General features: G+C 41.6%; 4 non-coding genes across 4 annotated transcripts; 1 reads left to right on the forward strand and 3 right to left on the reverse strand.

The window, feature by feature from the left end:
• Nucleotides 1–8,034: 8,034 nt before the first annotated feature.
• On the forward strand, nt 8,035–8,224 carry LOC140275946 (U2 spliceosomal RNA). The gene has a single exon (XR_011908645.1). It is a non-coding gene; the product is annotated as a U2 spliceosomal RNA (small nuclear RNA).
• Nucleotides 8,225–12,409: 4,185 nt separating this feature from the next.
• On the reverse strand, nt 12,410–12,596 carry LOC140276143 (U2 spliceosomal RNA). Its single transcript, XR_011908825.1, has one exon. It is a non-coding gene; the product is annotated as a U2 spliceosomal RNA (small nuclear RNA).
• A 6,220-nt stretch (nt 12,597–18,816) lies between these two features.
• LOC140276144 (U2 spliceosomal RNA) lies at nt 18,817–19,003 on the reverse strand. Its single transcript, XR_011908826.1, has one exon. It is a non-coding gene; the product is annotated as a U2 spliceosomal RNA (small nuclear RNA).
• Nucleotides 19,004–37,950: 18,947 nt separating this feature from the next.
• LOC140276366 (U5 spliceosomal RNA) lies at nt 37,951–38,064 on the reverse strand. Its single transcript, XR_011908965.1, has one exon. It is a non-coding gene; the product is annotated as a U5 spliceosomal RNA (small nuclear RNA).
• Nucleotides 38,065–50,957: the final 12,893 nt, after the last annotated feature.

The following is a 50,957-nucleotide window of genomic DNA, read 5'->3' on the forward strand; positions in this document are numbered from 1 at the left end:
ATAGTGTGTTCTATGAAGAATTTTGTATTGTATGAGCTGTAAATTAGGATTTTGAGTCATTCTGAAGGTGTTCAAACATATTTGTGGCCAGAAGCTATGACTAGAACTGATGGATAAATCTGCCTCCCATTTTGAGGATGGTAGAGACATTGTGTCATCTATCTTAGACAATAATTCATATATTTTTGATAGTAGTTTTGGGGTGCAGATGCTTAGAAATTCTGCTACCCTAATCGGGAGTTGTAAGTCTGGTTGGTGGAGGATATATTTCTTTGTTATTATAGACTTAAGTTGTTGATATTCTAGGAATTTATTGCTGCCTATCTCATGTTGTGATATGAGCTCATCAAATGAAATAAAATGTCCATTTTGGATTATATGTTCCAGATGTTTGATTCCTTTGATCTTCCAGAGAGTAAAGTTTAGCATTTTTTTGTTTTGCAGGATGTCAGGATTGTTCCAGATGGGTGTAAGCTTACACGGGACAAGTGAAGACTTTGTTATTTTAAGAAATTCCCACCAGGCTGTCAGAGAGGTGCTGATGTTAATGCTTTTGAAACATTTGTGATTTTTTACGTTTTGACTAATAAGTGGCAGGTCAGAGATTTCCAGATTATCACACAATGCTTGTTCTATATTTATCCATGTTCATCTATTGGGCTAGGTTTAAACCATTTTGATATATACCGTAACCTATTGGCTAAGGAATAGTGCTGAAAATTAGGTAAATCTAATCCACCACTGTCCTTGGTCTTCTGGTCTTCTGTCTTCTGTTTGTTTTTCCACAGAAATTTGGAGATGCATGAATCTAGTGACTTAAACCAAGTAGAAGGTTGGTTTTATGGGGATCATTGAGAACAAATAGTTAACTTTTGGTAGTATCATCATTTTAATGGTTGTAACTCTCCCCATAAGTGATATAGGTAAGGACTTCCAACGAGAGAGATTGTCCTCTACTGTCTTTAATAATTGCACATAAATTAGCTTTGTTAGCTCTGAGAGCCTGGAGGAAATGTTTATGCCTAAATATCTAATATTTCCTGACTGTAAAGTGATCGCAGGTATATTCTGGACCCTACAGTTAATGGGCAGAACTGTGGTCTTAGACCAATTGATAGAGTAGTCAGAAAGTGCTGAGAATTTATTTATGAGTGTGATCGTGTGAGTGAGAGACGTCTGTGAGTTCTGAAGGAAAAGTAATACATCATCAGCATAAAGACTTATTTTATGCTCAATATTTTGGGGTTGGATGTCTTTAATATTTCTATCTTGTCTGATAGCAGCTGCTAAAGGTTTGATGAAATTAGCAAAAAGTGAGGGAGAAAGTGAGCAACCCTGTCTTGTACTTCTCTGCAGACTGAAGCTTGGAGAAGTTTGATCATTTGTCCTGACACTTGCATTTGGGGAGTCAGTTATTTTCTTGTGAGGAGATAAGAGACTTTAATAATAATATCTTGCAAGAGAGAACAACACAATACAGAATACAGAGTTGCTCTGACCACTGAAGCAAAAACACACAGTTATATTGCCCGCTCATCACGTCATCTGTTTTTGGGTATAATTGATTGTTCTTCTAACTTTCCTCCCCAACCATCAGTTGAGGTTACCCAGACACACTCGTAAATACCAGCCTAACCCTGTCCCCCCTAAAGTGCAGCTATCTCATTATAACAAGCCCACCATTGTAAAGAGGAATTTAAGAAAACAGGGCAGGGTGGTACCTTGCAGCTCGGTCATTTGCAGGTTATACACAGTAACACTCAATACAATGCATATAAGAATTATTTTCCATTACATTCCTCCCTTTTGATTATAATAATACCATTATATTAATCAACCCAAAAGAAACAAGGAAAATAATAACTTTATCTGTAAAACATCAGCCTGCATTTGCACACAACGTGAGTTTAAAATGCAGGCATCATAGTAATAAAGGGTCCAATGATAAACAATCAAAACATGAACAATTAAACATGATTATCTTCATCCCTCTCTAAGTCAGCGTCACTAGAGGAAAGATTTTGAAAGCAAGAAAGTTATTTGAGTCATTTGGTCTTTTTCACACTGTTGTTTAGATGGACTACATAAAAGGATGTCATCCACATACTGCAAAAGAGCAGAGCCTGTGGTTGATTGAAGTTAATCCAGACTAGCTTTGAGGGCAGCATTGTAAATAGTGGGACTTTCACAGTACCCCTGGCATAACCAGGTAAAAGTCCAAGATCTCCCTTCAAACTAAAAAGCAAACCAAAATGGGCTATCAGGGTGCACTGGCGACAAGTCAACCACTGAGAAAAACTGTGCATCTGATGTAATTTGAGACAAAATAGTGTGTGGGTTGGGCACAGTAGGAGCATGTGGCTGAACTGCAGCATTCACCGCTTGGAGGTCCTGTACAAAACGCCATTCATCTGGCTGGCCAGCATCTTTAATCTTTTTAACAGGAAACAATGGAGTAAGCACAGGTGAATTTTCAAAAGGAACAATAACGCCTGTTTTCTGAAAAGATTGAAAAACAGGTTTAATCCCTTTAATTGCTTCAGGCTTAAAAGGGTATTGTTTTTTACATGGACAAAAGTCTGATTTAGGGGTGACAATTACTGGTTCACAGCCTTTTATCAACCCCACATCATATTTGCTCTTAGCCCAAAGATCATTGGGCACTTCAGCCAACATGGGTATCGAAGACAAATCTGTTTCAGATAAAAAACATGCTTCAAAATGTGATTCTGTGGTAGGAATTAAGTCCACAGTTCTTTGACAATGCATTGTACTCAAAAATGTTTTTTTGTATGCTGACAATCGTTCAGAAAACATCAAATTTGGATCAGCAGGTGAAACAGTCCACTCCATTTCTTTCTGACATGTAGCAACAAACTCTCCCACACCTTGTCACTGCCAGTGTGTACGTTTGGCCAAGGAAATGTGAGGGCGAGTACCACAAACATTAAAAAAATCGAAGTGCTCTGGAGTGAGCGACACAGCCAATAAAGTAGGCGCACATATTTTTTCACTTCTTCTCATAGTCATTGTCAGGCCCCAAAGAAATGTGTGATGTGCAGTGCAAATCAGTAGGTTACATGAAATCAGAAAGGGGTGAAACTAACGCTTTTGCTTCTTCCACTAGTTGTTGTGAAAAAGGAGAGCTGGGAAGTTTCCACTCATAAGCATATGTAAGTGCCGATGAATCAAACTGCACTGCTGTGAAAACTTTGTCAGGCTGTAACATAACCTTAACACCCTCTGGTGTAGAAGTTAAAATAATGCCTAATTTACACATGAGATCACAGCCCATCAGGTTAATGGGACACAACTCTGATAACAAAAATGAGTGTTTGAAGGAGAGCTCATCGGGAGTGACAACACGCAATGGGCATTGTCATTTTCTCCTTCACAACCTGGCCTGATGCAGACATACAGTAAACGTGGTTTCCACTTAACTTTGGAGGACAATCAAACTCCCCTGACGTCACTACTGATGAACATAAGTTCCTATATTCTGAGAGAAATATCTTTGCTCTAGGACGGAAATAGCATGCAAAACTTTACTACGTGAATCACAGTCGGCAAGCGTTGCTTCACTACACAGAGCAGGAAAAATGTGTGAGTGTGTTTGTGCTATCACCCATTAGTGGAGGCTCCGCTGCCGCGTGACGTCCAGAACCTGCCTCCCACCCTCAGTCAGCCTTTTGCCCAATTTCATCACTTTTTAGCTGTGGACAGTCCTTCTTCCAGTGTCCAGTCTGGCCACAATAAAAACAAATATTCGGATCATAGCTCTGGCGTGGCCCATTTCGACCTCCTCTCCCACACGTCCACGTCTTCGACTTCGGCCTCGTCCTCTGTTTACACCAACTGCGTAATACATGGTCATGGCTGCCAAATGCAGCTCCTTTTCACACTTGTCCCTTTTGGTTGTCTTACGCGTCTCAACTTGGTTCTGAGCATGGCGAGCATATCGGCGAACGTCAGCCAAACGAGGACCCTCACACCATCCCACGTAAATGTTCTTTACTTCAGTGGCGACATCTATATAATATTGTCTGGGTCCCGTTAAAACATGTATTTGTCTTGTTTGCTTTAAAACAAGTATTCCCCATTTTCTATCCCTTCAGTAGCCAACCAGTTTGTATGGAGTACACTGGAGCAACTTGACTGATCAGTAAAACACTGCTTTTGTTGTCACCGCAAGGCTTCCCCCGTCGGTTGTTTCACTGAGACACTACTGAGTAACTACAACTCAACCCAGTTTATACACATAACATTCATATACATACTAACAAACAAACAAACAATAATTTATCGCAATTTTCTCATCTCTGTTTGAACGTACACCCAGGTAAATATTCCTGTAGTCTTCTCATACCGACTATGGACCCATTCATTGTTTAACTTCACTGTTTTGCAAATCCTAATTGAATATTACACATTGACATTGAACTTTACTGGATAAGCAGGTCTTCATTGCATTCAGCAGCCTATATGTGAGCATCTATGTGTAAGCTGTTCTTCTTTGCATTTATCAGCAGCAAGCAATTCTTCACTGCACATGCATATGTAAATAGTAAAACAATTCCAATGTGTTAGCGAAACCTTCTATATCACAGTGGTTTCTAAGATCTATTTTAAGTTCTTTGCCATCAGTGAGATGACATAGCTTACAAAGTGTGTCAAATTATCACTGAAGATCTTTTCAGGAATTTCAAATCTAGAAATGAGTTATTTTACGCGTGATTTTGCTACTGAGAGTGCATCTGCTTGTGCACATGGAAATATTTCAGACCATTTGGTAAAAACATCTGTTGTCACTGAGCAGAATCGTTTCCCTTAACATTAATTTAGTTCAATGAAATCTACACAATAATGAAATAATGAAATCCAAACAAATATGTTGAAAAAGATACACTGGCTTAGGGAATTATCTTCGTTTTGGTCTTAGATTGCCCTGTGGAATGTATTTTGCACATATTTGACCTGCTAGACAAAACTTTATTCATTTATTTATTCTAAAAAAAAAAATTCAATAATAAGTAAAACCATATGCTGTAAAAACCTTGTTCATTATTGCTTCCATCCCTCCTGTTGAGACATGACATGGTCCGTGGCTCAATACTGCAGCATATTTAAACAAATTCTTTGGCAGTATGGTTTTCCTTCCGGTCATTCATACGAGTCTATTGTAAATGGCAATTGAATAACATCTAATAATGCTAAAATATTTGTAGTTTATACATTTAGCTGTGGATGTCAACATACCTGTTTTTCCAATGCTGTGTTAACACATGTACAGTTGAGAAGGCATACTGACTGTCAGTGTAAACGTTAACAACCTTTTTGTTATTTAATTTACAAGCTTCAGTTAAAGCTACCAATTCGACTGCTTGAACAGAGTAATTTTTTGGTAGTGGTTGTTTTAAGAAAACTTCAGTTTCTGTTACTACTGCAAATCCTGTAGCATTTGTGCCATCAGGGTTTTTTGCTTGACCTGTTGAATAAATATAGTTATTTCTGCATTTTCATAACGTATATCAGTTAAGTCTGGCCTGGGTAAAACACTGATGGTTATTTCTGACATGCAATCATGAGGCTTTCCATCTGTGGGGTAGGTAGCAGTGTGGATGGATTAAGTGTAGCACATCTCTCGACAACAAGGTGTGGCTGTGAAAGAAGAACTGTTATGTAGGAGAGATGTCTGGTAAAGATATTTTGTTAAGTAACCATATCACAGCCACTGCATGAGGTACCTTAAGTGTTAATGGGTGAAATAACACCATTATTGTTGATGCCTGCACTGCCAATGGCTTCTGGCCATTGATTCAAAAGTACGATCTCGTCCCTGTTTCCCCCTTTCAGTGGACACTGGCCCCTAATTACCGCAATTCAGCAGGGGGTCTTTCATTAGGAGTACTGGACTCCCCCGTGCACGGTTTCAGCTCCGACCCTGGAAAGCGGAAAAAACGTTGAGATCTGGTTTGAGGACCCAATTGTTGAGAAAAGTCTCTCAATGAGACTCAGAGTTGCTGGAGTCAGTTAATGCAAATGTTTAATCTTGCAGCAAGTTCAAGAATGTGTGTGTGTATGGGTGTATGTGTGCGAACGTGTGTGAGTTTGTGTGTGTGAGAGTTTAAAGAACCTGTTATCCACATGCCGGTCTTAAGTAGTATGGCACAGGTCCAGCCTGTCTCATCTTTTTTGGAAGGTCCAGCGCTCGGCCGTAACCCTTCTGTCTGTTTGGACTCTCACATACATTCGGTTAATCATAGAAAAACGAGAACAAAACTTTTTAGCCCCTTAAATTCATAAAACAGACATGGTGCAGTTATTTCCATTCTAGAAAATAAGAGTAATCACCACCATTCCTATAAATTCTGGATATTCTAACAATCTGAATCTTTTTTAAATGTTCGATGAAGCCCTTTGCTGTTCTGTTTAGAGACTCAGCTGATCATAAACCAAGTTTTGCTCTTGAACCAAGCTTCTAAACTCTTCACCTTTTTCATTTCTCAGTTAGTATTCACTTTAAAACTGATTAAAAGAAAAATTAAATGAATGCCTATCAACAAATATGGGATCTAAACTCTAGTGCTTTCTCTAAAATAATTTCCTTTCTCAATTCAGAAATGTGTGTGTGTAAGTCACAACACCCGTGACACCAAAATGGCTTTCTTTTCTCTCTTTTCTCTACACTCTGCACTGTGAGCACACACACCAAATCAGAAAGGCTTTTTTCTCTCTTTTCTACATTATGGACTGTGGGGACACAAAACCGCTCTCTCTCTTTTTTTTTTTTGATTGTGTGCCAGGGCGTTGTCTCACGTATTAGATTATGCTTAAGATACGAATGGGTTTATCAGTCACATCAGAATCCATACTGATAAGATCCGTAATAAAATGGTCGGATCTTATCAAACACACTTTGTTTCTTGTGACAAGTCAGCGAAACAGCGTATACACGTCAAGACACTGAATCAAGTTTGCCACAAGAACTCATAAGTTTGGCAGTATTGCTCTGCCGTCAGCAATCATACACCCATTTTATTTTCATGAGACATGTGCAGGCACCTGTTCATCTACTGTTCTATCACTATGAATTAGTTTATCTATTATCAATAAGGATACTTCTACAACTACTATCAAAGTATGTCCGGACTTCTTATGTTGTCAGTTGCTATATATGAATAAGTGGGTTGCTACTGAAAAGCATTAAGCATGTCACACAGCCCAAACATATAACATTTCAGGACACACCACACAGTTAACAACCACAGTGAAGCGTGTCAAAGCCCAAACATGTAACATTCAACAGGACACTTACACAACACATTCAAATCAAACAGTCAGACAACATACAAGAACAAATACCCCAGCCGGCATTGCTCCCTGCCTATTTTCCTACAACTCACTATGTGTGCGCACACCTTTATTCACAAACTCTTCAACTTATACTCTTTTACCGAAGCTGCTACAGCTCGATTGGCCAAATACCCTTAGATCCTATTTCGGTGAATTTGACATCTGCCTTGTATGTAACAGATTAGCAGTTTAGCAGTTTTAATTTAGTTTGAGTGAAGGAATTCATTTTATAGCAAAATCCGAAATCGTGAAGAACTCATGAAAGTAAGCTTATTCTCGGATTCCTGAAACTTTAGATTTGCTCTTTCTTTTACTGCAAAGTACAACGTTGAGCAGCACTAATGAGTTGTTTCTATTTTTGGCAGGCTTTACCTTTGCGGATGAAGCCCTTTCTGTCTGTGCAAAAGAAATCTTGTTACTGTGCAGAGTGACTTCTCTGAGTAGAGTCGCCTTACTTGTTGCGACTGTGCCGATGTTCGAAGCTGGAGTGCAAAGTTGTTGCTTGAATGGTGCTCGCTGGAGCGTGTGGTAGTGTAAAGTTATACCATTTAAAAGGGCTGAAGAGTGCTCAGTGCAGCGGGTGGGCGGAGGTGCAAAGTGACACTATGGCCATAAAAAGAACACCGCTACAAGTGCGCATTGTGCCAGGAAGGGCCCTCGGACGTGAACCAGTGGACAGTTATCGCTTCTCTGCCTTTTGGCTAAGATCAAGTGTAGTATCTGTTCTTATCAGTTTAATGTCTGATATGTCCTCTATGCGAGACTACATATTAAATGGATTTTTATCAATAGGAGTTGAAAAAGGAGCTTGCTCCGTTCACTCCAAGCATCGACCCGGTACTGCAGTGCCGCTGGGAACGGTGCGCTCTCCTCTGCTCTTGTGAAAAAGCAAACAGCGGTGCAGGATGGAAGTTTCAGGGAGCCTAAGATGAAACTTTCTTTTAATCTGCTGATAAAAGAGAGTGAATGCGAAGAAGACTTTAACACGGCTCTGGGAGCGAGCCGAGTGCGGGCTAACCAGGAGAATTGCTTGAAAGAAACGCGACACCGAATGAGCGGTCAGAACAAAGCCTCAATACGGTGTTCCTGTGGTGTTTTTATAAAATGCGGTGTAAAAAAAGGTGTGAATGCCCCATAGAAAACTAAAAGGTGGAGCGGAAGTGTTCGGCTGCAAGAAGGTGTGAATGTCCGACTATATTTGGTGAAAAGCAGGTGAAGCAAGGTCTGAATGCCCAATCTTACATCATCAAAAGCGAGATCAGAGGTGTTTGGCGGCAAGAAAACGGGTAAGGTGTGAATGACCGACTAAATATCAACAAAAGTGGGGGCGGAGGTCTTCGGATGCAAGTAGGTGTGAATATCCCACCATACAAGTATGGTGGAGAGGAAGCTGTGAATAGCCGACCATAGTTTGCAAAAAGTGGGTGAGAAAAGGTGCGAATGTCCAACCATACATGATCAAAACAGGGAGCGGAGGTGTTTGGCTGCGACAAGGTGTGAATGTCCACCCATAATTAATGAAAAGCGGGCAACAAGTAGGTTTGAATGCCCAACCATACATCAACAAAAGCAGGAGTGGATGTGTTTGGCTAGAAGAAGGTTTGAATGTCCGAGCATAGTTTGTAAAAAGCGGGTAAGAAAAGGTGCGAATGCCCGACAAAGTATGATCAAAAGAGGGAGTGGAGGTTTTCGGCTACAAGAAGGTTTGAATGTACGACCATAGTTTGTAAAAAGCGGGTAAGAAAAGGTGCGAATGCCCGAACATACACCATCAAAAGAGGGAGCGGAGGTGTTCCGCTGAAAGACGGTGTGAATGTCCGACCATAGTTGGTAAAAAGCGGGTAAGAAAAGGTTCGAATGCCCGAATATATACCATCAAAAGCGGAAGCGGAGGTGTTCGGCTGTAAGAAGTTGTGAACGTCCGACCAAAGTTTGTAAAAAGCAGTTAAGAAAAGGTTCGAATATCCAACCAAACATAATAAAAAGTGGGAGCAGAGCTGTTCGACTGCAAGTAGGTGTGAATGTCCAGCCATAATTCCTGAAAAATGGGTAAGAAAAGGTGCGAATGCCCAACCATACATCATCAAAAGAAGAAGTGGATGTGTTCTGCTACAAGAAGGTTTGAATGTCCGACCATAGTTTGTAAAAAGTGGGTAAGAAAAAGTTCGAATGCCCGAACATACACCATCAAAAGAGGGAGCGGAGGTGTTCCGCTGTAAGACGGTGTGAATGTCCGACCATAATTGGTAAAAAGCGGGTAAGAAAAGGTTAAAATACCCGACTGTACACAATCAATAGCGGGAGCGGAGTTGTTCAGCTACAAGAAGGTGTGAAAGTCCGACCATGGTTTGTAAAACGCGGGTAAGACAAGGTGCGAATGCCCGACAATGTATGATCAAAAGAGGGAGCGGAGGTGTTCGGCTGCAAGGTCTGAATTTCCAACCGTAATTTGTAAACACCGTTGAAGAAAAGCCTCGAAAGCCCGACTATACACCATCAAAAGCGGGAGCAGAGGTGTTCAGCTGCACACAATCAGGTTTTTGCAAATTATGATCTGACATTCACACATGCTTTTGATGATGTATGGTTGGGCATTCGCACCTTTTTTTACCCATTTTTCAGGAATTATGGGTAGACATTCACACCTTCTTGCAGCTGAACACCTCCTCTCCCGCATATGATCATGTGCGGTTTGATATTCGAAAATTTTCTTTCATGTTTTCTAGCAATTATTGATTGACATTCAGACCTTCTTGCAGCTGAACCCCTCTGCTCCCGCTTTTGATGGTGTATAGTCGGGCTTTCGAGCCTTTTCTTCCCCGGTTTTTACAAATTATGGTTGGACATTCAGACCTTCTTTTAGCCGAAAACCTCTGCTCCCTCTTTTGATCATACATTGTCGGGCATTCGCACCTTTTCTTACCCGCTATTTACAAAAAATGGTCGGCCATTCACACCTTCTTGTAGCCGAACACATTCGCTCCCGCTATTGATTGTGTACAGTCGGGTATTTTAACCAACTACGGTCGGACATTCACACCTTCTTATGGCGGAACACCTCCGCTCCCTCTTTTGATGGTGTATGTTCGGGCATTCGAAACTTTTCTTACCCGCTTTTTACAAACTATGCTCGGACATTCAAACCTTCTTGTAGCCTAACACATCCAGTCCTGCTTTTGATGATGTATGGTTGGGCATTCGCACCTTTTTTTTTACCCATTTTTGAGGAATTATGGGTGGACATTCACACCTTCTTGCAGCTGAACACCTCCGCTCCCGCTGTTGATGGTGTATAGTTGGGCTTCCGAGCCTTTTCTTCCCCGGTTTTTACAAATTATGGTTGGACATTTAGACCTTCTTGCAGCCGAAAACCTCCGTTCCCTCTTTTGATCATACATTGTCGGGCATTCGCACCTTTTCTTACCCGCTTTTCACCAATTATGGTCGGATATTCACACCTTCTTACAGCGAAAAACCTCCGCTCCCTTTTTTGATCATTTATGGTCTGGCAATACTACCTTTTCGTACCCGTTTTTGACTAATTATGGCTGGACATTCACAGCTTCTTGCAGCCGAACACCTCTTCTCCCGCTTTTGATGATGAATGGTCCGGCATTCTTACCTTTTCTAACACATTTTTCAGCAATTATTGTCGGTCATTCACACCTTTCTCATCAGCTTTTTGCAAATTATGATCTGACATTCACACCTACTTGCAGCCGAACAACTCGGCTTCCGCTTTTGATGGTGTATATTTTGGCATTCGAACCTTTTCTTACCCGCTTTTTACCAACTATGGTCGGACATTCACACCTTCTTACAGCGGAACACCTCCGCTCCCTCTTTTGATGGTGTATGTTCTGGCATTCGAACCTTTTCTTACCCACTTTTTACAAACTATGCTCGGACATTCACACCTTCTTACAGCGAAACACCTCCGCTCCCTCTTTTGATTGTGTATGTACGGGCATTCGAACCTTTTCTTACCCGCCTTTTACAAACTATGGTCGGACATTCAAACGTTCTTGTGGCCGAACACATCCACTTCTGCTTTTCATGATGTATAGTTGGGCATTCACACCTTTTCTTACCCATTTTTCAGTAATTATTGGTGGACTTTCACACCTTCTTGTAGCCGAACAACTCCGCTTCCGCTATTGATTGTGTACAGTCGGGTTTTTTAACCTTTTCTTACCCGCTTTTTACCAACTATGGTCGGACATTCACACCGTCTTACAGCGGAACACCTCCGCTCCCTCTTTTGATGGTGTATGTTCGGGCATTCGAACCTTTTCTTACCCGCTTTTTACAAACTATGCTCGGACATTCAAACCTTCTTGTAGCCGAACACATCCACTCCTGCTTTTGATGATGTATGGTTGGGCATTCGAACCTACTTGTTGCCCGCTTTTCATTAATTATGGGTGGACATTCACACCTTGTCGCAGCCAAACACACTCCGCTCCCTGTTTTGATCATGTATGGTTGGACATTCGCACCTTTTCTCACCCGCTTTTTGCAAACTATGGTCGGCCATTCACAGCTTCCTCTCCACCATACTTGTATGGTGGGATATTCACACCCACTTGCATCCGAAGACCTCCGCCCCCACTTTTGTTGATATTTAGCCGATCATTCGCACCTTACCCGCTTTTGGCAAACTATGACCTTCTTGCAGCCAAAAACCTCTGATCTCGCTTTTGATGATGTAAGGTTGGGCATTCAGACCTTGCTTCACCTGCTTTTCACCAAATATAGTCGGACATTCACACCTTCTTGCAGCCGAACACTTCCGCTCCACCTTTTAGTTTTCTATGGGGCATTCACACCTTTTTTTACACCGCATTTTATAAAAACACCACAGGAACACCGTATTGAGGCTTTGTTCTGACCGCTCATTCGGTGTCGCGTTTCTTTCAAGCAATTCTCCTGGTTAGCCCGCACTCGGCTCGCTCCCAGAGCCGTGTTAAAGTCTGCTTCGCATTCACTCTCTTTTCTCAGCAGATTAAAAGAAACTTCCATCCTGCACCGCTGTTTGCTTTTTCACAAGAGCAGAGGAGAGCGCACCGTTCCCAGCGGCACTGCAGTACCGGGTCGATGCTTGGAGTGAATGGAGCAAGCTCCTTTTTCAACTCCTATTGATAAAAATCCATTTAATATGTAGTCCTTGCATAGACATATCACATATTAAACTGATAAGTACAGATACTACACTTGATCTTAGCCAAAAGGCTAGAACCAGAATCATTCTTCAGGAATCCGAAAATAAGCTCTATTTTATGAGTTATGCACGAATTCGGATTCTCCTATAAAACGAATTCCTTAACTCAAACCAAGTTAAGACTGCTTTGTCCTTCATATTTATTCATGTCTAATCAAGTTTCAACGATAAACAACGTTGTACTTTGTAGAATGAGAAAGAACTTCTTCAGCAATAAGCATCTCTCGACATATGACGAAGTACAGATTTTGCTATAAAATGAATTCCTTCTATCAGCCTGACTTAAAACTGTTTGTCCTCCTTATTTATCCACTTCAAATCAAGTTTCAACAAATAAAAAAATGTTGTAGTTTGAGAAAGTACAACTTAATCTTCAGCAATCAGTATAAAAAGAGGTGCAAATGCCAACCATACATACCTAAAAGGTGGTAATCGAGCTGTAGCAGCTTCGGTAAAAGAGTATAAGTTGAAGAGTTTGTGAATAAAGGTGTGCGCACACATAGTGTGCTGTACGAAAATAGGCAGGGAGCAATGCCGGCTGGGGTATATGTTCTTGTATGTTGTCTGACTGTTTGATTTGAATGTGTTGTGTAAGTGTCCTGTTGAATGTTACATGTTTGGGCTTTGACACGCTTCACTGTGGTTGTTAACTGTGTGGTGTGTCCTGAAATGTTATATGTTTGGGCTGTGTGACATGCTTAATGCTTGTCAGTAGCTACCCACTTATTCATATATAGCAACTGACAACATAAGAAGTCCGGACATACTTTGATAGTAGTTGTAGAAGTATCCTTATTGATAATAGATCACTAATTCATAGTGATAGAATAGTAGATGAACAGGTGCTTGCACATGTCTCACGAAAATAAAATGGGTGTATCATTGCTGATGGCAGAGCAATACTGCCAAACTTATGAGTTCTTGTGGCAAACTTGATTCAGTGTCTTGACGTGTATACGCTGTTTCGCTGACTTGATTGTCACAAGAAACAAAGTGTGTTTGATAAGATCCGACCATTTTATTACGGGAGGATCAGTATGTATGGATTCTGATGTGACTGATAAACCCATTCGTATCTTAAGCATAATCTAATACATGAGACAACGCCCTGGCACACGATAAAAAAAAAAAGAGAGAGAGCGGTTTTGTGTCCCCACAGTCCATAATGTAGAAAAGAGAGAAAAAAGCCTTTCTGATTTGGTGTGTGTGCTCATAGTGCAGAGTGTAGAGAAAAGAAAGCCGTTTTGGTGTCACGGGTGTTGTGACTTACACACACACATTTCTAAATTGAGAAAGGAAATTATTTTAGAGGAAGCACTAGAGTTTAGATCCCACATTTGTTGATAGGCATTCATTTATTTCTTCACTTCTGATGAAGTTTCAACAATAAACAACAAACTTTGTATTATGAGAAAGAACCAGAATCATTCTTCAGGAATCCGAAAATAAGCTCTATTTTATGAGTTATGCACGAATTCGGATTCTCCTATAAAACGAATTCCTTAACTCAAACCAAGTTAAGACTGCTTTGTCCTTCATATTTATTCATGTCTAATCAAGTTTCAACGATAAACAACGTTGTACTTTGTAGAATGAGAAAGAACTTCTTCAGCAATAAGCATCTCTCGACATATGACGAAGTACAGATTTTGCTATAAAATGAATTCCTTCTATCAGCCTGACTTAAAACTGTTTGTCCTCCTTATTTATCCACTTCAAATCAAGTTTCAACAAATAAAAAAATGTTGTATTTTGAGAAAGTACAACTTAATCTTCAGCAATCAGTATAAAAAGAGGTGCAAATGCCAACCATACATACCTAAAAGGTGGAGCGGAAGTATTCAGCTGCAAGTAGGTGTGAATGTTCGACTATAATTTGTAAAAAGCGGGTAAGAAAAGGTTCGAATGCCCGACTATATATTAACAAAAGCGGGAGGAGAGGTCTTCGGATGAGAGTGGGTGAGAATTTCCAACCATAATCTATAAAATACGGTGAAAAAAAATATGTGAATGCCTCATAGAACACTAAAAACGGAAGTGTTCGGCTGCAAGAAGGTGTGAATGTCCGACTATATTTGGTGAAAAGCAGGTGAAGCAAGGTCTGAATTCCCAACCTTACATCATCAAAAGCGAGATCAGAGGTGTTTGGCTGCAAGAAGGCCATAGTTTTCCAAAAGCGGGTAAGGTGCGAATGTCCGACTAAATATCAACAAAATTTGGGGCGGAGGTCTTCGGATGCAAGTGGGTGTGAATATTCCACCATACAAGTATGGTGGAGAGGAAGCTGTGAATAGCCGACCATAGTTTGGAAAAAGCGGGTAAGAAAAGGTTTGAATGCCCGAACATACACCATCAAAAGAGGGAGCGGAGGTGCTCCGCTGTACGAAGGTGTGAATGTCCGACCATAGTTGGTAAAAAGCGGGTAAGAAAAGGTTAAAATACCCGACTGTACACAATCAATAGCGGGAGCGGAGTTGTTCGGCTACAAGAAGGTGTGAAAGTCCGACCATGGTTTGTAAAAAGCGGGTAAGAAAAGGTGCGAATGTCCGACAATGTATGATCAAAAGAGAGAGCGGAGGTTTTCGGATACAAGAAGGTTTGAATGTCCCACCATAGTTTGTAAAAAGCGGGTAAGAAAAGGTTCGAATGCCCGACTATACACCATCAAAAGCGGGAGCAGAGGTGTTCCGCTGTAAGACGGTGTGAATGTCCGACCATAGTTTGTAAAAAGTGGGTAAGAAAAAGTTCGAATAACCGAACATACACCATCAAAAGAGGGAGCGGAGGTGTTCCGCTGTAAGACGGTGTGAATGTCCGACCATAATTGGTAAAAAGCGGGTAAGAAAAGGTTAAAATACCCGACTGTACACAATCAATAGCGGGAGCGGAGTTGTTCAGCTACAAGAAGGTGTGAAAGTCCGACCATGGTTTGTAAAACGCGGGTAAGACAAGGTGCGAATGCCCGACAATGTATGATCAAAAGAGGGAGCGGAGGTGTTCGGCTGCAAGGTCTGAATTTCCAACCGTAATTTGTAAACACCGTTGAAGAAAAGCCTCGAAAGCCCGACTATACACCATCAAAAGCGGGAGCAGAGGTGTTCAGCTGCACACAATCAGGTTTTTGCAAATTATGATCTGACATTCACACATGCTTTTGATGATGTATGGTTGGGCATTCGCACCTTTTTTTACCCATTTTTCAGGAATTATGGGTAGACATTCACACCTTCTTGCAGCTGAACACCTCCTCTCCCGCATATGATCATGTGCGGTTTGATATTCGAAAATTTTCTTTCATGTTTTCTAGCAATTATTGATTGACATTCAGACCTTCTTGCAGCTGAACCCCTCTGCTCCCGCTTTTGATGGTGTATAGTCGGGCTTTCGAGCCTTTTCTTCCCCGGTTTTTACAAATTATGGTTGGACATTCAGACCTTCTTTTAGCCGAAAACCTCTGCTCCCTCTTTTGATCATACATTGTCGGGCATTCGCACCTTTTCTTACCCGCTATTTACAAAAAATGGTCGGCCATTCACACCTTCTTGTAGCCGAACACATTCGCTCCCGCTATTGATTGTGTACAGTCGGGTATTTTAACCAACTACGGTCGGACATTCACACCTTCTTATGGCGGAACACCTCCGCTCCCTCTTTTGATGGTGTATGTTCGGGCATTCGAACCTTTTCTTACCCGCTTTTTACAAACTATGCTCGGACATTCAAACCTTCTTGTAGCCTAACACATCCAGTCCTGCTTTTGATGATGTATGGTTGGGCATTCGCACCTTTTTTTTTACCCATTTTTGAGGAATTATGGGTGGACATTCACACCTTCTTGCAGCTGAACACCTCCTCTCCCACTTATGATCATGTGCGGTTGGATATTCGAAAATTTTCTTTCATGTTTTCTAGCAATTATTGATGGACATTCAGACCTTGTTGCAGCTGAACCCCTCTGCTCCCGCTTTTGATGGTGTATAGTCGGGCTTTCGAGCCTTTTCTTCCCCGGTTTTTACAAATTATGGTTGGACATTCAGACCTTCTTTTAGCCGAAAACCTCCGCTCCCTCTTTTGATCATACATTGTCGGGCATTCGCACCTTTTCTTACCCGCTATTTACAAAAAATGGTCGGCCATTCACACCTTCTTGTAGCCGAACACATTCGCTCCCGCTATTGATTGTGTACAGTCGGGTATTTTAACCAACTACGGTCGGACATTCACACCTTCTTATGGCGGAACACCTCCGCTCCCTCTTTTGATGGTGTATGTTCGGGCATTCGAAACTTTTCTTACCCGCTTTTTACAAACTATGCTCGGACATTCAAACCTTCTTGTAGCCTAACACATCCAGTCCTGCTTTTGATGATGTATGGTTGGGCATTCGCACCTTTTTTTTTACCCATTTTTGAGGAATTATGGGTGGACATTCACACCTTCTTGCAGCTGAACACCTCCGCTCCCGCTGTTGATGGTGTATAGTTGGGCTTCCGAGCCTTTTCTTCCCCGGTTTTTACAAATTATGGTTGGACATTTAGACCTTCTTGCAGCCGAAAACCTCCGTTCCCTCTTTTGATCATACATTGTCGGGCATTCGCACCTTTTCTTACCCGCTTTTTACCAATTATGGTCGGATATTCACACCTTCTTACAGCGAAAAACCTCCTCTCCCTTTTTTGATCATTTATGGTCTGGCAATACTACCTTTTCGTACCCGTTTTTGACTAATTATGGCTGGACATTCACAGCTTCTTGCAGCCGAACACCTCTTCTCCCGCTTTTGATGATGAATGGTCCGGCATTCTTACCTTTTCTAACACATTTTTCAGCAATTATTGTCGGTCATTCACACCTTTCTCATCAGCTTTTTGCAAATTATGATCTGACATTCACACCTACTTGCAGCCGAACAACTCGGCTTCCGCTTTTGATGGTGTATATTTTGGCATTCGAACCTTTTCTTACCCGCTTTTTACCAACTATGGTCGGACATTCACACCTTCTTACAGCGGAACACCTCCGCTCCCTCTTTTGATGGTGTATGTTCTGGCATTCGAACCTTTTCTTACCCACTTTTTACAAACTATGCTCGGACATTCACACCTTCTTACAGCGAAACACCTCCGCTCCCTCTTTTGATTGTGTATGTACGGGCATTCGAACCTTTTCTTACCCGCCTTTTACAAACTATGGTCGGACATTCAAACGTTCTTGTGGCCGAACACATCCACTTCTGCTTTTCATGATGTATAGTTGGGCATTCACACCTTTTCTTACCCATTTTTCAGTAATTATTGGTGGACTTTCACACCTTCTTGTAGCCGAACAACTCCGCTTCCGCTATTGATTGTGTACAGTCGGGTTTTTTAACCTTTTCTTACCCGCTTTTTACCAACTATGGTCGGACATTCACACCGTCTTACAGCGGAACACCTCCGCTCCCTCTTTTGATGGTGTATGTTCGGGCATTCGAACCTTTTCTTACCCGCTTTTTACAAACTATGCTCGGACATTCAAACCTTCTTGTAGCCGAACACATCCACTCCTGCTTTTGATGATGTATGGTTGGGCATTCGAACCTACTTGTTGCCCGCTTTTCATTAATTATGGGTGGACATTCACACCTTGTCGCAGCCAAACACACTCCGCTCCCTGTTTTGATCATGTATGGTTGGACATTCGCACCTTTTCTCACCCGCTTTTTGCAAACTATGGTCGGCCATTCACAGCTTCCTCTCCACCATACTTGTATGGTGGGATATTCACACCCACTTGCATCCGAAGACCTCCGCCCCCACTTTTGTTGATATTTAGCCGATCATTCGCACCTTACCCGCTTTTGGCAAACTATGACCTTCTTGCAGCCAAAAACCTCTGATCTCGCTTTTGATGATGTAAGGTTGGGCATTCAGACCTTGCTTCACCTGCTTTTCACCAAATATAGTCGGACATTCACACCTTCTTGCAGCCGAACACTTCCGCTCCACCTTTTAGTTTTCTATGGGGCATTCACACCTTTTTTTACACCGCATTTTATAAAAACACCACAGGAACACCGTATTGAGGCTTTGTTCTGACCGCTCATTCGGTGTCGCGTTTCTTTCAAGCAATTCTCCTGGTTAGCCCGCACTCGGCTCGCTCCCAGAGCCGTGTTAAAGTCTGCTTCGCATTCACTCTCTTTTCTCAGCAGATTAAAAGAAACTTCCATCCTGCACCGCTGTTTGCTTTTTCACAAGAGCAGAGGAGAGCGCACCGTTCCCAGCGGCACTGCAGTACCGGGTCGATGCTTGGAGTGAATGGAGCAAGCTCCTTTTTCAACTCCTATTGATAAAAATCCATTTAATATGTAGTCCTTGCATAGACATATCACATATTAAACTGATAAGTACAGATACTACACTTGATCTTAGCCAAAAGGCTAGAACCAGAATCATTCTTCAGGAATCCGAAAATAAGCTCTATTTTATGAGTTATGCACGAATTCGGATTCTCCTATAAAACGAATTCCTTAACTCAAACCAAGTTAAGACTGCTTTGTCCTTCATATTTATTCATGTCTAATCAAGTTTCAACGATAAACAACGTTGTACTTTGTAGAATGAGAAAGAACTTCTTCAGCAATAAGCATCTCTCGACATATGACGAAGTACAGATTTTGCTATAAAATGAATTCCTTCTATCAGCCTGACTTAAAACTGTTTGTCCTCCTTATTTATCCACTTCAAATCAAGTTTCAACAAATAAAAAAATGTTGTAGTTTGAGAAAGTACAACTTAATCTTCAGCAATCAGTATAAAAAGAGGTGCAAATGCCAACCATACATACCTAAAAGGTGGTAATCGAGCTGTAGCAGCTTCGGTAAAAGAGTATAAGTTGAAGAGTTTGTGAATAAAGGTGTGCGCACACATAGTGTGCTGTACGAAAATAGGCAGGGAGCAATGCCGGCTGGGGTATATGTTCTTGTATGTTGTCTGACTGTTTGATTTGAATGTGTTGTGTAAGTGTCCTGTTGAATGTTACATGTTTGGGCTTTGACACGCTTCACTGTGGTTGTTAACTGTGTGGTGTGTCCTGAAATGTTATATGTTTGGGCTGTGTGACATGCTTAATGCTTGTCAGTAGCTACCCACTTATTCATATATAGCAACTGACAACATAAGAAGTCCGGACATACTTTGATAGTAGTTGTAGAAGTATCCTTATTGATAATAGATCACTAATTCATAGTGATAGAATAGTAGATGAACAGGTGCTTGCACATGTCTCACGAAAATAAAATGGGTGTATCATTGCTGATGGCAGAGCAATACTGCCAAACTTATGAGTTCTTGTGGCAAACTTGATTCAGTGTCTTGACGTGTATACGCTGTTTCGCTGACTTGATTGTCACAAGAAACAAAGTGTGTTTGATAAGATCCGACCATTTTATTACGGGAGGATCAGTATGTATGGATTCTGATGTGACTGATAAACCCATTCGTATCTTAAGCATAATCTAATACATGAGACAACGCCCTGGCACACGATAAAAAAAAAAAGAGAGAGAGCGGTTTTGTGTCCCCACAGTCCATAATGTAGAAAAGAGAGAAAAAAGCCTTTCTGATTTGGTGTGTGTGCTCATAGTGCAGAGTGTAGAGAAAAGAAAGCCGTTTTGGTGTCACGGGTGTTGTGACTTACACACACACATTTCTAAATTGAGAAAGGAAATTATTTTAGAGGAAGCACTAGAGTTTAGATCCCACATTTGTTGATAGGCATTCATTTATTTCTTCACTTCTGATGAAGTTTCAACAATAAACAACAAACTTTGTATTATGAGAAAGAACCAGAATCATTCTTCAGGAATCCGAAAATAAGCTCTATTTTATGAGTTATGCACGAATTCGGATTCTCCTATAAAACGAATTCCTTAACTCAAACCAAGTTAAGACTGCTTTGTCCTTCATATTTATTCATGTCTAATCAAGTTTCAACGATAAACAACGTTGTACTTTGTAGAATGAGAAAGAACTTCTTCAGCAATAAGCATCTCTCGACATATGACGAAGTACAGATTTTGCTATAAAATGAATTCCTTCTATCAGCCTGACTTAAAACTGTTTGTCCTCCTTATTTATCCACTTCAAATCAAGTTTCAACAAATAAAAAAATGTTGTATTTTGAGAAAGTACAACTTAATCTTCAGCAATCAGTATAAAAAGAGGTGCAAATGCCAACCATACATACCTAAAAGGTGGAGCGGAAGTATTCAGCTGCAAGTAGGTGTGAATGTTCGACTATAATTTGTAAAAAGCGGGTAAGAAAAGGTTCGAATGCCCGACTATATATTAACAAAAGCGGGAGGAGAGGTCTTCGGATGAGAGTGGGTGAGAATTTCCAACCATAATCTATAAAATACGGTGAAAAAAAATATGTGAATGCCTCATAGAACACTAAAAACGGAAGTGTTCGGCTGCAAGAAGGTGTGAATGTCCGACTATATTTGGTGAAAAGCAGGTGAAGCAAGGTCTGAATTCCCAACCTTACATCATCAAAAGCGAGATCAGAGGTGTTTGGCTGCAAGAAGGCCATAGTTTTCCAAAAGCGGGTAAGGTGCGAATGTCCGACTAAATATCAACAAAATTTGGGGCGGAGGTCTTCGGATGCAAGTGGGTGTGAATAATCCACCATACAAGTATGGTGGAGAGGAAGCTGTGAATAGCCGACCATAGTTTGGAAAAAGCGGGTAAGAAAAGGTTTGAATGCCCGAACATACACCATCAAAAGAGGGAGCGGAGGTGTTCCGCTGTACGAAGGTGTGAATGTCCGACCATAGTTGGTAAAAAGCGGGTAAGAAAAGGTTAAAATACCCGACTGTACACAATCAATAGCGGGAGCGGAGTTGTTCGGCTACAAGAAGGTGTGAAAGTCCGACCATGGTTTGTAAAAAGCGGGTAAGAAAAGGTGCGAATGTCCGACAATGTATGATCAAAAGAGAGAGCGGAGGTTTTCGGATACAAGAAGGTTTGAATGTCCCACCATAGTTTGTAAAAAGCGGGTAAGAAAAGGTTCGAATGCCCGACTATACACCATCAAAAGCGGGAGCAGAGGTGTTCCGCTGTAAGACGGTGTGAATGTCCGACCATAGTTGGTAAAAAGCGGGTAAGAAAAGGTTAAAATACCCGACTGTACACAATCAATAGCGGGAGCGGAGTTGTTCGGCTACAAGAAGGTGTGAAAGTCCGACCATGGTTTGTAAAAACCGGGAAGAAAAGGCTCGAAAGCCCGACTATACACCATCAAAAAGAAGGTTTGAATGTCCATCAATAATTGCTTTAAAACAAGAAAGTAAATTTTCGAATATCAAACCGCACATGATCATAAGCGGGAGAGGAGGTGTTCGGCTGCAAGAAGGTGTGAATGTCTACCCATAATTCATGAAAAATGGGTAAAAAAAAGGTGCGAATGCCTAACAATACATTATCAAAAGCAGGTGTGAATGTCAGATCATAATTTAAAATACATCATATCACGTAGTAAAGTTTTGCATGCTATTTCCGTCCTAGAGCAAAGATATTTCTCTCAGAATATAGGAACTTATGTTCATCAGTAGTGACGTCAGGGGAGTTTGATTGTCCTCCAAAGTTAAGTGGAAACCACGTTTACTGTATGTCTGCATCAGGCCAGGTTGTGAAGGAGAAAATGACAATGCCCATTGCGTGTTGTCACTCCTGATGAGCTCTCCTTCAAACACTCATTTTTGTTATCAGAGTTGTGTCCCATTAACCTGATGGGCTGTGATCTCATGTGTAAATTAGGCATTATTTTAACTTCTACACCAGAGGGTGTTAAGGTTATGTTACAGCCTGACAAAGTTTTCACAGCAGTGCAGTTTGATTCATCGGCACTTACATATGCTTATGAGTGGAAACTTCCCAGCTCTCCTTTTTCACAACAACTAGTGGAAGAAGCAAAAGCGTTAGTTTCACCCCTTTCTGATTTCATGCAACCTACTGATTTGCACTGCACATCACACATTTCTTTGGGGCCTGACAATGACTATGAGAAGAAGTGAAAAAATATGTGCGCCTACTTTATTGGCTGTGTCGCTCACTCCAGAGCACTTCGATTTTTTTAATGTTTGTGGTACTCGTCCTCACATTTCCTTGGCCAAACGTACACACAGGCAGTGACAAGGTGTGGGAGAGTTTGTTGCTACATGTCAGAAAGAAATGGAGTGGACCGTTTCACCTGCTGATCCAAATTTGATGTTTTCTGAACGATTGTCAGCATACAAAAAAACATTTTTGAGTACAATGCATTGTCAAAGAACTGTGGACTTAATTCCTACCACAGAATCACATTTTGAAGCATGTTTTTTATCTGAAACAGATTTGTCTTCGATACCCATGTTGGCTGAAGTGCCCAATGATCTTTGGGCTAAGAGCAAATATGATGTGGGGTTGATAAAAGGCTGTGAACCAGTAATTGTCACCCCTAAATCAGACTTTTGTCCATGTAAAAAACAATACCCTTTTAAGCCTGAAGCAATTAAAGGGATTAAACCTGTTTTTCAATCTTTTCAGAAAACAGGCGTTATTGTTCCTTTTGAAAATTCACCTGTGCTTACTCCATTGATTCCTGTTAAAAAGATTAAAGATGCTGGCCAGCCAGATGAATGGCGTTTTGTACAGGACCTCCAAGCGGTGAATGCTGCAGTTCAGCCACATGCTCCTACTGTGCCCAACCCACACACTATTTTGTCTCAAATTACATCAGATGCACAGTTTTTCTCAGTGGTTGACTTGTCGCCAGTGCACCCTGATAGCCCATTTTGGTTTGCTTTTTAGTTTGAAGGGAGATCTTGGACTTTTACCCGGTTATGCCAGGGGTACTGTGAAAGTCCCACTATTTACAATGCTGCCCTCAAAGCTAGTCTGGATTAACTTCAATCAACCACAGGCTCTGCTCTTTTGCAGTATGTGGATGACATCCTTTTATGTAGTCCATCTAAACAACAGTGTGAAAAAGACAGTGAATCTGTTGAAACATCTTCATTCTTATGGCCATAAAGCCAGCCTTTCTAATTTACAGTTTGTACAGGACGAAGTCACCTTTTTGGGTCATGTGATTTCTAAGGATGGGCGCTCACTTTCTCCTAAACGTGTTGCTGCAGTTCAGATCATTCCTAAACCGGTTACTAAAAAACAGCTTATGTCATTCTTAGGTATAACATCTTACTGCAGGAACTTTATTCCTAACTACTCTTTTCTCGAAGCTCTCTTAGGTGCTCTTATCCATGGTAAAGGCCTCCAGTCAGCTGATCGTGTTCCATGGACTCCTGAGGCTGAATCAGCCTTTAGTCAGCTTAAGCTGGCTCTTCAAACAGCACCAACACTTGGCATTCCAGATCCTCATAAACCTTTCATACAGGCAGTTGATGAGAAGCATGACATCTGTTCTTATGCAGGAACATGGGGCAGGCAAAGGCCAGTGGCTCATTTCTCAGCAAAACTGGACTCTGTGGCTGCAGGCCTGCCTGGTTGTCTTCGTGTTGTTGCAGCTGCAGAGAAAGCTGTCCTGGCCTCCCAAGATATTGTGGGCTACGCTAATTTGACTGTTTTGGTTCCTCATGCTGTTGCCATTATTCTTCTCGAGCAGAAAGCTTCACATCTTTCAACTGCTCGTTGGCTCAGATACACCTCTGTGATATGCCAAATGTCACTGTTAAACGTTGTACTGTTCTGAATCCTGCTACTTTGCTTCCGACTCTTGAGGATGGGGAGCCTCATGACTGTGAAGCTGTTTTGGAACAAGTTTGTACACCCCGACCTGTCTTTTAGAGACTCCTCTTCCAAACTCTGACATGATTCTTTTTGTAGATGGATCAGCTTTGCGTGATCCAGCCACAGGTACTAACTGTGTTTGGTTTGCAGTATGTTCTTCACATGACACTTTGTTGTCTGGTTCTCTTCCTAAACATTTCTCTGCTCAAACTACTGAGCTTATTGCACTTACTGAAGCTTGTAAGTTGGCAGCTGGTAAGTCTGTCACTATTTACACAGATTCCAGATATGCTTTTGGTGTTGTTCATGACTTTGGTGCGCTGTGGAAACACAGGCATTTCCTTAAATCAGATGGTAAAACTATTCTGAACTCCAAGCAGGTTTCTGATCTTCTTGATGTGATCCTTTTGCCTACAGCAATCTCGGTCTGTAAGTGTGCGGCTCACACTAACTCAGACGATCCTGTTGCTTGTGGCAATGCCAGAGCTGATGCTGCAGCTAAGCAAGCAGCTAAATCTTTTCCTGTTTTCGCTTCCCTCTCTTTGCAGGCAGAAGACTCCCTCACAGATCTCCATGCTTTGCAAACTTTTGCCTCTGCAGATGAAATTTGGTCCTCTGGAGCATTTGGTCCTCTGTGGGTGCAACTCATATGGATGGTGTTTGGATGGGACCTGATGGTAAACCCTGTCTACCTAAACATTTTTTTCCTCATTTTTCAAAATTGACACATGGGTTGGACCATGTGTCAAAAGGGGGGATGCTGAATGCACTCACTGCTCAGTGGTTCACAAAAGGGTTCAGTTCATATGCGCAAAAATACTGTCAGTCATGTATGGTTTGTGCCACACATAATGTAGGAAAGGCATTACACACATCGCAAGTTGCACACCCTCCACCAGAGAAACCTTTTGAACATTTGATGATGGATTTTGTTGAACTCACACCAGCTGAAGGAAAGAAATATGCACTAGTAATAGTGGACGTGTTTAGTAAATGTGTTGAAGTTTTCCCTGCAAAACATGCAAACAGTAATGCAGTGACTAAAGCACTGCTAAACAGAAATCATTCCTAGATGGGGCATTCCAGAGAAGATCAGCAGTGATAATGGCACACATTTTGTAAACACTGCATTGACTGAGGTTGGTAAATTCCTGGGAATAACCTTGCGCACACACTGTGCTTATCATCCACAGAGTGGAGGTGCTGTGGAAAGAGAAAATGGTACATTAAAGCCCAAGTTAGCCAAATGTTGTGAAGAAACAGGTCTGCCATGGACAAAAGTATTACCTATTGTGCTTACCTACATGAGAATGAGAATCAGAGCTCAAGTGAATCTCAGCCCATTTGAAATTTTATTTGGCAGACCTCCTAACCTGGGATCGGGACCTGTAACCAGACCCCTCCCTTCCACAACTGTTTGTGATGATGCTATGTTGTCTTACTGTCGAAACCTTTCCACTGTTCTATCTCAAGTTTCACAGACAGTAAAAGCAGCCCTTCCAGCCACAGAAAACACACCACTCCAACCAGATGACAGGTGGTGAAGGAACTTCGCAGGAAACATTGGAAGTCCAAACGTTGGCAAGGCCCGTTCCAGGTACTACTGGTCACTCATACAGCTGTTAAAGTTGCAGAGAGAGCAACCTGGATTCATGCCAGTCACTGTAAGAAGGTACCAGAACCAGTAGATGACTTCCGCCCTGACATACATCAGCCTAACCAACACGCCCGGAAGGATAAAGATAAGAGTCAGCAGTAAAAGCTGTACTCCACCGGTGTGTTAAGTGCTAGTAACCTCTGACACCGAAGATTGAAACATCCTTACTGAGACCTGCGATGAAGGTGATCATACACATGCTGTGAACCATGGCAGAAACTGTTTGTTGTTTGTACTTTCTTATTTGTAACCAGCATGTGCACATTGTACACATTTGTCCTGTACAAACTGTAACTTAGAAAGGCTGGCTTTATGGCCATAAGAAGGAAGATGTTTCAACAGATTCACTGTCTTTTTCACACTGTTGTTTAGATGGACCACATAAAAGGATGTCATCCACATACTGCAAAAGAGCAGAGCCTGTGGTTGATTGAAGTTAATCCAGACTAGCTTTGAGGGCAGCATTGTAAATAGTGGGACTTTCACAGTACCCCTGGCATAACCGGGTAAAAGTCCAAGATCTCCCTTCAAACTAAAAAGCAAACCAAAATGGGCTATCAGGGTGCACTGGCGACAAGTCAACCACTGAGAAAAACTGTGCATCTGATGTAATTTGAGACAAAATAGTGTGTGGGTTGGGCACAGTAGGAGCATGTGGCTGAACTGCAGCATTCACCGCTTGGAGGTCCTGTACAAAACGCCATTCATCTGGCTGGCCAGCATCTTTAATCTTTTTAACAGGAAACAATGGAGTAAGTACAGGTGAATTTTCAAAAGGAACAATAACGCCTGTTTTCTGAAAAGATTGAAAAACAGGTTTAATCCCTTTAATTGCTTCAGGCTTAAAAGGGTATTGTTTTTTACATGGACAAATGTCTGATTTAGGGGTGAAAATTACTGGTTCACAGCCTTTTATCAACCCCACATCATATTTGCTCTTAGCCCAAAGATCATTGGGCACTTCAGCCAACATGGGTATCGAAGACAAATCTGTTTCAGATAAAAAACATGCTTCAAAATGTGATTCTGTGGTAGGAATTAAGTCCACAGTTCTTTGACAATGCATTGTACTCAAAAATGTTTTTTTGTATGCTGACAATCGTTCAGAAAACATCAAATTTGGATCAGCAGGTGAAACGGTCCACTCCATTTCTTTCTGACATGTAGCAACAAACTCTCCCACACCTTGTCACTGCCAGTGTGTACGTTTGGCCAAGGAAATGTGAGGGCGAGTACCACAAACATTAAAAAATCGAAGTGCTCTGGAGTGAGCGACACAGCCAATAAAGTAGGCGCACATATTTTTTCACTTCTTCTCATAGCCCCAAAGAAATGTGTGATGTGCAGTGCAAATCAGTAGGTTGCATGAAATCAGAAAGGGGTGAAACTAACGCTTTTGCTTCTTCCACTAGTTGTTGTGAAAAAGGAGAGCTGGGAAGTTTCCACTCATAAGCATATGTAAGTGCCGATGAATCAAACTGCACTGCTGTGAAAACTTTGTCAGGCTGTAACATAACCTTAACACCCTCTGGTGTAGAAGTTAAAATAATGCCTAATTTACACATGAGATCACAGCCCATCAGGTTAATGGGACACAACTCTGATAACAAAAATGAGTGTTTGAAGGAGAGCTCATCGGGAGTGACAACACGCAATGGGCATTGTCATTTTCTCCTTCACAACCTGGCCTGATGCAGACATACAGTAAACGTGGTTTCCACTTAACTTTGGAGGACAATAAAACTCCCCTGACGTCACTACTGATGAACATAAGTTCCTATATTCTGAGAGAAATATCTTTGCTCTAGGACGGAAATAGCATGCAAAACTTTACTACGTGAATCACAGTCGGCAAGCGTTTCTTCACTACACAGAGCAGGAAAAATGTGTGAGTGTGTTTGTGCTATCACCCATTAGTGGAGGCTCCGCTGCCGCGTGACGTCCAGAACCTGCCTCCCACCCTCAGTCAGCCTTTTGCCCAATTTCATCACTTTTCAGCTGTCCAGTCTGGCCACAGTAAAAACAAATATTCGGATCATAGCTCTGGCGTGGCCCATTTCGACCTCCACTCCCACACGTCCACGTCTTCGACTTCGGCCTCGTCCTCTGTTTACACACACTGCGGAATACATGGTCATGGCTGCCAAATGCAGCTCCTTTTCACACTTGTCCCTTTTGGTTGTCTTACGCGTCTCAACTTGGTTATGAGCATGGCGAGCATATCGGCAAACGTCAGCCAAACGAGGACCCTCACACCATCCCACGTAAATGTTCTTTACTTCAGTGGCGACATCTGGCATGAGGCCTTTAATTATTGCATCGCAAACTGTGGCCTTCTCTCAGCCAAACACCTCTGATCTCGCTTTTCATGATGTAAGTTCCTGCGTATGCTGCCGCTTACCTGGATGACGTCATCATCCATAGCAACAGCTGGGCGGCAGTGCTGGAGTCACTGCGGCAGGCGGGGCTCACGGCCAACCCAAAGAAGTGTGCAGTTGGATGGAGGGAGGTACGGTATCTGGGGTACCACTTGGGCGGCGGACAGGTGCGTCCACAGGTAGACAAGACAGCAGCGATTGCAGCCTGCCCAAAACCTAAGATCAAGAAAGAGGTGAGGCGGTTTTTGGGGCTGGCCGGATATTACCGGCGATTTATTCCCAACTTCGCGAAAAGGTGCCTCTGATCCGGTCCGGTGGACGAAGCAGTGCCAGGTGTCACTTGAGAGGGTAAAGCAGACCCTCTGTGGGGAGCCTCTTCTCCACACACCTAACTCCTCTCTCCCATTTGTCCTGCAGACTGATGCATCGGGAAGGGGGTCGGGGGCTGTTCTTTCCCAGCAGGTGCGGGGCGTTGACCGCCCAGTGCTTTACATCAGCCAGAAACTATCCGAGAGGGAGACCAGATACACTAACACTAACTTTATGAATAGTGCTGAAAATTAGGTAAATCTAATCCACCACTGTCCTTGGTCTTCTGTAGGGTTTTTAAACTAATACGTGGTGGTTTGTTTTTCCACAGAAATTTGGAGATGCATGAACCTAGTGACTTAAACCAAGTAGCAGATGGTTTTATGGGGATCATTGAGAACAAATAGTTACCTTTTGGTAGTATCATCATTTTAATGGTTGTAACTCTCCCCATAAGTGATATAGGTAAGGACTTCAAACGAGAGAGATCGTCCTCTACTGTCTTTAATAATTGCACATAATTTAGCTTTGTTAGCTCTGAGAGCCTGGAGGAAATGTTTATGCCTAAATATCTAATATTTCCTGACTGTAAAGTGATCGCAGGTATATTCTGGTCCCTATAGTTAATGGGCAGAACTGTGGTCTTAGACCAATTGATAGAGTAGTCAGAAAGTGCTGAGAATTTATTTATGAGTGTGATCGTGTGAGTGAGAGACGTCTGTGAGTTCTGAAGGAAAAGTAATACATCATCAGCATAAAGACTTATTTTATGCTCAATATTTTGGGGTTGGATGCCTTTAATATTTCTATCTTGTCTGATAGCAGCTGCTAAAGGTTCGATGAAAATAGCAAAAAGTGAGGGCGAAAGTGGGCAACCCTGTCTTGTACCTCTCTGCAGACTGAAGCTTGGAGAAGTTTGATCATTTGTCCTGACACTTGCACTTGGGGAGTCAGTTATTTTCTTTTGAGGAGATAAGAGGCTTTAATAATAATATCTTGCAAGAGAGAACAACACAGTACAGAATACAGAGTTGCTCTGACCACTGAAGCAAAAACACACAGTTATATTGCCCACTCATCACGTCATCTGTTTTTGGGTATAGTTGATTGTTCTTCTAACTTTCCTCCCCAACCATTAGTTGAGGTTACCCAGACACACTCGTAAATACCAGCCTAACCCTGTCCCCCCTAAAGTGCAATTCAATTCAATTCAATTCAATTTTATTTATATAGCGCCAGATTACAACAATTGTCATCTCAAGGCACTTAAGTAATATAGTCCAATTCAAGCCAATTGGAATTCAATTCATTGTAATCATAATCCAATTAATTCATATAGAGCTAATTAAAAAAATTAATATCCTAGCTAAGGAAACCAACAGATTGCACCGAAATGTGTCTTCAGTCCAATCTCCCGTCCTGAGCGTGCCTGTGGCAACTGTGGAAAGGAACGACTCCCTTTTAACAGGAAGAAACCTCTGGCAGAACCAGACTCAGGAAGGGTGGCCATCCGCCTCGACCAGCTGGGGTTTGAGAAGACAGAAAAGAGGGAAAAGAGGGGGGAAAAACACCATAACGCCATTCAAAGGATATCTGTTGGAACAGGGAAACATAGGTTAATAACCACAATAATGTCACATGTACATAAAATCAATTTTGAAATTAAACAGGGGGAAAAAGAGAGCAAAGTGAGGAAAGGTGTGACAGATGAGGTCCCCCAGCAGTCTAAGCCTATAGCAGCTTAACTATGGGATGTTTCAGGATTACCTGAGCCATCCCTAACTATAAGCTTTATCGAAAAGAAAAGTTTTAAGCCTAATCTTAAAAGTGGAAAGGGTGTCTGCTTCCCGGACATTTACTGGCAGCTTATTCCACAAGAGAGGGGCCTGATAACTGAAGGCTCTACCTCCCATTCTACTTTTAGAAACTCTGGGAACAACAAGTAAACCTGCAGTTTGGGAGCGAAGTGCTCTGTTAGGAAAATATTGTACAATGAGATCTTTAAGATATGATGGAGTTCGGTCAGTAAGAGCTTTATATGTGAGGAGAAGAATCTTAAATTCTATTCTGAATTTAACAGGGAGCCAATGAAGAGAAGCTAAAACTGGAGAAACATGATCTCTCCTGTTAGTTCTCATCAGAACTCTGGCTGCAGCATTTTGGATCAGCTGGAGGCTTTTCAGAGAATATGTGGGACAGCCCAATAATAAGGAATTACAGTAGTCCAATCTTGAAGTAACAAATGCATGAACTAGTTTCTCTGCATCACCTTGAGACAGGATGTTCCTGATTTTGGCAATATTACGAAGGTGAAAGAAGGCAGTCCTAGAAACCAGTTTTATATGTGCGTCAAATGATAAATTCTGGTCAAAAATAACTCCAAGGTTCCTCACTGTAGAACTAGAAGCCAAGGAAATACCATCTAGAGTAACTATATAACTAGACAATTTCTCCCTGAAGCGCTCAGGTCCAAAGAGAACAACTTCAGTTTTGTCTGAATTTAAAAGCAGACAGTTCTGAGTCATCCAGGTCTTTATGTCTTTAAGACAGGCTTGTAGCCTGACCAACCTGTAGGTTTCATCTGGTTTCATAGATAAGTACAGCTGAGTATCATCAGCATAACAATGGAAATTTATGCCATGCTGTCTGATAATGTTACCTAATGGAAGCATGTATAAAGTAAAAAGAATCGGTCCAAGCACAGAACCCTGAGGAACTCCATGACTTACTCCAACGTGTGAGGAAGATTCCTCATTTACAAGAACAAACTGGAATCTATCAGATAAATATGACTTAAACCAGCCTAATGCAGTTCCTTTAATCCCAATAACATGTTCAAGTCTCTGTAACAGAATGCTGTGATCGATCGTATCAAATGCAGCACTGAGATCCAACAGGACAAGCACAGAAACAAGTCCGCTATCAGAAGCTAACAGGAGATCATTGGTAACTTTCACCAGTGCCGTTTCTGTGCTATGATGCACTCTGAATCCTGACTGAAACTCTTCAAACAGATTATTTCTATGTAAATGATCACAAAGTTGAACTGCAACTATTTTTTCAAGAACTTTGGACAAAAAAGGGAGATTGGATATAGGTCGATAATTAGCCAACACTTCTGAATCAAGAGTAGGTTTTTTAAGTAAAGGTTTAATTACAGCAACCTTAAAAGTCTGAGGTACATATCCTATCAACAAAGACCGATTGATCAAATCCAATATGGAAGTGTCAATTAAGGGGAAAACCTCCTTGAACAGTCTGGTTGGGATTGGGTCTAACATACAAGTTGATGGTTTAGAAGAGACTATTGCTGTTGTTAGCTCAGAAAGATCAACTGGACAGAAGCTGTCTAAATACAATTCAGGTTCGAAAGATACTTCTAAAGCTGCTCTACTTGATGATACATCAGTGATAATAATGGGAAGGATTCCATTAATCTTCTCTCTGATAGAAACTATTTTATTGATGAAGAATCTCATGAAATCATCACTGCTGAGAGTTAAAGGAATACATGGCTCAACAGAGCTCGGAGTCTTTGTCAGTCTGGCAACAGTGCTGAAAAGAAACCTGGGATTATTCTTATTCTCTTCTATCAATAATGAATAATACGCAGTTCTAGCTTTACGAAGTGCTTTCTTATACGTTATTAAACTATCTTTCCAGACTAATTGAGACTCTTCTAAATTAGAGGAACGCCACTGTCTCTCCAGCTTTCTTGCAGTCTGCTTTAACGCACGCAGCTGTGAATTATACCAAGGAGCCAACCTCTTCTGACTGATTACCTTCCTTTTCAGAGGGGCAACATTGTCCAGTGTTGTACGCATTGAAGCTGTAGTGCTGTCAACAAGAGAGTCAAGTTCTACTGGAGTAAAATTTAGGTAGCCATCCTGTGTCATATCAGCACATGGCAGTGAAGAAAAGGATGATGAAATCAACTCTTTAAATCTGGTTACAGCATTCTCTGACAGACACCTTCTATATGTAGAATTCTTCTCAGAAACCGTGTAGTCAAGTAATGTAAATTCAAAAGTTATTAAAAAATGGTCAGACAAGACAGGGTTATGAGGGAACACTGTTAACTGTTCACTCTCAATGCCATAAGTCAGCACAAGGTCAAGGGTATGATTAAGGCAGTGAGTAGGTCTGTGAACACTTTGAGAAAATCCAATAGAGTCTAATATAGAATTAAAGTTAATATTTAGGCTGTCATTTTCAACATCTACATGAATATTAAAGTCACCCACTACAATGACTTTATCTGTACTCAGCACTAACTGGGATAAAAACTCTGAGAATTCAGACAGAAACTCAGAATAAGGGCCAGGTGGACGATACACAACAACAAACACAAGAGGTTTTTGTGATTTCCACTTTGGGTGGGAAAAACTGAGAATCAGAGATTCAAAAGAGCTAAAACTAATCTTGGGTCTAGGACTGATTAGTAACCCTGATCTGAAGATAGCTGCCACTCCTCCTCCTCTACCTGTGGTTCTAGGAACATGAACATTTAAATAGTCAGAGGGAGTTGATTCATTAATGCTAACATGATCCTCCTGCTGCAGCCAGGTTTCTGTAAGACAAAATATATCAATATGATGATCACAAATCAAATCATTCACTAACAGAGACTTCAAAGGGAGAGATCTAATATTCAGCAAACCACATTTAATAGTTTGATGTTTTTGTTCAGTTAAAGTTTTTGTTTTAAATTTTTTTTGCACAAGAGGATTTGCTCCTTTTGTGTTTTTTGATTGAGGGGGGGGCAGCATCAGGTGGGAAGCCGCAGAGAAGTGTGTAAGACTACAACTCTGCATCCTGGTCTCAACCCTGGGATGTCATGTTTTTGGATGACTAATAAATTCGTCCATATTTCTAGAAATGAGAGCCGCTCCTTCCAAAGTGGGATGGATGCCGTCTCTCCTCATCAGACCAGGTTTTCTCCAGAAAGATTGCCAATTATCTATGTAGCCCACGTTGTTTGCTGGACACCATCTAGACAACCAGCGATTGAATGAGGACATGCGGCTAAACATGTCATCACTGGTCAGATTTGGCAGGGGTCCAGAGAAAACTACGGAGTCCGACATTGTTTTGGCAAAATTACACACCGATGCAACATTAATTTTAGTGACCTCCGATTGGCGTAACCGGGTGTCATTACCGCCGACGTGAATAACTATTTTACCGTATTTACGTTTATCCTTAGCCAGCAGTTTTAAATAGGATTCTATGTCGCCCGCTCTGGCCCCTGGAATGCATTTGACTATGGTCGCTGGTGTCTCTAATGCCACGTTTCTGACTATAGAGCTGCCAATTACCAGGGTTTTCTCCTCAGCGGGTGTGTCGCTGAGTGGGGAAAATCTATTAGAAACGTGGACAGGTTGATGGTGAACCACGGGCTTGACTTTAGGACTATGACTCCTCTTCCTGACAGTCACCCAGCCACTCTTAAGTCCCGGCTGCTCGGGATCTGCTCGGGGACGACTAACAGAGCAAGCTACGCTAGGTGGCTCCGCACTGACTAAAGGGGCCTGGCTCGCTATCGGGTGGTTTTCAACAGTGCAGAGCCGAGTTTCCAATTCAGAAAGCCTTGCCTCCAAAACTACAAAAAGACTACATTTGTTACATGTACCATTACCACTAAAGGAGGCAGAGGAGTAACTAAACATCTGACACACGGAGCAGGTGAAAGCAGGAGATAGAGGAAGAGAACTGGTAGCCATGCTAAGCTAGAGAACCAGATACACCGCTAAAAAGTGAAAAATAAAGACTAAAGATCTGTAAGAGTGAGCGTTAGAATATAACAAGTATGGGATAGAGTTAACTATGCAAGATGTGTAAATTATAGGGAGAAATAAGGTGATTATTAGTAGTTCAAGGAGAGCGAGAACTGTCACAGTGCACACACACAAAGCAACAGGAAGTGATGCAATACGTCTTACCGCAAAGCAAAGCCGTCAGACCCAGTGCAGCTATCTCATAATAACAAGCCCACCATTGTAAAGAGGAATTTAAGAAAACAGGGCAGGGTGGTACCTTGCAGCTCAGTCATTTGCAGGTTATACACAGTAACACTCAATACAATGCATATAAGAATTATTTTCCATTACATTCCTCCCTTTTGATTATAATAATACCATTATATTAATCAACCCAAAAGAAACAAGGAAAATAATAACTTTATCTGTAAAACATCAGCCTGCATTTGCACACAACGTGAGTTTAAAATGCAGGCATCATAGTGATAAAGGGTCCAATGATAAACAATCAAAACATGAACAATTAAATATGATTATCTTCATGCCTCTCTAAGTCAGCGTCACTAGAGGAAAAATTTTGAAAGCAAAAAAGTTCTTTGAGTCATTTGAATCATTTGGTGAGATACATACAATGAGGCCTTTCACACAGGGAAAAATACAGCAGCCCTGTATTATTGCTTCCTGTGAAATCAAGATACAATGTGCACATGCTGGTTACAAATAAGAAAATACAAACAACAAACAGTTTCTTCCATGGTTCACAGCATGTGTATGATCATCTTCATCGCAGGTCTCAGTAAGGATGTTTCAATCTTCGGTGTCAGAGGTTACTAGCACTTAACACACCGGTGGAGTACAGCTTTTACTGCTGACTCTTATCTTTGTCCTTCCGGGCGTGTTGGTTAGGCTGATGTATGTCAGGGTGGAAGTCATCTACTGGTTCTGGTACCTTCTTACAGTGACTGGCATGAATCCACGTTGCCGAACACAACCTCTCTCGCTTTTGATGATGTATGGACCGGCATTCTTACCTTTTCTAACACATTTTTCAGCAATTATGGTCGGAGATTCACACCTACTCACAGCCGAACAACTCCGCTCCCGCATTTGATGGTGTATAGTCGGGCATTCTCACCCTTTCTCATCAGCTTTTTGCAAATTATGATCTGACATTCACACCTACTTGCAGTCGAACAGCTCTGCTCCCGCTTTTGATTATGTTTGGTTGGATATTCGAACCTTTTCTTAACTTCTTTTTACATATTTTGGTTGGACGTTCACACCTTCTTGTAGCCGAACACTTCCACTCCTGCTTTTGATGATGTATGGTTGGGCATTCACACCTTTTTTTTGCCCATTTTTCAGGAATTATGGGTGGACATTCACACCTTGCAGCTGAACACCTCCTATCCCACTTATGATCATGTGCGGTTTGATTTTCGAAAAGTTTCTTTCATGTTTTCTAGCAATTATTGATGGACATGTAGACCTTCTTGCAGCTGAACACCTCCGCTCCCGCTTTTGATCATACATTGTCAGGCATTCGCACCTTGTCTTACCCACTTTTTACAAACTTTAGTCGAACAGTCACACCTTTTTGCAGCCGAACACCACCTCTCCCGCTTTTGATGATGTATGGTCCAGCATTCTTACCTTTTCTAACACATTCTTCAGCAATTATGGTCGGACATTCACACCTACTCAGAGCCGAACACCTCCGCTCCCGCATTTGATGGTGTATAGTCGGGCATTCTCACCCTTTCTCATCAGCTTTTTACAAATTATGATCTGACATTCACACCTGCTTTTGATAATGTATTGTTAGGCATTCGCACCTTTTTTTACCCATTTTTCATGAATTATGGGTGGACATTCACACCTTCTTGCATCCGAAGACCTCCGCCCCAAATTTTGTTGATATTTAGTCGGACATTCGCACCTTATCCGCTTTTGGAAAACTATGGCCTTCTTGCAGCCAAACACCTCTGATCTCGCTTTTGATGATGTAAGGTTGGGCATTCAGACCTTGCTTCACCTGCTTTTCACCAAATATAGTCGGACATTCACACCTTCTTGCAGCCGAACACTTCCGCTTTTAGTGTTCTATGAGGCATTCACATATTTTTTTTCACCGTATTTTATAGATTATGGTTGGAAATTCTCACCCACTCTCATCCGAAGACCTCTCCTCCCGCTTTTGTTAATATATAGTTGGGCATTCGAACCTTTTCTTACCCGCTTTTTGCAAATTATAGTCGAACATTCACACCTACTTGCAGCTGAATACTTCCGCTCCACCTTTTAGGTATGTATGGTTGGCATTTGCACCTCTTTTTATACTGATTGCTGAAGATTAAGTTTTACTTTCTCAAACTACAACATTTTTTTATTTGTTGAAACTTGATTTGAAGTGGATAAATAAGGAGGACAAACAGTTTTAAGTCAGGCTGATAGAAGGTATTAATTTTATAGCAAAATCTGTACTTCGTCATATGTCGAGAGATGCTTATTGCTGAAGAAGTTCTTTCTCATTCTACAAAGTACAACGTTGTTTATCGTTGAAACTTGATTAGACATGAATAAATATGAAGGACAAAGCAGTCTTAACTTGGTTTGAGTTAAGGAATTCGTTTTATAGGAGAATCCGAATTCGTGCATAACTCATAAAATAGAGCTTATTTTCGGATTCCTGAAGAATGATTCGGGTTCTTTCTCATAATACAAAGTTTGTTGTTTATTGTTGAAACTTCATCAGAAGTGAAGAAATAAATGAATGCCTATCAACAAATTGACCTTCTGTTGACCTTCGGGGAGGTGAGTATCTTCACTAGACTCACCTGTCTGCTCTTCCTCCTCATTTAGCGTAGCTCCACCCTCTGCCTGTGAATTCTCACAGACTTCAACACTGAGTGGTGAGGCCTCTACAGGCCCCTCCCCTTTTTGCTCCTCACTTCCAATCCAAGCTTTTGGCGGGAAGTTTGAATTTATTGGGTCAACCTCTTCACTTTGTTCACCAACTGCCACCTTTGGTCCTTCTCTTTGTTGGCTTGACTGTGGCTTTACCGTCTTTAATTTGTTGGCAAAAGATTTAGGGCAATCTCTGAAGAGGTGATTTAATTCTCCACAGAGATTACATTTCCTGCCATTTGGACACTCTCCAAAAGTTTGCCCAATTTCTCTGCTCTTCCCACATAACACCTTGGTACAAGCCTCAACCAGGTGCCCATGCTCACCACACTTGCGGCAGAACTTGGGCTGCCCCTGGTAGTGGATGTAACCTCGGTTTTCAAGGTGGCCAGAGTGTCGCCCACCCGCTGCACTGAGCACTCTTCAGCCCTTTTAAATGGTATAACTTTGCACTCCCGCACGCTCCAGCAAGCACCATTCAAGCAACAACTTTGCACTCCAGCTTCGAACATCGGCACAGTCGCAACAAGTAAGGCGACTCTACTCAGAGAAGTCACTCTGCACAGTAAGAAGATTTCTTTTGCACAGACAGAAAGGGCTTCACCCGCAAAGGTAAAGCCTGCCAAAAATAGAAACAACTCATTAGTGCTGCTCTCCACAGAAATCTTTAGTAAAAGGCGAAAGACTTGTACGTTATGAAGAGAAACCAGAGTACGATTATCCGTCACTGCGGGAGCAGGGCATCAGGCTTGTTGGCATAGCCACCTTCCCCATGGTGAGCTTTGCTTGGTTGAGCCGCTTGCTCCCCCCCCCTTGCTCCTCGGCTGACCAAGTAGGAACAATCGGGCCCTATTCGATGGCTGCCTTGTCTTTTACTCTGTGCAAAAGACAAGGCAGCAACAAAAACACCACGAGAATCCCGTATTGAGGCTTTGTTCTGACCGCTCATTCGGTGTCGCGTTTCTTTCAAGCAATTCTCCCGGTTAGCCCACACTCGGCTCGCTCCCATAGCCGTGTTAAAGTCTACTTCGCATTCACTCTCTTTTCTCAGCAGACTCTTGGGATTTTATCTATAAAATGAATTCCTTCACTCAAACTATGTGAAAACTGCTTTGTCCTTAATATTTACCATGTCTAGAAAGATTTAAACAAAAAAAACAACGTTGTACTTTGCAGTAAAAGAAAGAGCAAATCTAAAGTTTCAGGAATCCGAGAATAAGCTTACTTTCATGAGTGCTTCACGATTTCGGATTTTGCTATAAAATGAATTCCTTCACTCAAACTAAATTAAAACTGCTAAACCGCTAATCTGTTATATGTAAGGCAGATGTCAAATTCACCGAAATAGGATCAAAGGGTATTCGGCCAATCGAGCTGTAGCAGCTTCGGTAAAAGAGTATAAGTTGAAGAGTTTGTGAATAAAGGTGTGCGCACACATAGTGTGCTGTACGAAAATAGGCAGGGAGCAATGCCGGCTGGGGTATATGTTCTTGTATGTTGTCTGACTGTTTGATTTGAATGTGTTGTGTAAGTGTCCTGTTGAATGTTACATGTTTGGGCTTTGACACGCTTCACTGTGGTTGTTAACTGTGTGGTGTGTCCTGAAATGTTATATGTTTGGGCTGTGTGACATGCTTAATGCTTGTCAGTAGCTACCCAATTATTCATATATAGCAACTGACAACATAAGAAGTCCGGACATACTTTGATAGTAGTTGTAGAAGTATCCTTATTGATAATAGATCACTAATTCATAGTGATAGAACAGTAGATGAACAGGTGCTTGCACATGTCTCACGAAAATAAAATGTGTGTATCATTGCTGACGGCAGAGCAATACTGCCAAACTTATGAGTTCTTGTGGCAAACTTGATTCAGTGTCTTGACGTGTATACGCTGTTTCGCTGACTTGATTGTCACAAGAAACAAAGTGTGTTTGATAAGATCCGACCATTTTATTACGGGAGGATCAGTATGTATGGATTCTGATGTGACTGATAAACCCAGTCGTATCTTAAGCATAATCTAATACGTGAGACAACGCCCTGGCACACGATAAAAAAAAAAAAAGAGAGAGAGCGGTTTTGTGTCCCCACAGTCCATAATGTAGAAAAGAGAGAAAAAAGCCTTTCTGATTTGGTGTGTGTGCTCATAGTGCAGAGTGTAGAGAAAAGAAAGCCGTTTTGGTGTCACGGGTGTTGTGACTTACACACACACATTTCTAAATTGAGAAAGGATATTATTTTAGAGGAAGCACTAGAGTTTAGATCCCACATTTGTTGATAGGCATTCATTTATTTCTTCACTTCTGATGAAGTTTCAACAATAAACAACAAACTTTGTATTATGAGAAAGAACCAGACTCATTCTTCAGGAATCCGAAAATAAGCTCTATTTTATGAGTTATGCACGAATTCGGATTCTCCTATAAAACGAATTCATTAACTCAAACCAAGTTAAGACTGCTTTGTCCTTCATATTTATTCATGTCTAATCAAGTTTCAACGATAAACAACGTTGTACTTTGTAGAATGAGAAAGAACTTCTTCAGCAATAAGCATCTCTCGACATATGACGAAATACAGATTTTGCTATAAAATTAATTCCTTCTATCAGCCTGACTTAAAACTGTTTGTCCTCCTTATTTATCCACTTCAAATCAAGTTTCAACAATTAAAAAAAATTTGTAGTTTGAGAAAGAACAACTTAATCTTCAGCAATCAGTATAAAAAGAGGTGCAAATGCCAACCAAACATACCTAAAAGGTGGAGCGGAAGTATTCAGCTGCAAGTAGGTGTGAATGTTCGACCATAATTTGTAAAAAGCGGGTAAGAAAAGGTTCGAATGCCCGACTATATATTAACAAAAGCGGGAGGAGAGGTCTTCGGATGAGAGTGGGTGAGAATTTCCAACCATAATCTATAAAATACGGTGAAAAAAAATATGTGAATGCCTCATAGAACACTAAAAGCGGAAGTGTTCGGCTGCAAGAAGGTGTGAATATCCGACTATATTTGGTGAAAAGCAGGTGAAGCAAGGTCTGAATGCCCAACCTTACATCATCAAAAGCGAGATCAGAGGTGTTTGGCTGGAAGTAGGTTTGAATGTCAGATCATAATTTGCAAAAAGCTGATGAGAAAGGGTGAGAATGCCCGACTATACACCATCAAATGCGGTAGCGGAGTTGTTCGGTTGTGAGTAGGTGTGAATCTCCAACCATAATTGCTGAAAAATGTGTTAGAAAAGGTAAAAATGCCGGTCCATACATAATCAAAATCGGGAGAGGTGGTGTTCAGCTGAAAGAAGGTCTAAATGTCCATCAATAATTGCTAGAAAACATGAAAGAAAATTTTCGAAAATCAAACCACACATGATCATAAGTGGGAGAGGAGGTGTTCAGCTGCAAGAAGGTGTGAATGTCCACCCATAATACCTGAAAAATGGGTAAAAAAAAGGTGCGAATGCCCAACCATACATCATCAAAAGCAGGAGTGCATGTGTTCGGCTACAAGAAGGTGTGAACGTCCAACCAAAGTTTGTAAAAAGCAGTTAAGAAAAGGTTCGAATATCCAACCATACATAATCAAAAGCGGGAGCAGAGCTGTTCGACTGCAAGTAGGTGTGAATGTCAGATCATAATTTGCAAAAAGCTGATGAGAAAGGGTGAGAATGCCCAACTATACACCATCAAATGCGGTAGCGGAGTTGTTCGGCTGTGAGTAGGTGTGAATCTCCAACCATAATTGCTGAAAAATGTGTTAGAAAAGGTAAAAATGCCGGTCCATACATAATCAAAATCGGGAGAGGTGGTGTTCAGTTGCAAGAAGGTCTAAATGTCCATCAATAATTGCTAGAAAACATGAAAGAAAATTTTCGAAAATCAAACCACACATGATCATAAGTGGGAGCGGAGTTGTTCGGCTGTGAGTAGGTGTGAATGTCCGACCATAATTGCTGAAAAATGTGTTAGAAAAGGTAAGAATGCCGGTCCATGCATCATCAAAAGCGAGAGAGGTTGTGTTCGGCTGCAAGTAGGTGTGAATGTCCAGCCATAATTACTCACAAACGGGTAAGAAAAGGTAGTATTGCCAGACCATATATGATCAAAACAGGGAGCGGAGGTGGTTCAGCTGCAAGAAGGTTTGAATGTCCGACTAAAGTTCAAATATATTAACAAAAGCGGGAGGAGAGGTCTTCGGATGAGAGTGGTTGAAAATTTCCAACCATAATGTATAAAATGCGGTGAAAAAAAGGTGTGATAGAACACTAAAAGGTGGAGCGGAAGTGTTCGGCTGCAAGAAGGTGTGAATGTCCGACTATATTTGGTGAAAAGCAGGTGAAGCAAGGTCTGAATGCCCAACCTTACATCATCAAAAGCGAGAAAAGAGGTGTTTGGCTGCAAGAAGGCCATAGTTTGCCAAAAGCGGGTAAGGTGCGAATGTCCGACTAAATATCAACAAAATTTGGGGCGGAGGTCTTCGGATGCAAGTGGGTGTGAATGTCCGACTATATTTGGTGAAAAGCAGGTGAAGCAAGGTCTGAATGCCCAACCTTACATCATCAAAAGCGAGATCAGAGGTTTTTGGCTGCAAGAAGGCCATAGTTTGCCAAAAGCGGGTAAGGTGCGAATGACCGACTAAATATCAACAAAAGTGGGGGCGGAGGTCTTCGGATGCAAGTGGGTGTGAATATCCCACCATACAAGTATGGTGGAGAGGAAGCTGTGAATGGCCGACCATAGTAAAAGGCGGGTGAGAGAAGGTGCGAATGTCAAACCATACATAATCAAAACAGGGAGCGGAGGTGTTCTGCTGTAAGAAGGTGTGAATGTCCAACCATAGTTGGTAAAAAGCGGGTAAGAAAAGGTTAAAATACCCGACTGTACACAATCAATAGCGGGAGCGGAGTTGTTCGGCTACTAAAAGGTGTGAAAGTCCGACCATGGTTTGTAAAAAGCGGGTAAGAAAAGGTGCGAATGCCCGACAATGTATGATCAAAAGAGGGAGTGGAGGTTTTCGGCTGCAAGAAGGTCTGAATATCCAACCATAATTTGTAAAAACCGGGGAAGAAAAGGCTCGAAAGCCCGACTATACACCATCAAAAGTGGGAGCGGAGGTGTTCAGCTGCAAGACGGTCTGAATGTCCATCAATAATTGCTAGAAAATGTGAAAGAAAATTTTCGAATATCAAACTGCACATGATCATAAGCGGGAGAGGAGGTGTTCAGCTGCAAGAAGGTGTGAATGTCCGACCATAGATGGTAAAAAGCGGGTAAGAAAAGGTTAAATTACCCGACTGTACACAATCAAAAGAGGGAGCGGAGTTGTTCAGCTAAGAGAAGGTGTGAAAGTCCGACCTTGGTTTGTAAAAAGCGGGTAAGAAAAGGTTCGTATGCCCGAATAAACACCATCAAAAGCGGAAGCGGAGATGTTCGGCTGCAAGATATTGTGAACGTCCGACCAAAGTTTGTAAAAAGCAGTTAAGAAAAGGTTCGAATATCTAACCATACATAATCAAAAGCGGGAGCAGAGCTGTTCGACTGCAAGTAGGTGTGAATGTCAGATCATAATTTGCAAAAAGCTGATGAGAAAGGGTGAGAATGCCCGACTATACACCATCAAATGCGATAGCGGAGTTGTTCGGCTGTGAGTAGGTGTGAATCTCCAACCATAATTGCTGAAAAATGTGTTAGAAAAGGTAAAAATGCCGGTCCATACATCATCAAAATCGGGAGAGGTTGTGTTCAGCTGCAAGAAGGTCTAAATGTCCATCAATAATTGCTAGAAAACATGAAAGAAAATTTTCGAAAATCAAACCACACATGATCATAAGTGGGAGAGGAGGTGTTCAGCTGCAAGACGGTGTGAATGTCCACCCATAATACCTGAAAAATGGGTAAAAAAAAGGTGCGAATGCCCAACCATACATCATAAAAAGCAGGAGTGCATGTGTTCGGCTACAAGAAGGTGTGAACGTCCAACCAAAGTTTGTAAAAAGCAGTTAAGAAAAGGTTCGAATATCATACCAAACATAATCAAAAGCAGGAGCAGAGCTGTTCAACTGCAAGTAGGTGTGAATGTCAGATCATAATTTGCAAAAAGCTGATGAGAAAGGGTGAGAATGCCCGACTATACACCATCAAATGCGGGAGCGGAGTTGTTCGGCTGTGAGTAGGTGTGAATCTCCGACCATAATTGCTGAAAAATGTGTTAGAAAAGGTAAGAATGCCGGTCCATACATCATCAAAAGCGAGAGAGGTTGTGTTCGGCTGCAAGTAGGTGTGACTGTTCGACTAAAGTTTGTAAAAAGTGGGTAAGACAAGGTGCGAATGCCTGACAATGTATGATCAAAAGCGGGAGCGGAGGTGTTCAGCTGCAAGAAGGTCTACATGTCCATCAATAATTGCTAGAAAACATGAAAGAAACTTTTCGAAAATCAAACCGCACATGATCATAAGTGGGATAGGAGGTGTTCAGCTGCAAGGTGTGAATGTCCACCCATAATTCCTGAAAAATGGGCAAAAAAAAGGTGTGAATGCCCAACCATACATCATCAAAAGCAGGAGTGGAAGTGTTTGGCTACAAGAAGGTGTGAACGTCCAACCAAAATATGTAAAAAGAAGTTAAGAAAAGGTTCGAATATCCAACCAAACATAATCAAAAGCGGGAGCAGAGCTGTTCGACTGCAAGTAGGTGTGAATGTCAGATCATAATTTGCAAAAAGCTGATGAGAAAGGGTGAGAATGCCCGACTATACACCATCAAATGCGGTAGCGGAGTTGTTCGGCTGTGAGTAGGTGTGAATCTCCAACCATAATTGCTGAAAAATGTGTTAGAAAAGGTAAAAATGCCGGTCCATACATCATCAAAAGCGAGAGAGGTTGTGTTCGGCTGCAAGTAGGTGTGAATGTCCAGCCATAATTACTCACAAACGGGTAAGAAAAGGTAGTATTGCCAGACCATATATGATCAAAACAGGGAGCGGAGGTGGTTCAGCTGCAAGAAGGTTTGAATGTCCGACTAAAGTTCAAATATATTAAAGAAAGCGGGAGGAGAGGTCTTCGGATGAGAGTGGTTGAAAATTTCCGACCATAATGTATAAAATGCGGTGAAAAAAAGGTGTGATAGAACACTAAAAGGTGGAGCGGAAGTGTTCGGCTGCAAGAAGGTGTGAATGTCCGACTATATTTGGTGAAAAGCAGGTGAAGCAAGGTCTGAATGCCAAACCTTACATCATCAAATGCGAGATCAGAGGTGTTTGGCTGCAAGAAGGCCATAGTTTGCCAAAAGCGGGTAAGGTGCGAAATTTGGGGCAGAGGTCTTCGGATGCAAGTGGGTGTGAATATCCAACCATACAAGTATGGTGGAGAGGAAGCTGTGAATAGCCGACCATAGTTGGTAAAAAGCGGGTAAGAAAAGGTTAAAATACCCGACTGTACACAATCAATAGCGGGAGCGGATGTGTTCGGCTACAAGAAGGTGTGAAAGTCCGACCATGGTTTGTAAAAAGCGGGTAAGAAAAGGTGCGAATGTCCGACAATGTATGATCAAAAGAGAGAGCGGAGGTTTTCGGATACAAGAAGGTTTGAATGTCCCAATATAGTTTGTAAAAAGCGGGTAAGAAATGGTTTGAATGCCCGACTATACACCATCAAAAGCGGGAGCAGAGGTGTTCCGCTGTAAGACGGTGTGAATGTCCGACCATAGTTGGCAAAAAGCGGGTAAGAAAAGGTTAAAATACCCGACTGTACACAATCAATAGCAGGAGCGGAGTTGTTCGGCTACAAGAAGGTGTGAAAGTCCGACCATGGTTTGTAAAAAGCGGGAAGAAAAGGCTCGAAAGCCCGACTATACACCATCAAAAAGAAGGTTTGAATGTCCATCAATAATTGCTTTAAAACAAGAAAGTAAATTTTCGAATATCAAACCGTACATGATCATAAGCGGGAGAGGAGGTGTTCCGCTGTAAGACGGTGTGAATGTCCGACCATAGTTGGTAAAAAGCGGGTAAGAAAAGGTTAAAATACCCGACTGTACACAATCAATAGCGGGAGCGGAGTTGTTCGGCTACTAAAAGGTGTGAAAGTCCGACCCTGGTTTGTAAAAAGCGGGTAAGAAAAGGTTCGAATGCCCGAACATACACCATCAAAAGAGGGAGCGGAGGTGTTCCGCTGTAAGACGGTGTGAATGTCCGTTCATAGTTGGTAAAAAGCGGGTAAGAAAAGGTTAAAATACCCGACTGTACACAATCAAAAGAGGGAGCGGAGTTGTTCAGCTAAGAGAAGGTGTGAACGTCCGACCAAAGTTTGTAAAAAAGCAGTTAAGAAAAGGTTCGAATATCTAACCAAACATAATCAAAAGCGGGAGCAGAGCTGTTCGACTGCAAGTAGGTGTGAATGTCAGAGAATAATTTGCAAAAAGCTGATGAGAAAGGGTGAGAAATCCCGACTATACACCATCAAATGCGGTAGCGGAGTTGTTCGGCTGTGAGTAGGTGTGATTCTCCAACCATAATTGCTGAAAAATGTGTTAGAAAAGGTAAGAATGCCGGTCCATACATCATCAAAAGCGGGAGAGGTGGTGTTCGGCTGCAAGTAGGTGTGAATGTCCATTAATAATTGCTTTAAAACATGAAAGAAATTTTCGAATATCAAACCTTACATGATCATTAGCGGGAGAGGAGGTGTTCAGCTGCAAGAAGATGTGAATATCCACCTATAATTACTGAAAAATGGGTAGGAAAAGATGCGAATGTCCAACCATAAATCATCAAAAGCAGGAGTGGAGTTGTTCAGCTACAAGAAGGTATGAAAGTCCAACCATGGTTTGTAAAAAGCGGGTAAGAGAAGGTTCGAATACCCGAATATATACCATCAAAAGCGGAAGCGGGGGTGTTCAGCTGCAAGAAGGTGTGAACGTCCGACCAAAGTTTGTAAAAAGCAGTTAAGAAAAGGTTTGAATATCCAACCGAACATAATCAAAAGCGGGAGCAGAGCTGTTCGACTGCAAGTAGGTGTAAATGTCAGATCATAATTGCTGAAAAATGTGATAGAAAAGACTAGAATAACGGACAATACATCATCAAAAGCGGGAGAGGTGGTTTTTCGCTTGCAAGTAGGTGTGAATGTCCAGCCATAATTACTCACAAACGGGGGAAGAAAAGGTAGTATTTCCAGACCACACATGATCAAAACAGGGAATGGAGGTGGTTCAGCTGCAAGGTGTGAATGTCTGACTAAAGTTTGTAAAAACCGTGTAAGACAAGGGGCGAATGCCCGACAATGTATGATCAAAAGAGGGAACGGAGGTTTTCGGCTGCAAGGTCTGAATGTCCAACCATAATTTGTAAAAATCGGGGAAGAAAAGGCTCGAAAGCCCGACTATACACCATCAAAAGCGGGAGCAGAGGTGTTCAGGTGCAAGAAGGTCTGAATGTCCGACCAATAATTACTGAAAAATGAGTAAGAAAAGGTGCGAATGCCAAATCATACATCATCAAAAGCAGGAGCGGATGTGTTCGGCTACAAGAAGGTTTGAATGTCCACCCATAGTAAGTAATAGGTGGGTAAGAAAAGGCTCGAATGCCCGACTATACACCATCAAAAGCGGAAGCGGAGGTGTTCTGCTGGAAGACGGTGTGAACGTCCGACCAAAGTTTATAAAAAGCATTAAGAAAATGTTCGAATATCCAACCAAACATAATCAAAAGCGGGAGCAGAGCTGCTCGACTTCAAGTAGGTGTGAATATCAGATCATAACTTGCAAAAAGCTGATGAGAAAGGGTGAGAATGCCCGACTATACACTATCAAATGTGGGAGCGGAGGTGTTCGTCTGTGAGTAGGTGTGAATGTCCGACCATAATTGCTGAAAAATGTGTTAGAAAAGGTAAGAAGGCCGGACCATATATCATCAAAAGCGGGAGAGGTTGTGTTCGGCTGCAAGAAGGTGTGAATGTCCAGCCAAATATTACTCACAAACGGGTAAGAAAAGGTACTATTGCCAGACCATATATGATCAAAACAGGGAGCGGAGGTGGTTCAGCTGCAAGAAGGTTTGAATGTCCGACTAAAGTTTGTAAAAAGCGGGTAAGACAAGGTGTGAATGCCCGACAATGTATGATCAAAAGAGGAGCGGAGGTTTTCGGCTGCAAGAAGGTCTGAATGTCCACCCATAATTACTGAAAAATGGGTAAGAAAAGGTGCGAAAGCCCAACCGCACATGATCATAAGTGGATGAGAAGGTGTTCGACTGCAAGTAGGTGTGAATGTAATCAATGTCTAGATAGATTTCAACAAAAAACAACGTTGTACTTTGCAGTAAAAGAAAGTGCAAATCAAAAGTTTTAGGAATCCGAGAATAAGCTTATTTTCATGAGTTCTGCACGATTTCGGATTTTATGTATAAAATAAATTCATTCACTCAAACCAAGTTAAAACTGCTTTTTCCTTCATATTTATCAATGTCTAGATCGACTTCAACAAAGAACAACATTGTATTTTGCAGTAGAAGAAAGAGCAAAACTGAAGGATCAGGAATCCGAGAATAAGCTTCTTTTCATACGTTCTGCATGATTTGGGATTTTATGTATAAAATGAATTCCTTCACTCAAACTAAGTTAACACTGCTTTGTCCTTCATATGTACCCATTTCTACATATATTTCAAGCATAAACTTCCTCATACTACCCTGAATGAGAAAGAACCACACTTGTGATTAAGCCATACGCCCCTTTTGAGGAGTTCTGCATGATTTGGGATTTTATCTATAAAATCAATTCCTTCACTCAAACTATGTTAAAATGGCTTTTACCTTCATATTTATCAATGTCTCGATAGATTTAAACAAAAAAAAACAACGTTGTACTTTGCAGTAAAAGAAAGAGCCAATCAAAAGTTTTAGGAATCCGAGAATAAGCTTATTTATATGAGTTCTGCACGATTTCGGATTTTATGTATAAAATGAATTAATTCACTCAAACCAAGTTAAAACTGCTTTTTCCTTCATATTTATCAATGTCTAGATCGACTTCAACAAAGAACAACATTGTATTTTGCAGTAGAAGAAAGAGCAACACTGAAAGATCAGGAATCCGAGAATAAGCTTATTTTCTTATGGGCAAGTGGGAACTGCTTTGTCCTTCATATTTATCAATGTGTAGATGGATTTCAACTTCTTCTACTGCAAAGTCCAATGTTTTTCTTTGTTGAAGTCGATCTAGACATTGATGAATATGGAAGGACAAAGCAGTTTTAACTTGGTTTGAGCAAAGCAATTCATTTTATAGCAAAATCCGAAATCGTGCAGAACTCATGAAAGCAGGCTTATACTCGGATTCCTGAAACTTTAGATTTGCTCTTTCTTTTACTGCAAAGTACAACGTTGTTTTTTTTGTTTAAATATTTCTAGACATGGAAAATATGAAGGACAAATCAGTTTTAACATAGTTTGAGTGAAGTAATGCATTTTATAAGCAAAATCCCAAATCATGCAGAACTCACGAAATGCTTTTTCTCGCTTTTCACTGCTTTTTACAAACTTTGGTCGGACGTTCACACCTTCTTGCATCCGAACACCTCCGCTTCCGCTTTTGATGATGTATATTCGGGCATTTGAACCTTTTTTTACCCGCTTTTTACAAACCATTGTCGGACTTTCACACCTTCTTGCAGCCGAACACCACCTCTCCCGCTTTTGATGATGTATGGTCCAGTATTCTTACCTTTTCTAACACATTTTTCAGCAATTATGGTCGGACATTCACATCTACTCACAGCTGGACACCTCCGCTCCCGCTTTTGATCATACAATGTCGGGACATCGCTCCTTGTCTTACCAGCTTTTTACAAACTTTAGTCGAACATTCACACCTTCTTGCAGCTGAACACCTCCGCTCCCGCTTTTGATGATGTATAGTCGGGCTTTCGAGCCTTTTCTTACCCGGTTTTTACAAATTATGGTTGGACATTCAGACCTTGCAGCCGAACACCTCCGCTCTCTCTTTTGATCATACATTGTTGGGCATTCGCACCTTGTCTTACCCGCTTTTTACAAACTATAGTCAGACATTAACACCTTGCAGCTGAACCTCCGCTCCCTGTTTTGATCATGTATGGTCTGGCAATACTACCTTTTCTTCCCCCGTTTGTGAGTAATTATGGCTGGACATTCACACCTACTTGCAGTCGAACAGCTCTGCTCCCGCTTTTGATCATGTTTGGTTGGATATTCGAACCTTTTCTTAACTGCTTTTTACAAACCATGGTCGGACTTTCACACCTTCTTGTAGCCGAACAACTCCGCTCCCGCTATTGATTGTGTACAGTCGGGTATTTTAACCTTTTCTTACCCGCTTTTTACCAACTATGGTCGGACATTCACACCGTCTTACAGCGGAACACCTCCGCTCCCGCTTTTTATGGTGTATAGTCGGGCATTCGAACCTTTTCTTACCCGCTATTTACAAACTATGGTAGGACATTCAAACCTTCGTGTATCCGAAAACCTCCGCTCTCTCTTTTGATCATACATTGTCGGACATTCGCACCTTTTCTTACCCGCTTTTTACAAAACATGGTCGGACTGTCACACCTTCTTGTAGCCGAACACATCCGCTCCCGCTATTGATTGTGTACAGTCGGGTATTTTAACCTTTTCTTACCCGCTTTTTACCAAGTATGGTCGGACATTCACACCTTCGTACAGCGGAACACCTCCGCTCCCTCTTTTGATGGTGTATGTTCGGGCATTCAAACCTTTTCTTACCCGCTTTTTCCAAACTATGGTCAGCTATTCACAGCTTCCTCTCCACCATACTTGTATGGTGGGATATTCACACCCACTTGCATCCGAAAACCTCCGCCCCAAATTTTGTTGATATTTAGTCGGACATTCGCACCTTACCCGCTTTTGGCAAACTATGGCCTTCTTGCAGCCTAACAACTCTGATCTTGCTTTTGATGATGTAAGGTTGGGCATTCAGACCTTGCTTCACCTGCTTTTCACCAAATATAGTCGGACATTCACACCTTCTTGCAGCCGAACACTTCCGCTCCACCTTTTAGTGTTCTATCACACCTTTTTTTTCACCGCATTTTATACATTATGGTTCGAAATTTTCAACCACTTTCATCCGAAGACCTCTCCTCCCGCTTTTGTTAATATATTTGAACTTTAGTTTGACATTCAAACCTTCTTGCAGCTGAACCACCTCCGCTCCCTGTTTTGATCATATATGGTCTGGCAATACTACCTTTTCTTACCCGTTTGTGAGTAATTATGGCTGGACATTCACACCTACTTGCAGCCGAACACAACCTCTCTCGCTTTTGATGATGTATGGACCGGCATTTTTACCTTTTCTAACACATTTTTCAGCAATTATGGTCGGAGATTCACACCTACTCACAGCCGAACAACTCCGCTCCCGCATTTGATGATGTATAGTCGGGCATTCTCACCCTTTCTCATCAGCTTTTTGCAAATTATGATCTGACATTCACACCTACTTGCAGTCGAACAGCTCTGCTCCCGCTTTTGATTATGTTTGGTTGGATATTCGAACCTTTTCTTAACTTCTTTTTACATATTTTGGTTGGACGTTCACACCTT

Source organism: Leuresthes tenuis, unplaced genomic scaffold (assembly GCF_036924035.1).
Source record: "Leuresthes tenuis unplaced genomic scaffold, fLeuTen1.0.hap1 SCAF_18, whole genome shotgun sequence".
Lineage (NCBI taxonomy): Eukaryota > Metazoa > Chordata > Actinopteri > Atheriniformes > Atherinopsidae > Leuresthes > Leuresthes tenuis.